We start from the raw sequence: 72,089 nt of genomic DNA, 5'->3' as shown, positions 1-72,089 counted from the left end.
CAACTGAAATTTGGAACATAGGTAAAATACATACATAGTACACAGGTACAGTACATACATTGTAGATTAGCCAGTGTTTGTGAGTAAGATTGAAAACGATTATCAAATACTCTAGGTTTAGTATGTGTACCTTATCCGCTTTCACTAGCCTGGGGAGCAATCATGACACTGCCAACTTTGCTTGAGATGTTGCCTGATGAGGTCTTTAAAGGAGGCTTTGGATGACGTGTTTTGAATGCTAGTGGGGACAGAGTTCCATTTTTTAGCCACTGAACTACTATATAGTACATCTCCAAAGCTATTGTAGCTGTTGGTGACTTCTAGTAATAGTTTGCTTGACGATCTAAGAGGCCTTTTGGCTGAGTGATGTACTAGTTTTTTGAGGGCAAGACACTTATTGGGGAGGTGATAGATCGAATGACCGAGGCAGAGCTGATTGTAGGTTAGGAGGTTGGGCAGTTCAAGCCAGTGGAGCTGTCTCAAAGTAGAACAGTGATGAGTTCTATATAAGCAATTTGCAGCAAAGCGGGCAATTCTGTTATAACAGGCTTCCATTTTGCTTAGTTCAGTTTTGTTGAGATTAGTCAGAATGGGAGATGCAGAGAATAGGCTGGATAGAAGTTGGGAGCGAGCAATGGCTGATCTTGTGTTGTTGGTAAGAAATGGTTTGATACGGTAGAGTGATCCCAGTTTGGCATGTACTTTTTTAATAGTTAAGTTGAAATGACTATCAAATTTTAGGTGGGAGTCTATGGTTATTCCCAATAGCTTAGCCTGTGCCACTGGAGCGATTGGAGTAGCATTTGTGGAGTAGATGGTGAATTGACTGTTATCAGTGTTTTTGTTAGAACTGGTTATTTATTTATTTATTTATTTTTATTTCCAGTTTGATTACCGTGGAAGTCCACTGGGCCCAAGGGACCCGTTTTCAGTGGAGGCCCGGAGAGAAAAGCTCCAAATACAATATAAAGTACAGATATAGTAATACAGAAATGTAAAGATACATTATCTAGAACAAATTGTAACAAAGGTACATACAGAGTTGCACAATAGTCAGACAAACATCATTGTAGATGATCTGAAGGGTTATACAGGTTCATTTATGTGAGCACTCATTGCATAGTATGTGGGGAAAACACTTTACATACACACCCTTTAAAGTAGAAATATAAAACCTTTACAAGCACACATTTAAAGTATGAAACTATTTACAATATTTACACAGTTGTGATGAGGGGTAGGTAGCTCTAGGAATTGAAGAGAGCTTGGATACAGTCATAGGAAAAACAAGATACGGGTGATTTAGAGAGCTTAGGAACCTGGGAGAGAAGAAACAAAAACATTTTATGGGCAAGTAGTTGGGTGGATTTAGGTAGGGTGAAGGTAGGTACATTTCCATTTAGTGGACAGGTGTTTGAAAAGCTGGGTTTTGAAGTTTTCTGAGTTTGGTATAGTTCTTAGAGTGGAGGGGAGAGAATTCCATTTTTTACCTTGTGAGAAAGAGAGGAGGAGTTGGCCAGCAGGACGTTTGGGCTTATGGACAGCTATCAAGTTTTGATATTCAGATCTGAGAGTTCTATTAGGGGTGTAAGGGGGAAGGATATTAGCTAGAGCTGAACATTTAGAAGGGTGAAATATGAGTCTATGAGCAGTGGTGAGTTGGAGGTAGTTTGGGAGTTCTAGCCATCTCAGAGATTGCAGGTTAAGGCAATGATGGGTGGAATGTTTAGATTTGGTGGCAAATTTAGAGATTTTATTATAGCAGTTTTCTAGTTTGGAGGTGATGGAGGAGGACAGGCTGGTAAGGAGAGGAGCTCCGTATAGTAAGGAGGGCAGAAGATAGGTAGTGGCCAGAGTGTACCTAGTAGAGTGTGAGAGAAAGTGATTATTCCTGTATAGCATACCAAGTTTTTGGTGGGTTCTCTTAATATTTTGCAGAATGTGGATGTCAAACTTAAGGTATTCATCTGTAGTAATGCCGAGTAGTTTGGCGAATGGAACCACTTCTATAGGTGAGTTGGTTTGACTCAGGACTCTGAAAGTATCTTTGTTATAGGAATGAGTCTTTGTTGGGGGGGGACAGTAACATTTTAGATTTATTGGCACTGAGAGAGAGGTGGTTTTGGCACATCCAGTTTTTGGTGGTTGATAAAGCAGTTTGAGTTTTAGTGAGCAATTCAGAGAGGTTAGAGGCAGAGCAGACCAAGGTAGAATCATCTGTGTATTGAATGAGTTTGGCATCAGGAACTGCAGAGTGAAAGTTATTAATAAAGATGTTAAAAAGCATTGGCCCTAGGATAGATCCCTGAGGTACACCAGTAGGAGTAGCTAAGAAGGGGGAGGTTTGACTGACTGTGATCTGTCTGACAGGTAGCTGGAGAACCAGGATAAAGTGCTTGGTGAGAGATGAAGATTTGAGAGATGAGAGAGGAGGTGTTTGTGGGAAACAGTATCGAAAGCTTTGGACAAATCTAGCAATACAGTAGAGACTAGGTGTCCAGAATCTCGGGCTTGATTGACAGTTTCTAGGAAAGGCAGTAGGGCGGTTATGGTGCTGTGGCCTGGGTGGAAGCCATGTTGGGTAGGTGTAAGAAGATTGTTTTGGGTTAGAAAAGGCATAAGTTGGAGGTGGACGCACTTTTCAAGGATTTTAGAGATTGGTGAGAGTAGTGCAACAGGGCAGAAATTTGAAATATTGGTGTTTTGCCTCCTTTGTGGAGAGGAAGAATATAAGTGGAGCGCCAGAGTTTGGAGACGTATGATTCCTTTAAAGATCTGTTAATAATGATGCTGATTGGGAGAGCTATACCGTCAGCAGCACATTTTAGGAAAGAGGAGGGAATATTGTCAGGAGCATTAGAGCAAGGTTTAAGTTTGCATAGAAGTTTTTTTATAAAGTTAATGGAGACAGGTTTGAGGTTGAACATAAGGGAGTGATTATTAGGGGAATTGGATGGGGAAGAGTGAGAGACTGGAAGGTTGTTGTTGGGGAATGTCTTGGTTAGGTCTGATATTGTTTCTATGAAAAATGAATTAAAATCTGAGCTGATTTCAAGGTCTGATTTACTAGGGTCAGGACAGGGGTTATTCTTGGAGCCAGGATTGAGAAGTGAATTTATTGATTTCCAGAATTGCTTAGGGTTTTTGTTGTTATTAGACTGGAGCCTAATAAAGTAGGATTTTTTATCCTTGGTGATTAGCTGTTTCACATGGTTACGAAGTTGTTTATATTGAAGGAAGGTATGTGGCAGATTATTTTTTTGCTAAAGCTTCCACAATTTGTCTCTTTGGAGCATAACTTGTTTAGTATGCTTGGATAGCCAAGGAGCTGTATTAGTTTTTATTCTTTTGTTTCTTAGTGGGGCTACAGAATTTAGAGTGTCTAGGAAGACAGAGTTAAAGTAGTCTGTAGCACTGTCAAGTGGGAGAGTTTTTAGAATTGCCAGTCCATTTGTTTAAGCATACTGGAGAAGGTTGTGGGGTTAAAGTTACTATGGTTGCGAGTAAGAATGTATTGGTGCTGGTGCGGAGAAGAGTTAGTTGTGCGTTGAATGAAAGCTGGGAAGTGGTCACTAATGGAATCAGGAATTGCGCCAGAGTTGGTTATTTTATTTGGATCAGAGACTAGGATCCAGTCAATAGTAGATCCAGGGGGGTTAGTTTTGTTAGGTCGAGTGATAGGGTAGATTTTTTAAGTGAAGTTATAGAGGTTAATGGACATGGGTGGAGAGGGACTATTGACCTTGTTCCAGTCAATATTTACATCACCTAAAATGTAGGTTTCATATTTAATTTTAGTAGATGCCCAGTGGGGGATATCTTCGAGGATAGCGATGTTGTTACCAGGAGATACATACAGAGCAATAAAGCAGATGTTTTTATGTTTGTTCAGTTTTAGTAGTCCAGCTGTAAGTTCAGTGTTATTGAACTGAGGAATTGGAATTTGGAGGGGAATTAAGGTAAGTAGGTCAGAGTAGACTAAGGCAGTGCCACCACCTTTTTTATTTAATCAGTCATTTCTAAGGATGTGAAATCCTGGGGGCAGGATCTCTGAATCGGACATATGAGGTTTAAGCCAAGTTTCAGAGATGGCTAGGATGTCTGGTTTGCTATGGCTTAGCCAAGCTTGAAATTGGTGGACTTTGTTGTTGAGACTCTGGGCATTAATTGTGAAGATTTTTATGGAGTTGTAGGGGGTGGGTGGTACAGGGGGGGGGCATTAATAATGGTATTGGGACCGGGGTTGGGGTGGACATCACCGGCTAAGACTAGGTTGTTGAAGGAGTTAATCTTTAGCCATTTGTATTTGAAATCTAAGAATTTAGGAAGATCTAAGATTAGTTTATGTGTCTGTTTTGTAGCAAAGGTGGAGAAGATTTTAGTGTGGAATAGGTGTAGAGGCTTAGGCTGGAAGAGGGAAGGGGGGATAGAGAGGAAGTGAGAGTAAGAGTAAGGGTAAAGGTTGGTGAGTATGGAGGTTATTTTTCTAGGCAGAATTGGGCAGGTACTGGAGGACAATGAAGTGGTATAGCATAAGGGAATTAGTAAAAGGAAGAGGAGGCAAGGGGCCAGGTGGGTGTGGAGGATTATCGAAGGCATGTTTGTGCAAGGGGAGAAAGATTATATGTAGTTGTGGAACAGAGAAAAAGGCTATGCAGGAGTGAGGGTTTAGGAAGAGGTACAGATTTTCTTAGAATTGTAAGAAGGGGAGGGGACTGTAATTGATTAGGGAAGAGGATAGCGTGGATGTAAGTAAGTGGGCTGGCTATAAGTGGGTGGAGTAAGGAGGAAAAGTATCTATTGGTTATTTAGGGGGGATGGGAAGAATAAATGTAGGAGTGGTGGTGGGGGATTGGGGGCAGGGTAAGGGAGCGGAGTGAGCCCGTAGGGCGAACAGAGCAGGATAAAACTAAAGGAAGAAGGGTCTGAGAGAACAATCTCCGAGCTGCTGATAGCTGGGTTGCTACCAGGAGGGAAGTGGTAAGTATAGAGCTGGAAATTCTGTGTTACTGATAGCAGGGGGAATAGCTGGGTGCAATTATTAAGCAAATTGGTGGATCAACTAGGGAATGTAAAAGCAGTCTTAAACAGCAGAGATATGTATTGCAAGATTCTAAGAGGGAGAGAAGAGAAAGGAGTGTGAGAAACAAGCCTAGTAGAGGGAGCAACCTGGACAGGGAAATAATGTTACAGCTGAGCTAGAGATAGGAGATAGCTATTATAGACATAGGGAAGGCTGTGGTAACAGTTGCAGGAGGCAGCACAGGGACAGGAAGGTTTGTTTATTAAGGAGTAGAGAGGGGTATGGATGCTGGGTATCCTGGCTAGGTCACTAGTTTTAATACTTTAAAATTACTGGTATATTATGTATTTAATAGGTAGCATATATGTTTAATATAACACACATCAAAGTTATGTTAGTAGAACTACAACTTTACTGCTACGTTTGGGAAACACATACATTCTTGCTTCCCTTGGTAGCAGGGTTTTTGACTTTAAGATGGCAAGTTTCAGTAGTTTTAAGGATGATTGGCTGGTAATATTTGTGGGGGTCCTTATTCTCCAGGCAGGTAGACCCTTAATCTTAGAGCAGGATAGGAGATTGGGAAGCTGGATATGTTAAAGAGAGAGAGAGAAAAACAAAATATAGTGAATGAGAAAACATATTTTGATAATTAGGGTAATAGTACAGGCATTTCAGTCAGAGAAAAACACTAACAAAAACATATCATTCACTTGGTAGGAACAGGCATTAACATAGCGTTCTCTCAGTAAATACAGGCTGGTTCCTATACTAATTGGCACTGGCAGAACAGGTTTAGGAACAGTGAGGCAATAGTACTTAGTATCTTTACACAAACAGGCTAGGAATGCATTACAGTGTTAACAGTCACGTTCTGCTAAATAATATATAATATAACCAAATATTTCAGGGACACTTAAGCAGTTTGTTAAGTAAACCAGATAGAAGCAGACATTTTAGGTATATAATTCTAATTAGTTCATCACATGTGCACACAATAGTACAGGAAAAGGCGGAATCACTTTAGTTATAATCATAATCATAAGCTGAGTTTTCTTTGGACTGAGGATAAGTTGAGGGTTTGGTAAGGTAGTTTTCAACGTCAGAGAATGCTAGTTGAGTTGTTTGCAGGAGGGTGGGAAAGTTTTGTGCAGCACAGATTAAGGTAGTGTCATCTGCATACTGAATGATTGATGTATGGCTGTGTGGAGATATGGAGGTTATTTGTGAAGATTGTGAATAGTAGTGGTCCTAAGATAGAACTCTGTGGGACTCCTATAGTTATGGGCAGCTGAGGAGAGAGAAAATGTTCCCATTTCACAGCTTGGTACCTGTCAGTTAAGTAGCTTTGGAACCAGGTAAGAGTGGAATTTGATAGGTGATATTGGTTTAGTAGGATTTGGTGCGAGACTGTGTCAAATGCTTTGGACATATCCAAAAAAAGAGTTGACACCTGCAGGCCTTCATTTTTTAGATGGTTTACTGAGTCTGTGAGGCACAGGAGGGCTGTAGTGGTACTATGGGCAGGTCTGAAACCATGCTGAATAGGTGACAGGATGTTGCTGTCTAGGAGATATTTTAGCATCTGGGTATGGATGCATTTTTCTAGGATTCTGGCCAGGGGGGAGAGTAAAGCAATGGGTCTGTAGTTATTAAGTTCAGTGGAGGTCCCGCCTTTATGTATGGGTGTAACATAGGATACTTTCCAGAGTTTGGGCACATAGTTTTCAACAAGTGATCTGTTTATGAGAGTGGAGATTGGAATAGCAATAGCATCTGCTGTGAGTTTCAAGAAATAGCTGGGGAGTAGGTCTGCTGCTGTTGATGAGGGTTTTAGTTTGGAGAGCATGCTTTTGACTGAAGTGGTGGAAACTGTTTTGAGGGTAAAGCTTGTACTAGTGTTATTTGTGTTGAGGGGGATAGTGAGGAAGGAACTGTCCTGTGATACTAAGGATAGAATTGAGTTCACAAAGTGGGAGTTGAATTGTGTTTCGATGGGAACTTTAGTGTCAGGGGTGGTTGGTTTGGGGTAGCCTTTTGGGTGGGTTTTTGTAGCTGGTTTACATTTTTCCAAAATTTTGGGGGGTTGTGTTGGTATTTAGTTTGTAATGTCGTGTAGTAGGATTTTTTGTCCAGCCTAATGCATTTTTTGCATAGTTGTGCAGTTCTTGGTACTTAGGCTTTGTGTTTCTTTGTTTTTTTTTATAGTAAAGCCAGGCAGTGTCTCTGGACTTGAGGATTTGTTTGGTTTCTTTACTGATCCAGGGGTTTGTAGAGGATCTAACCCTGATTTTGTGCAATGGAGCGACAGTGTCTAGGTGTTATAAAAATGTTTTGTTGAAATATGCTACAGCCTGGTCAAGTGGGAGGGTTTTTAGGGGGGTCCAGTCACAGAGTAAAGTATTGAGGACCTCAGGAGAGAATTTCTGTGTGTTTCTAGTGGATATATAGTTAGTGGTTTTGCATATGCTTATTCTACCACGTATAAAGTATATTATGTTGTGGTCACTTAAGGTGTCTGAGTGACTGCCTACGTGGGGGTACAATGTGGGGTTGTTAGGACCCAATCAAGGATGGATTCCCTTTTAGATTTTTTATCACATCTAGCTGGAATTTGGACTAGCTGCTAGTAGCCATGGAGATTTATTAGATTACTTGGTGGTTCTGATATGCAAGGTTGAAATCCCCTAGAATAAGGGTTTCTTGTGAGTATGTGGAAGAACACCAGGATAAGAAGTCTTCAAGGCTAGCAGGTGTATTACCAGGTGGAATATAGATCACAATTGTGGTGATGACCTTTTTAGGGTGAAGTTGAAGTTGTGAGGGAAGTATGTCCCAATTATTGGGGGAGGGGTAGGAGTTTGGTAATTGACGTACAGTTAAGTTGTACTTATACAGTAAGGCAGTTCCACCCACTTTATGAAGTGGTCTGTCTTGTCTAATGATATTGTAGCTGGTAGGGAGAACTTCTGAGTTAGCTATGTTTTTATTTAGCCAGGTTTATGTTAAAGCAACTATGTCTGGGGAGTAGTGTGCCATTGTGGCCTGGAGTTCAGGTATTTTATTTTTGATACTTCTAATACTAATATTTAGCATTAAAAGATGTCTGGTTTTGCTGCTGTTGTTGATTTGTCCAGGGATGAAGATAGTGGGGGTGTTATGTTCTGATATTTGTGTTGGAGCAGTCTGTGTTGGACAGGATGGATTTGGGCCTGGGTTGGGGTGGCTATCACCACTTATGGTGAGCCTGGTGTTAAAATGATGATACAGATGTTGAAGTTTGGTGAGGAGTGTAAGAAAGTATTGTGTTTTTTTTTTGAGTAGGAATGAGAGCATATGTGTTTAGTTCTGAATTGGTCCGTTATGTAGTTCTTGAACAATTGTGGGGAGATATTATTATAATGTGCGGTGTCTGTATATGAGAGTGCATAATGTAATATTGTGCTACTAAGTTTAGGGATATTGCTAGAGTGATAACTTGTGGTGTTATAAAGAATTATGAGAAGACAGACTATACTTAGTTGTGTGATAGTCATGGTTATAAAGTTTTAAGTTGGTTCTAGGTGGGGGTCTGAATAGGAATTATAGGGTTGCACTATATGTGGATGGTAAGTAGTGTGGGTGATGTAAAAAATGCCTAGTGGGAATGAGAGTGATTGGGAGTATTTTGTGTGGAGCAAGTTGGTGTGGTATAATGTGATCTGACTTGAGCAGCTGCGATTTGTGGAGGTGATGTGAGGGTGAGCTGTGGGTGTGGCTGTGATTACTATAAATGTAGAGGTAGTGGGGGTGGGAGGGAATAGGGGGCAGGGCAGGGGAGCAGAGAGAGCCCGAGCGAATGGAGCGGGGCAGAGCCCACCAGACAAGATTCACATCCAGATCTAGTGAGGTCATTGTTCCCCTGTACTCTTCACTTATCAGACCAATGATAGAGTACAATGCCCCATTCGGGATGCATCTCACCCGACATCTGCAGCAATTGGAGAGGCCCCAAAAGTTCCTCACCAAAAGGATAAAGGGACTCCAAAATCTGTCATATGCTGCCAGATTGAAGAAACTCCAGCTCTATTCAGTTGCATACCGTCTGCTCAGAGGTGACATGTGCCTGACATACAAGGCCATGTCCAACCCGGAATTAATGGACATGCTCCACCTCAAAAAATCCAAATCCACCAAAACCACTAGAGCAAGCAACTTAAACCTTAGCACGGATATAAATAGGACGTGCTGGAGGGATAGATTTATCACTCAGAGACTCCCTATGCTGTGGAATAAAATCCCGGTCCATGTGAGGCAGAGCACCTCGCTGGCTCTGTTCAAGAGAAATCTTGACCTGTGGATGGGAGATCGTAGGTTTAGCCCGGGAATCATCTCTGTGTCACTGCTGGATAGAGGCACAACAAACTAATGGGCACAGTATTTTTTCATATAAGGGGTGGCGTAAGCCACAAAAATTTGGGCTAGGCTTATAAATGCCTTGGGCAGATAGCCTAGTATAAACCTATGAACCTATGAACCTATAAGAGTAAAAAGTAAGTATTATTTTACAAATCTGAACACTTTAAACAAATTCCTGAGGTCTAATGGCTTACCAGCAAGCAGATTGCAATTGCTGAAGAGCACTTGTGTCCTGGTGGGAGACCAGAAATCTAAAGATGGCTCCATGCTCAGTAGGAGTCTAATATAGACTTACTATTGGAGGAGGGAGATAGCACAAGGGGTGTAAACCAGGTGGAATGCAAAGAAACCAGAGAGGCAATCAGTGGAAATCAGTGAAGGCCTCAGAGGGGGTAAGTAATAATTCAAACTACCTGTAAAGTGAAGGAGAGAAGAGACAAAGTTTATTAAGGTTGGGAGTGTGTCTTCACACTGACTTGCTGATTAGTAACCAGTTTATGCACAGAGTAGAGTAAGGCGATACATTAGCAATGAAGGGGAATGTATAGAGATGCATTTAGTAAAATGTGCCAATTAATTAAGTGACCTCTGAGCGAAGGTAGCTGAGGCAAACATTCACTTTCCAAATTTGTCCAATGCTCTGGACTCCCTCTTCGACGGAAGGACAGAAGAGCTATGCTAGCTATTTTTTAGTGGCTGCCACCACCACCACAGCATCAACAGGGACTCCTTTGCTCCAGTGAGGACGGTCCAAAGGAGGGGCCAAAAATTTGTCTGGGCACTTGGGTATGGGCTCAACGGTATCCGTCTCCATCCATGCCCAGTGAGAAAACAGGTCAAAAAGTTTGTTCGCCAAGGGGGGGCACCCAAGACGTAGATAGTCCCGCATCCAAAAGCCTCCAGGAACACCGTTTCTTCAGCAGGAGGAGTTTGGGACAACCAGACACCTTTCTGCTTAAGGATCTCTATATCTCCAAAGGAGATGCCATCAGGTGGTGATCTGGGGGGGATCCTTCTCATGCATCAAAATCAGTGTCTTCCATGAGAAACTCCATGGGGGGGTCTATATTTCTTCTCTTACACGTCCTCTTCCAAGGAACCTTATCTGTGGAATATTCAGAAGAGGTATTGGAAGAGAGGGTGAGTTCTTCAAGTGGAACTGGCTGTCCCTGTGGAGTAGCTCTGATGGACTCAGAGCTCCCAGCCAATGAGGGATAGGGGATAGGATCCGAGACATAATATGAAGGTTCTCTAAATAGAGAAAAGGCCCTCTCTATTACCCTGAAAGCTGAGGGACCAGGGGAATCCCTTTTCTCTCTCCCTGGAGCCGAAGCTTCCAAAGAAGGTAAGTCAGGTCCACCCCCGGATCCAAGCCTCAAGGGGAGAATCAGGTCCGAGCTGTCCAGGGCAAAAGCTCCAACAGAAGGGATGGATTAGACAAAAATGGAGCCAAACCCATCCTCTCGGATAGGACACCTTCTCAGATCTGAGGGTATCAGACCACAGCCAGTCAGGGAAATCATCAGAGTGGAGGAAGGAACTTTCCTTGGATCTGGTGCCGAAACTCTCAGAGATCTCGGATCCTGAGACTCTGAAACCATGGGACGAATCAGAGAAGGAGAAACAATGGACTTCGGAGGAAAAAACACGGATCCAGTAGGGGAAGGAGCTGGTAGAACCCCCATTTCCATCTGAGCTTTGAGGAATTTATGCATCATTCTATCCACATCTCCTTCAGAAAGGCTTCTGGAAGACCTAGAAGACCCTGTGGAAGGGGGTTGAGAGTGTTTCTTCAGCGTTTGGAATAACTTGAGTAGGCAAAGAAGGTGAAAAAGGTTTGACTGCGTACTCTGGAGTACGGCTTCTGTTAAATGTACTGGTTCTCGGCAAGGCAAGGGAGATATAACAATAGGAACCGACCCTTTTGGATCTCAGGATGATTTTGGATCCAAGGGGAAGGCCAAGAGCTTTAGGATCCAAGGAGGCCGGATCCAAAATTTTTCTGATCTTTTCAATCTGTTCTGAGGAAGCCTCTGGAGACTTCAGAGAAGACCTTTTCCTGGATTCTGAAGAAACAGATTGAAATATTTTTCAGGGGATTTTAGCCCCAGAAGAAGCAGGAAGTAAACCTTTAAGGATGAGCTTATTACGCCTGTCAGCCAAAACTCCTGGATTAAATGTCGAGAATACTGAACAGTTCGTGTTAAGATGGTCTTGTCCAGACAATAAACACAATTCTTGTGGGGATCAGAGTTTGGGATCTTATTCCCACAAGAAGTGTACTTTTTAAACCCAGTCAGTTTCTCTGACATAGTTAAATGGAGAACAACCTCTGAACTATGTACAACGACAATAACAACAACTTTTTTTTTTTAAAGAAGAGGATAGCTGTTAGAACAAAATTACCAGAACAAAACGGTAATTATTCAAACAAACAGCCTAGAAGGGAAGGACTATATGAAGAGAGACATGATTGAGCTCGCTGAATGTGTGTCCCAGGCAGTTAAGTCCCTAGTCTTAAGCAGCATTCTACCATCACCCAGGATGATGCCTCAATACAAACAGAAAAAGACTGACTTTGACAATTGGCTTAATTTCTGGTGTCATTCAGGGGTGTCCAACCTTTTGGCTTGCTGGGGCCGCATTGAGTGAACAGAAATGGTCCTGGGGCCGCATATAAAATATATCATATAGTTAACTCTTTTGTTGCTCCGGAAGACCACAGTCGATCTCCTGGCTGTACTGTAGATGCATTTGAACAATGAATAAATGTAATAAATGCCTAATATTTCCCTTAAAATTCTAATTCTCATTCTAATTCTCTAATCTAACAGTTAACTCTAACATCTTAGTTAACATATCTATCTATATATATATATATATATATATATAGATATAGATATATATTACAAATAAACAGATATTCAGTACATCTCTAGCATTTCTCACTGGGAAAACCATTCCAGCAGTCCAACTACGTAAAATGTCAACATCAGCAGTCCTACAATATTATAGTCCACAAAAATAAGCCAACAAATTTGCAGTAAAGTAAAGAATTCACATTACTGACTTAATAAAACAATTCTGAATAAGCTACAAGTGAGTCTCACACAAACAAATAATTGGTGCCAGAAACATGGCCTCAAGTTAAATGCCAAAAAATGCATCATCATCCCCTTTGAAGAGAGTGATGTCCCCACAAATTATCACATTAATAACAATGTTGTAAGCATGCAATAAGTTGTATGGTACTTGGGCTCCCAGGTTGATAGAAACCTGACTTTTGACCACCACGTTGTCTCCGTTGTAAGGAAAGATTTTTACATGGCCCAATTCATTAGTAAGGGTGTCTCATCCAGGGACAAAGAGGTCATAACATCCTTGTATTCTTCTTTACAAGAGACATTATTGAGTGCAATGCCCCTTTTGACATGTGCCTCAGCAAAACACCCTGCCAAAAGAAAGACTACAACCATTTCTGCCAAAAAAGGTCAAAGGACTAAGTTCACTTAGTTATCTAAACAGACTAAAAAGCTTCTTGCTTTCCTCTGTCCCTCACTGGCCCCTATAAATTTCACCATTGGCTTGCTTTCCAGGCTAAGAAAGATCCTGCCTTAAGAGACTTCCTCTACCTCAGAAATACTGGTTACACTTAAAATGCTCACTACAAAGACCACAGCCTTCACTGCAACATAAACAAGCCACTTTTTATGGACAGGTTCTTGACACAAAACCCTTCAACGCCTGTAAAAAGCTCCTCACATTATCAAACAATGTAGTTCAGCAACATGATGGATAGCCATAAATGTAGTCCTTGGGTAAGTAGCATAGCTTTCATCAAACCAGATGGAAAATCCACATACTAACATTTCCCAGCTGGATGGCTAAGATCTAATATCATTTACTCAAGTCTAGTTGCCCAAGAAGAGGGGAATGTTTAACTAAGAATTCCATTTGCAAAATTATATTCAGTATACATATTAAATCTCTCTCTTACACACACACACACACACACACACACACACACACACACACACACACACACACACACACACACACAAAAAGCCCCTACTTGTAAAATAGGCAACCTCAGTAATCACATGACACCCACTCACTGAATGAAATTGTCTGGAAGTCAAAATATCTGAAAAAAAAAATCATAATAGAGATGGATTCATCCATGTAATTTCCCACCACCAAAAGGACCATCAATAAATCAACAAACAACTGCTCGGCAAAAAGTAAATCAATAAGAAAACCATAAACTATAATGCTACATACTGGTGTAAACATATAACTTGTGTTAATCCCCAGGTTAATCCATACCAAAAGATTGTTTCAGAGCTTCAGCTATGTACAAACAGCTTTCTCCTAAAAACTTAACTCATTGATATTTGCCTTGCTGTAATTATAACTGTAAAAAAAAAAAATGTTTTTAAGTTTATTCTGTACCGCAATGATTCTCACTGTTACGAGATGTAATCTCTTCCATATTGTATGAGTACTACATCCATAATTTGCTGTCTCTCTCGTGTTATATTGTTTTGTGTTATTTTTGGAGCTTTTCTCCCTGGGCCTCTGCTGAAAATGGACCTGTGCCCAGTCGGACTTTCCCGGTAAACAAATGTAAAATAAAATAAAATAAATAAAAATAAACTTCCCTCCAATCTAAAGCCATTTGACATTCAGACATTTTAATTTGTGCAGAAGTTACTCACAGACTGGCAGTTTACTGAGCTGTAATGCTGACCTCCGCTTTAGAAAAAAACAAATTCCTAGACTTTGTCAATAGCTCAAAGTGTAGAGAGGATTATTTATTTATTTTTGGAAAACATCTTTAAAACTGTTAAATTGATTGCACACCCAGAAACACAGAAAAGTTATTGTGATTATGTAAACCACAGACTGCTGCAAGAAATCAAAGTCACATTAGCACTCTATGCTTATGTCCGAACAGATGAATCATACCTATCAATTCCAAAAGAAGTAAAGTAGCTTAATAAGAAGGTTATTTGCAAGGTTGCATGGCAGTTTATATTGGAAATAAGCATAGATATTAAAAAGACTCTGTTTTTCATAATTATGCTGAAAAGTCTTCCAAGGTAAATACAACTTCTGATTTAGTATGGAACCATACCTCTCAACCTTAGAGCAAGAAATCTGGACAAAGCGAAAAATAAAAGTGGGACACAGGCCCAAAAATAGTTATGCATCACAGACACCATTGAAACAACTGTAGCTGCAAACTTTATACATCACTTATAATCTTTCTATCCCATTATTGTCAGTTAAACATTATATGGCTCATTCAGTACTGCCTTCTTTTGCATCAAAGAAAACTATGCTTTGAAATGACAAATGCATTAAAAAATAATACATAACACACACTGCATCAACATCCTGCAACTTCCTACCTGCAAGCAACCACAGAGCTTTCACTGTAACTAGGGCTGCTTGTTTCCCCAGAATGACAGCTCTCCCTAATTAAGTCTAATGGTATACAATCTACCAGTATCTGGACTACCTGAAATAAATTAAATTATGGCCTGTAAATTGAAAGTACACTTTGTTTAACTAAACTATATTTCTAAGCCCACTTACTACATTTTTTCAGTAACATCCCAATATCCATTTCCAGGTCACTTTACAAGACATTGGCAGTGGTAGACTTGGCATCCTTCAGAACCCCACAGGCCCACACTAATACATTGTCCATTAAATGTAAATATCCATCCACTGTAAATGGCAAGAAGCTATGTCTTAAAAAATCTACTTTTGGCATGCGTACCCAAGTATTAGGTTTTGAAACAAAGAAACATATTCTCCACAGTCCGTAAGTCTCTGTCTTTAATAATCATCTACTGTTGCAGCACTCCCAACACATAAGCACACACATACACACTAAAATCCCAAACATTTAAAAAAATGATATTGTGCCCACTTGATTTGCCAGTATTGATGATCCACCAAAGCTAAGCTTACTGTTGTCCAATCTACCACTGCTTAAAACCCACCAATGAAAAAAACAGTACTAGGTGCTTTTTTGTTTTTCTGAAAAAACAATACAACTTTATATGCTACAGTCCCACAGTCAGTCCACTACTGACCCATTAACCCTAGGCTGCTGTCTCATTCTTACTCCCTGGAACTGCATTACCTTGGATGACTACTTTATTTTCCTAAGCAAAAGGCACAAATTGGAAGATAAGGCAAAAATCCAAACATTCTTTGAAAATCCATACAGTTAAGAGGTATGAGTTCATGTTCAATACAACACTCTCCCTGTCAGGAAAGCCACAATTTAATGAAAGTGTACTCAATGTATGATATATTTGTGAGCTAACTTGTTTGTGTTCAGCAGGTAGAATGATCATTGTTAGCCTCTTTGTGCATGCGTCTCTCTCTCTCTCTCTCTCTCTCTCATGCACACATATACATACACACACACACACACACACACACACACACACACACACACACACACACTTCTTCTACTTTCACGCACGCAATTCTGCTTTCATGCATGCACTCACTCACTCCGTACTTACCTATTAACACACGTAATTGCTGTCCCTTTCAAAGGGAACAGCGGCAAATCCATATATGAGTCCCTCTTCAGCGAGAACACACACACACACACTGATTGTTCAGCGCAAAATAATGGTGTAAACATACTCACCCTTTTTTGGCTCAAAAACAAAACTAGAAGGTGCTTTGGCCCATGGGCACAGCGACATTATCGTTACAGGTCATGGGAGTGAAAAACACAAAACAAAAAAAAAGTGTTTTGGGGCATGCGTACATCGATGTCGCAGTTAGAGGTTGAGGGCCGCATGGAAGAGCTCTGAGGGCCGCATGCAGCCCGCGGGCCGCAGGTTGGACACGTCTAGGGGGATCCAGTACCCGACAGCCTGGGGAGACATGATCGACAGACCACAATGCTTTGCTAGAGATGGCCTGCATCTGTCTTACTTGAGCTTCAGGCTTCTGGCAAAGGCCCTTGCCTCCCCTATAGTGCCTTTTTTTAGGAAAAGTCATAAGATCAATACATAAAAAAAAAACGCAAATTAAATGTCATGCTGCTAAATGCTAGGAGTCTAAATATGAAACTGTACTCATTGCAAGCATTCTTAAACCTGGAAGATGCTGACATTTGTCCAGTCACAGAAACCTGGTTCAAAGCTACGGAGAGCACCCCAGCCTTATACTTACATCCTATCACACATTCAGACCCCAAACTGTGAGCAGCAAAGCCAAAGGAGGTGGAGTTTCAAAATATATTAAAGACACACACACCTCCAAGCTGGTCAAACAGTATGACGCACAGGAGACACTCCAGGTGCAGTTAACCATTGACAAGACCCCTGTTCAAATTACAGCTAGCTACAGGCCCCCAAATTTGACTCAAGGTGCAGTTAACCATTGACAAGACCCTCATTCAAATTATAGCTAGCTACAGGCCCCCAAATTTGACTCTCAAGATGCCCACTCCACCTATCTGGACCTTTTCAAATCTATCAGGATTCAATCCTTTACCCTGATCCTGGGTGACTTGAACTACCCAACCATAGATTGGAAAAACTACTCATGCCAGAACACAAATGCCCAGAGATTCTTTGATTTTATCAATACGAATGCCTTGGAGCAGCTAGTCGATACCGCCACAAGAAGTGATAAAATCTTGGACTTGGTTTTAACCAACATGAGTAACCACTGAAGCACCCCCACAGTATCATCCGACCATAAAGCGGTCACATTTGAAGTCACCATCTCCCCTGACCCCCCCTCTAGCTAGGGTCAAAGCAAAAAAATTCTCTAAAGCTGATTACAATCTCCTGAGTATTGGTATAAACAGCTTCACAGCCCCCTCCCCCACTATAGGAACTGGCACCAATGTCCAAATCTACACCAAAGTACTATACAGCATTTATATAGATGCATTGAATCGGGAATACCCGATAGGACAAAATCATCCTCCGCAAGGAAGAGTAAACCTGTCTGGTGGACATCTGCAATAAATAAAGTATATAACAAAAGGAATAAATTACTGTCCAGGGCCAAGAAGGTGCAGGTGCCCATTTGAAAGCAATCTCTCTTTACCCTGAACAAACAAATAAGAGCACTAGTAAAAATCCTCTAAAGCCAACTTCATGCCCAAATTGGCCACATTTACCAGAGACAATCATAAGGCCTTCTTCACATATGTCCAAAATCTCACCCAGATCTGTTCAGAACTGGTGGTCAAGGACACCACATACACAAATGCTGTAGATACAGCCAGTCTACTGACTGACAGATTCAGTGAAAACTTCTCCCCTCTATCCCCCCATCAGTAAATCAGGGCATCCCCAGTACCTGCCCCCCCTCCCCTTATCTCTAGGGAACAGATCATCACTGCCTTCTCAAAGGCAAAAAATGCAGCCTCCATGGGACTCGATAACATCACTGGCTGTATCCTACATGAACTCAGGCATGAACTTGCAGCACCACTAGGCACCCTAGTCAACCAAAGCCTGAGTACCGGCTTTGTCCCAGCTGAGTGGAGGATGGTTACTGTCATCCCTTTACAAAAAGGTTGAGCGTCCACCGATCAGGGAAATTATAGACCCATCAGATTAACTAGCCTGATCTGCAGGGCCATGGAATGGATTATCATGGACCTCATTAACAGGGACACTGGCAACCTCCAAACACTCAATCCCACGCAGTTTGGCTTTGTCAAGGGGAGGTCATGTCTGTTAAATCTGGTTGACATCTTTTGAGACAGTCACCAAAGCCATGGAAGAGGGGAAGATGGTGCACACCGCCTTCCATGACCTGGCCAAAGCCTTCAACACTATTCCCCACTCAGGCATAGTAGATAAACTCTCTCAACTAGGCATTAATCCATATGTTACCAGATGTGTATCAAACTGGGTCAGTGACAGAACCCACTTAATCAAAATAGGGGAAGCCACCTCAAGTAGTCGACCTGTAATGAGCAGCGTACCCCAGGGATTGGTCTTGGGGCCTCTGTTATTCGGGATATACTTCTCTGAGGTGCAGGCCAAAACCAGTGGACATGGTCGAAGAGGGAGTCCAGAGCATTGGACAAATTTGGAAAGCGAATGTTTGCCTCAGCTACCTTCGCTCAGAGGTCACTTAATTAGCTGGGTGCAGTCATCGATTCCCCAAGTGATATGGACGTCCTTCAAGAGAGTCTCACCCAAACAAATGACTAGTGCCAGAAACATGGCCTCAAGCTGAATGCCAGAAAATGTATCATCATCCCCTTTGGGGAGAATAACATCCCCACATATTATCAGATTAATAATAATGTCCTAAGTACACAATCAGTAGTGAGGGATTTGGGCACCCAGGTTGATAGCAACCTGACTTTTGACCACCATGTCACTTCCGTTGTACGGAAAGCTTTCTATATGGCCCACCTCATAAGTAAGGCTATTTCATCCAGGGACAAAGAGGTAATAACATCCCTGTATTCTTCCCTTATAAGACCAATTATTGAGTACTATGCCCCCTGCGGCATGTACCTCACAAAGCACATGCAGCAGCTGGAAAGACCACAGAGGTTCCTCACCAGGAGAATCCAAGGCCTCAAACATCTACCCCACACAAACAGGCTAAAAGCCCTATCTCTCTACTCAGTTTCATACAGACTCCTCAGGGGTAACCTCTGTTTGGCATATGAAGCAATCTCAGACCCTGCCTTGATGGGGATAAACTCACTAAACTAGGTATAAATCCTTATGTCACAAGATGGGTTGCCAACTGGCTTACTGACAAAACCCACACCGTGAAAGTAGCAGACTCCAAATCCGACTTCAGACCATTGACAAGTGGAGTACCATAGGGTACAGTCCTGGGTCCTCTCCTGTTTGGTATCTACTTCTCTGAAGTACAGGCTAACACAGATGGTCTTTGGCTGACTAAGTTAACAGATGACTGCAAACTAGGAGCCATAATAAAAACTCCTAACGATGTGGACATCCTATAAAAGGGCCTCACTGAGACAGATGCCTGGTGTCAAAGCCATGTCCTCAAGCTCAATGCCAAAAAGTGCATTGTCATCCCCTTTGGTAAAAACTCTGTACCCATGAACTACCACATAGGCGGTAGTCTACTTAACACTGAAAGTGTGATAAGAGACCTTGGGACACATGTGGACAGTAGTCTCTTGATAATCACATCGCCACAGTGGTCAGGAAATCCTTCTACGTTGCACACCTCATCACAAAAGGTTTCTCATCCAGAAAAAAAGAGATCATTGTTCCCCTCTAATCATCACCCATTATAGAGGACAACGCCCCTTTTGGTATGTACATCACAAGACATCTACAACAACTGGAAAGGCCGCAGAAATACCTCACAAAGAAGATTACTGGCCTCAAACAGATGCCCTATGCAGACTGTCTCAAAAAAAACTCCAGCTTTACTCCATCGCATATCGCCTACTCAGAGGCAATCTCTGCCTAACATACAAAGCTATGTCAAACCCAGAGCTGTTGAACATGCTCCACTTAAATAAATCCCAATCCCCTGAGCTACACGCTCTAGGGACTTTAACCTTGTCACCACAATAAACAGAACATGCTAGAGGGATAGATTCCTGTCCCAGAGACTTCCCATACTCTGGAACAGACTACCTATCTATGTCAAACAGAGCTCCTCATTAGCACTCTTCAAGAAAAATCTTGATGATTGATGGGAAATAGGAAATTCACCCCAGAGATCACTTCTGTGGCTCTGCTTGACAGGGACACAGGAAAATAATTTTCTTGGGTGGCGAAAGCCAGGGTACCTTTTTGGCTAGGCTTATATAGGCCCTAGGGCCAATAGCCTAGTACCTACATACGAACCTATGGTACTGCTGCATCTCCACTTGAGCAACTCGTACGCGCGACTTCAACCTGGTCTGTGATATCAACAGGACTTGTTGGTGGGATAGATTTGTGTCCCAGAGACTCCCCCCATCTGTGGAATAGACTTCCTCTCCATGTCAAGCAGAGTACCTCATTATCCCTTAAGCGCAAAAAGGATAAATGGATGGGAAACAGAAAATACACCCTGGGATTCCACCTGTGTCCCTGATGAACAGGGGCTTTGGATGCTGACTTGTCTAAACATGGGCTAAATTTTTGGCTAGGCTTATAAGGGCCTCAGGGCCAGTAGCCTTGTAAGCTCCTATGATCCTAGGATGATCCTATGAACGAAAAAAGGATGAAATACCAGCTATGGTCTTTAAACAAATACCCGATGGGTAAACGACATTGCCAATGGTACGACAGCTACTACAAAACTTAGCAGAAAAGTCAAAGCTAGATCAAAGAAATCCCTAACAACAGCGAACACTGAGAGGGAGGATATAAGGGGGGGGAAAAGCAAAGAGGTAACTTTCAACAATTAACAATCAGAAGAAAATTTGCTTACAATGCTCGAGAGAGGAACCTATGTCTAACTACGATGGTGGCAAACGAGATCTGACGCAATGGGGATGAAATATGGCATTCTGGGTAGAGGGAGGAGCTCAAGTCAGATCCGAAATCTAGTGTATGCAGCCAAATCAAATCCGATTGCTTTTATCATGTACGAAATAATATCATCTGCAAATAAAACCAACTTTTCTTGATTACCATAACAATTATATCTTTGAATTTCTGAGTCCCTTATTTTCTTTGCCAATGGCTCTAAATGTAACATAAATAACAAAGGGGAAAGAAAACACCCCTGCCTGGTTCCTCTGTTCAGACGCAACTTATCACACAGGAACCCTCCAACTTTAATTTTTGCCTTTGATTCCTCATATTTCTTCCCGTTTAACCTTATTATTGTATCATGGAATGCAAATGGTTCCATTGCCTACTCATAAAATCCCAGCTTATTCTGACAAATGGTTTCTCTGCATCAAATGCTCTCTCTGCATCAAGACCCGACAACAATTATATTTTTTTATATTCTGATTCCCCCTGGATCATCATTGTTCTATTAATATTGTCAAATATTTGCCTCACCTCAACAATACCACACTGATCCATATCTATCAATTTTGCCAACACCCTTGCTATTCTTTTAGATATTATAGACATAAACACTTTATAATCACAATTTAACATTGAAATGGGCCTATATGAAGTTGGGTCTGATGGGTCTTTACCTTCTTTAGGTATTACAGCCCTGACAGCTTTCTTCCAGGATGTTGGTGATTCCTCTCCTTTAAAAATACAGTTATACAACCCCCAACAGATCCTTATTACTTTCTTCCCTTCTAACTTCCAAATTTCCACAGGAATACCATCTATTCCTGGAGACTTTCTTCCAGATTGATTATACATCACCATTTTGATCTCATCTCCTCCTGTCTTAACTGTTAATTTCTGAGCCTTGGCATATTTAAGTCTTCCATAATTATTTCAATGTGTGCTTTTTCCTGACTTCCACGTTCCTCTGTTTCATACAAATTTTCATAAAGTTTCCGAAATATCTCTTAATACCTCTACAGGATCTCTAGTTATTTTTATTCTTATAGACTCCTCAAGTTTAACAACAATAATTTCTACTTTCTGTTGCTTAAACCATTGTGCTAAAAGTTTCTGTATTCTGAAGTTATCAAAAAAAAGTTGCTTAACAGCAATCTTTCTAAACTCATGCATATTATCGAGATACTCCCCTGTTTTTTCTTTAGTACTCTGTAATTGTGCTTCTTCTTCTTCTGTGAGATCCCCCTTATTCTGCAATACTTTAACCTTTGTAAGACACTCTAAAGAACTTTTGTCACTTCTTAACTATTACTTTTTTCTTTTCTTTTACCCCACTTTTAAACTCCATTTTCATTTTATCCCACTCACTAGCTAGAACTTAGAAGAAGAAATTTCTATCTTTCCTAATAACTGTTAATAATTTCTATTACCCATTCCTTAAATTCCTCTCTTTTTCACAGGTAACTGGGGAAGCACCAGTGTCTCATTTGCATTATATGTAACCCTGCATTTCTATCTTAGTTGTTAGTGGCACATCATCTGAAATAGTTACTGGTTGTGTGTTGTAGCTTTCAATTAAATGCATATACTCCTGTGAAATATAATTTCTGCCTAATCTAGCCCAGTTATTGTACATTGGGGAATAATATGTAAATTATCTCAGGGTTCCTACCACTAAATTCATGTCTTCCACACCAAATATTTTCACATATTTCTTCAGAAATATACCCACTTTTGTTATATATTTCCCTACCAGCTTCCCAAATACATCCTCACTGTTGCAAATCAAGTTCCAGTCCTCACTTATAAATAATAATCCCTGCTGAAAGCTGATTATTTCTCCCAAAATGTTCTTAATCTCCATAACAGCAGTTTTAGGTGGAATATAAATACATGCTAGCATAATCCTCCTCCATTGCCAGTAGCCCTTTACTACCACATATTTATCATTACTATCATTCTTTTCCTCTTATATCACTATTGGAGCTCCTCTAGCAATTAGTATAAAGTACTCTCCTTTTCCTTTGTCCATGATGTTTTGCTGAATATCCCTCCTGAAATCCTTACTTTATTAAATTCACATGCTCATTTCTTTCCAAGTCTGTCTCCTGACACATTGCTACTTGCACTCTGCATTTCTTAATATAATTCAATACTCTTTCCTTTTTGTCTATACCTGTGCGGCCATTCACGTACCAAAATAACATGTTTAGTGTAGCCATTATGATAAGAAGTTATTATTCCTACCTACCACATATGATAGCTTTTTATATGTCTATTTTTATTTCAGCTTTTATGTTACATGATAGGAACAAATGTCCCAAACTGATAGCTGAACACAGACAGAACCTAATCTAAAACTGACTTTATCCACGTAAGTTGCATGTTACAATCTGTGTTCTTACGTACACTAATTTATGTCTGATCTTGTCTTATCTTTATTCCCCTCCCAAATGTGAAAAAACAACATATATGTTTACAAAAAACATTAACTTTTAGCCTTAAGATAAAACGTACTTGCTATCTTTAAATAAAACTAAATTCTATACTATTCTAGTAAATGTATTAAAATTATTTAGTTACCAGAAAATCTGCTATCTCTTGTTCACTTCCAATAATTTCAAACTTTATTTTTATTAAACTGCATGCCCTTGTACCTTTTATTTATTTCTTGTTTTGTTTTTCTTATTAACCAGTGTTCAGACCTCTCAAGTTATTGCCTTTATCTTTAGCCAGCTTGTTTCCATGGAAACATATCAACAAAGTGTATCCTCAGCTCCAGATTTCTCAACTGATACTGAACATTTATTTGCTTAAAGACAGCCACTTATTACATTGTGATCTCTCATGTTTTAAACCCACTAACAGTCACAAAAACGTTGTTATTAGATTAAGCCAAGGGCATTAATCCAGACATCCATCTATGCAAAAGAAAAAATATCAATTCTACATATAATATAATCAGTGCACTTTTATACCATATCTCCACACCAACATTATAAAATTACAACCTATTAGATTTTTGTCCAGCCTTTCTTTTTTACATTGTAATGCCTACAGTTCTTAAAACTAAAGAGAAAAAAAGCAGCTATTTAGTATCTTTATCACATACAACAATCATTTTACGTCACTATACAACATGCAATTTATATCATAAAATGTTTTATATAAAAACTGTTAGCAAAAAATAGTTTTACTTAAAATTACATTTTCTTTCTTTTCTTTTCTTCCAAACATTAATGGCATAAAGTGGGACATATCCCTGTCAGTCCCCCCAACAACTGTATCAAAGTCAACAAAAATCCAATCTTTTTCAGCCACTTTTTCTTGAAAAGCAATATTTCACAACTGTTAAAGATTCTTGATAGTCTCACCTTTATTCACTTATTTCAGTATTACTAGTGTTCTTCCTGATCATCTCCATCTCTTAACCTTGGACTCCAGTTCAAGTCCAAGGTGCTCCAGATTCTTACAGTCAACTCCAGTGCTTTTTTCTGTCTCTAAAGCATTTTCTCTTGGAGCATTGGAAAAAGGTTTCACTGGCAATGTCTACAAGCCTTACCATCAGAAAAATGAGAAACAGAGTCCCCTTCTGTTTAATGGCTCACCCTTGTTGGACAAACCTTTCTATTTCCTCCTTAGCCTGTTCTGCCTTACACAATGACTGATTTTCCAGGAAAAAAATATTGAAAAGACAGCTGGATACACAGTTTGAATCTCACACCTGACTCTCAATATTCCCTTATTGCTGAGATAAATTTGTTTCTCTTCTGCCTAGTGTACATTGAATAGTAATTTTCCACAAACACTCTACTGTCTCCAATTTTTAATGTTCTGCCCTTCTGCCACAGTTTCGTCACGATCAACTCTTTTTGCTGCATCTTTACTAATACGGGTCTTGGTTGCTCTCTCATGGCCAGGTTGGAACATACACATGGTGTGTCCTTTCAATTAACAAATCCTGCTGTTGAATAATAGTCCAGCTACTTATTTGTGCTTTCATAAAATTTATATAGATTTTTTTGCAGTTTCTCTGGTACAGCAGAAAATCTCAGTTCTTCTCTGTGTGCTATGTCCTCTAACTGTAACATTCTTTGAAACAGCTCTTGAACAGTCTCATACTCAAGGCAACCTTTTCTTTATTTCGACCTCTGATTTTTGCAGTTTTATCAATTCCGCTGTTTAAAGCTTCTTCCATTTTCCCATCCTTTTGTTACTGAATTGATATACTTCTTCAATGTTTCTTTTATTTTAATTAACTGAGCACATTTGACTTATTTTCCTTGTAAATTACTGGAAGCCATATCTTGTGCCACTGCTGGAGCTTGCACTGCTTTTTGCTGAACAGCTACAGTACTGTTCCCAGTCAGTGTTTTCTCTTCACCTTTTCTAGTTCATTTTCTTTCAGGCTCTCTAAGTTTCTTCTTTGCTGGCATCTAGGCAGTGTATTTCCTAGCCAGTAACTGAATTTTACTAAAACAAGTACAATTACTGGTCCTTACTTATCAGTTTCTTTTTTTTTTCACACTGGGAAAGCTGAAATTAAGTTGTTGATTGGTTTGCATCCATCTTGAAAAAGCCTGCATTTTTTAATTACTGGCTATTCTGGAGATTATAATGTTTAATGTGGGCTCCTGACACATCACTTTGTGTTTGCAGATATGGCTACTCTGACAACTGAAAATGGAACATTACTACAATGCAGTTGAAGAGAATTAGACACCCTTCATAAGGGATGCTAACAACAACCTACTCACCAGTCCACAGGACATCAAAGGCAGATGGAAGGAGTACTTCCCTTATCTTCTGAATGAAGAAAACGTCACAGAAGCCGTACTGCCTCAGACACAGCCTACAATGCAAGAAGAGGAGGCCTTGCCCAACACAGAAGAATTAAGAACAGCACTAATGAAAATGAAGTCAGGGAAAGCAGTAGGATCAGACGAGGTCCCAGCAGATATGATAAAAGTGCTGGGTGAGGTAGGGAAGAAATGGCTCCTGAGGGCACACATAGTAGCGTGAAGAGAAAGACATATCCCAGATAACTGGAGAATAAGCATAATACTGCCAGTGTTCAAGAACAAAGAGGACATTCACAACTGTGGGCAGTACACAGGTATCAAACTCCTGTCACATTATATGAAAGTTCTGGAGACGGTGATTTGATTGATAAATGAATATGCAGAGTAGTAGAAAGTAAGGTGGGAGATGAGCAATCTGGATTTAGATCAGGATGCAGCACAACTGACCCAATGTCTGCAGTGAGACAGACAGTTGAAAAGAGGCTAGAGATGAGGAAGAGTCAACTGGGCATTCCTAGACTTGTAGGAAACATAACAAGGTCCCCAAAAAGCTGATTTGGACAGTCCTGCAGTGGTTCAAAGTCCCAAAAATATTACCAGAGTTAGTGCAAGCTTTGAACAAGGACCCAATGACTCAAGTATGAACAGTGTTCGGTATCACAGTGGGGTTTCCAGTGGGAGTGGGTGTGCACCAGGGTTCAGCTCTGAACCTACTGCTGCTCATACTGGTGATGGCCTACGTTAGCAAATAGGTCAGAGGGAACAGATCAACAAAGTTGCTGTATGCAGACAATGTGGCATTAAGGCAGACTTTGAAGGCAAGAACTTCAACAAAGGATATGAAAATAGAATGCACACTGAAGGCACATGGGATGAAACTAAGTACAGATAAGGCAGCTATAATGGCAGCAAATGGGGGAAATTAGAAGAAGATGAGAACTGAAATAGAAGGGAAAAGAGTGGAACAGGTTAACAGCTTCAAGTATCTGGGAGGAGTGGTTGAGGAGAAGGGGCATCTGAATGAGGAGGCCAAAATTAGAATCGAAGGGGCTGCAGCCAGGTGGCACAAAGTGTCAGCTGTATGTGATAGAAGACTGCAATGAAACTGACATATAAGGTGTACAGAACAGTGGTGTGACCAGCAGCAGTGGCCTGAGTTCAACTGGTGCCCTAGGCAAAAGGGCTCCCTAGTGCCCCCACCACACCACCTGGTGCCCCCATCCTGGTCTACCTACTCCAAATAAATACTGGAAAAGCACCCCTGCTAGAGCAGTGCCCTAGGTGGCTTCCTAGTTGGTCAATGCCTAAGGCCGGCTATGGTGACCAGCACTACTGTATGGAACAGAAACCTAGGCAGTAAAGGCAGAGCAGATGAGGAAGCTAGAGGTGATGGAGATGAAGTGCCCGACGAGACGGGTAGTAGGATGCACAAATGTAGGATGAAGAAATAAGGGCATAAGAACAGAAGCAGAAGCAGCTCCAACTGCAGAGAAGATCAAAGAAAACAGATTATGGTGGTTCGAGTACATGCACAAAAAAGCAGAAGACAATCTAGTGAAGTTAATTTGGGACAAACAGGAAAAAGCCAAGAGGAAATAGTTCAGTCCAGCAAAGAGGTGGTTGGATTGTGTGAAAGAAGACCTGTGACAATCAGGCATGACTGTCGAAGACGGCAAGAGAGTGACACTGAATAGACAGAGATAGCAACAGCTGACACGACTCTTTGACTCCATGTAGAAACTGTGAAAAAAGGGTGTTGATGATGGTGACAAATGGGAGAACATATGTATGGCTTCCATGTATGCAACAACGTCTAGTAGGTTTAGGATTTTGTTTGGAAGTGTTTGCATAGGTATTTTTATCCCCCCAGCAGACTCCAAAGACTTTTTCCTCAGGTAAATGGCAAATGTTAGAGGCATGATGCGGAAGCAAGCTGTAACTGGGAGCATAAGTTTTGGGAGTGCAATGAATTGACAGATTTTAAAAATCCCCTACAGAGTACTCTTGTAGAAATAATGGGTGAGCAAACGCGTGTAACTAAAGAAATGATTCTTTTGAGGTGGGACACAGAATGTGAACTGCCTATACATTGTAAAGCCTTCTTAAGTTTAACTCTGGTAACTGCCAAAAAAAAATTACTAGAAAATGGAACTCAAAGTCTAAACCAGCTACTGTATTTGAAGTACTGAATACTGTAACAGAGATAAAAAAAACTGGAATTGGATCTTTCGAAAAGGGAAGGAGTAAATTATATAAAAATAAATGGAAATTGTGGGAACGATATATGCAGAATAATGTTCTGGAGGAGGAGTGAGGTTTAAGAAAAGGCAGAGACTGACGAATTCATATAATATTAGACTGATTATAGTTATAAAAAACCCCATATATAACATATAATGTATGTAACTGAAAATATGTTATTATGTTTTATTTTCTTTTATATTAAAGTTTGTTTGCTACGTCTGAAGAAATACTTTAATACAGGTTTTACAAAATCTGGAACTCACTACCCATCTCCATCTGCCCCGGAGGCCCTTGTTTCCTCATATTGCCTTTTTTAGGCAATGTCAAAACAACAATTTTCCAAAGTAACAAAATCTAATCGACAAACTCAAGGTTGTGCTGCTTAATGCTAAGAGTTTAAACATGAAACTGCACTCCCTGGAAGCACTCCTCACCTTAGAAGATGGTGATGTCTGTGCAGTTACCGAGACATGGTTCAAGGCTGCTGACAGCACCTCAGCTATGCAAGGCTACAATACCTTCCACACATTCAGACCTCAAAATGAGCATGAAGGAACCAAAGGTGGAGGTGTATCCATCTTCATTAAAACAAAATACACTTCGAGACTGGTCAAATGGCATTACTCTGTCAAACTACTCCAAGTCCAATTAACTACTGGGAAGGTACCATACCACATCACTGCTAGCTATAGATCCCCCACCAAGAACCAGGATAAGCAGATTGCCTACCTCGATTTACTGGAATCCCGCACCATACAGCCCAACATCTTAGTCATGGGAGACTTCAATTATAATTCCATAGACTGGGGGACATACACAAGATAACATGTTTGTCCAGAGGTTACTGGACTTTGTTAACACAAATGCTCCGGAACAGACAGTCTGCACCCCCACTAAGGGCTATAATGTTATGGACATAGTACTCATTAATATGGGGGGGATGTCACTGTACTTCTCCATGTTCAATATCCTCCCTGGATAGGACAAGACCACGAATCAGTCTGACGTGAAGTAACTACTAAAAAAGACAAAAAAAAAAAAAAAAAAAAAAAACTTTACCAAAACTAACTATAGCCTACTAAGTGATAGTATAAAAAGCCTCATACCACCCGGAATCACAGACATCAATGATCACTATGCAGAAGTGTATGCAAATGCCGTGTACAAACACTTAAACGACTGCATAAACTTTGCTGTACCTGACCAGATCAAAACCAGGTCTTCCCGTAAGAACAAGTCATCGTGGCGGAATTCAAGTATAAGCACATTATATAACGAGGAAGAAACTGTTGTCCAAAAACAAGAGGGATATGACTCTGCAGAGAAGAGTCCCCTTCTAGGCCTAAACAAGAAAATCAGAAATCTTGTAAAGTCTTCCAAAGCAAATTACAAAATTAAAATTGCATCCCTAGCCAAAGATAATCATAAGGCATTCTTTAACTATGTCCAAAGTCTGAAAGGGAATGTCCAACTATGTGCAGAAGGATCACTCATACTACACCGGAAGATCTCGACAACCTGCTAGCTGACAGATTCAGCTCAAATTTCATCACCCCCATCCCCACCTACCATATCCCAAAGCATACCTGACACTAGCCCTCTGCCTAGTATCTCTAGAGAACAGGTAATCTCTGCACTCGCTACGGCCAAAAAAACAGCCTCAGTGGGACCAGATAATATCCTAGGTTGTTTACTAAACAATCTAAAACAAGACCTAGTGGATTCACTTGGCGTTCTCTTTAATCATAGCTTGAGAACTGGCTATGTTCCTGCAGAATGGAGAACAGCAACAGTAAACCTACTGCACAAAGGGGGGGCCATCAACTGACCCTGGAAACTACAGACCCATAAATCTAATCAGCCTCATCTGCAAGGCTATGGAAAGAATTATCACAGACCTTATCAACAAGGACATAGGCGAGCGACCTCTAAACTCTGGACCCAACCTCAGTTTGGCTTTGTTAAGGGTAGCTCATGCTTATTAAACCTGGTGGACTTTTTTGAGAATGTCACCAAAGCCATGGACGAAGGTAAGACAGTGCACACTGTCTATCTCGACCTTGCCAAGGCTTTCGGCACAATTCTCCACTCCAGCATCATTGAGAAACTCTCCCAGATAGTGATTAACCCTTACGTTACTAGATGGGTAGCCAACTGGCTCACTGTCAGAACACACTCTGTCAAAATTGGTGACTCCACCTCCACCAGTAGACCCATTACCAGTGGAGTACCACAGGCATCTGTGCTGGGCCCCTTACTGTTTGGCATCTATTTCTCAGAAGTCCAGGCCAAAGTAGTTGGCCTTTGGCTCACCAAGTTTGCTGATGATTGCAAACAACTTTTTTGTTTCTGTAAATGAATTCTATCAAACAGATTACAGGTGTAGCAATGGGTATGTTAATGGGCCCAACCTTTGCAAATATTTTTATGGCAGTATGGGATGAAACATCAGTATTTGGTTCTGAATGTTTTAAGTACTATTTATCTTATGCATATTTCACTGACAAAGTCTTCATTTTAATGAATTCATCTCAATGGCAACTTTTAATATTTTACAGAATGTGAACAGTAAAAGTACTTATTTGAAATTCCAAATGAAACAAGGTACACAGGGAATTAATTACTTGGATATTGCTACTAATAAGCATAGAAATCAGATAGTGTACACTAAAGTGCACAGGAAAAGCTAAAGGAGAATAAATACCTAAGACTATACCAGCATGCATCTCACTTACATTAAGCATGGAATAATAGACAAATCAAAAAGAAAGGTGAACACGCCACGACAATCAAAGCAAACCAGATAAAAGTCAATGTACAAAACGAAAAATCCCAGAGTAAAGGTTAAAAAACAATCCTTTATTCGAACAAGTAAGTGCTTTCACGTCTCCTGGACGCTTCTTCAGACTTAAAATAAACTGCTGTATTCAAAACATGCTTAAATATAACTGTAGCACCAATAAACCTCTTGATATCTGACACCTGACAGAGGGAACTTACTCCATTGGTATAGAGCAAATAAAAGCTAAAAATGCACAGATAAATATACCCCATATATCTAAAAACCAGATACAGTAGATAGAAAACATAACATTAAAGGCTGATACATATGAATATGTGAAAAAAACTTCATATTTCTTTAAATTAAACATAGAACAAGTTACCTTATTATAATTACATATTGATATCTGAATAAACCTGAATCAACAAACAATACAGATAAATAACCAACAAATATTATACATATAAATAACCATGTGCAAATAGTTAATGTTTAAGTGGTCTATCTGCTAGAAATGGCTTCAGTGAAAATTTATCATTGAGGTCATGTCCCTTATCTGCAGCTAACCTAATAATCCATTTGGCTTCCTCCTTTTCTGTACTGTTATTAATATTTCCTAGCCTTTCTGTGACATGCATAAAGCCCAATGTTATGTTATGTTTTGTTTTCTATCTACTGTATCTGGTTTTTAGATATATGGGGTATATTTATGTGTGCATTTTTGGCTTTTATTTGCTCTATACCAATGGAGTAAGTTCCCTCTGTCAGATATCAAGAGTTTTATTGGTGCTACAGTTATATTTAAGCAGGTTTTGAATACAGCAGTTTATTTTAAGTCTGAAGAAGCGTCCAGGAGACGTGAAAGCGCTCACTTGTTCGAATAAAGGATTGGTTTTTAACCTTTACTCTGGGATTTTTCATTTTGTACATTGACTTTTATCTGGTTTGCTTTGATTGTCGGGGCGTGTTCACCTTTCTTTTTGATTTGTCTACAGTTTTTCTGTGAGGTGATACCTTATCCTGAGCTGTGTTTTTTTCTGGATTATGGAATTAAATAGACAGTTAATCAGGGCTTTTGAGTAACAACAATAAGATGAAATCTTCCTTGAAAATACCATGAAATAATTCTTAACGATAGAATTTATCCTGATAATCTGATGAAGGAATCTACTTGTGTTTGTAAAACCAGGAGCACAGTGCATGCCCCTGATACCAAGGAGGAGATTAACTTCACATCGGGAAGTTGATGTTATCGGTGGTCTTACTTATTTTACTTTTACGGATGATTCTGGAAAATTAATGGTTATGGTAAGTCGACTCTAGGACATCTTGGCAACAAAGCTCACAAGCACTGGACTTGTTTGTTGATAAAAGTTAATGAATATTAACAACATTTTGGAAAGTCTAGAAAGTGGAAAAAGTTGATACAAAGAAAGGGATTCACTTCTGAATGTCGAATGATCAAAACTTTGAAATTCATATGGTCGAGACCATATGATCTAAGTTTCGCAATCTCGACATTCCAAAATAAATCCAACCCCCCCCAACTTTCTCAACGTTTATGCAGGGGGGGCACTCCCCACACCCCCACTACTTAAATATACCAAACTCTGAGATCGCACTACAGCGAGGAAAAGGGAAATCTCCCGTTCTGCGCTGCATGCAGATCTCCATTCAGAATTTCGAAGTTCTAAAACTTTGATCATATGGTCTCGACCATATGGAATTTGAGGTTTTAGGAATTCGAAATTCTGAAGGGAACCCAAAGAAAGTTAAGTGGTGCATATCCATGCGTTGGCAGCAAACAATGGAAATACATGGCAAGTAGTCTCTATGTACTTAACGTTACAGGCTTTTCAGTTGAGGCTAGACTAAGACCTAGCTGTAAGGCGATGAAGGTAGTTTATCATTCACAAGTATGTATCCTGCAATTGTTTTTACACAGGAAAGACAGTAAGGAAACTGAAAGAAAGAGCGGGGCAAATATAACAAAGCAATTAAGAACACAGACAAATGTAATGATCTGTACACGCACAGTGTTGATTGTCAACATTTCAACAGACATTTGTGTTTTTTGTACTACAGAAAGTGAGTGAAGATAGCAGGAGTGTGGCAATTCAGTTTCAATGCATCTTAAACTCCAGGTTTCATTGAGAATTTAAATACATTTTTTTTAAAATTAAAACCTACTCAATATTAGCAAGGTTTAAGAAGTGTAGCATAGAAAGTTCAAAAAGGTACTCTTATGATGAAATAAAAGATGATCAAATATTCAAAATGATGATATCACAGTTTTTCCAAGTACTTAATGAATGGTTGTTTAACTTTAAGTTGTCTAATGAAGTTCATATGTTGAATGTACACAAAAATGCTTGCTGTACTGACTTTATTTCTAAAGAGTCATAGGAATTTAAAGACAACTGAGTCTCAAGGCCATTTACACCTTGACAAGTTCTTTATTTGTTTTTGGAACCTTTGTGTGGATTTTTCTGTGCATTTATTTAAAGCGTGTTTATTTAAGCAGAATTTTGTATCTAAAATAGCCCACTTTAAATTTTATTTTTTGTTTTACTGAATCTACAGTCTATACATTTTTGTCCCTACAACTATAAACTTTAAAACGACGTTTTACAAATAAAATATGACAAGCCAGTATCCAAAGGTCTTGCTTTTTCCCCACATCGCAAAGATATGCCATAAGTGAAACATTAATCCTCCAAACTGCTAGTGTGTGTGTGTGTGTGTGTGTGTGTGTGTGTGTGTGTGTGTGTGTGTGTATATATATGTTTTTGCATAGGCTAGACTGCTATCCTGCCTGATGCTGGTTTTCTTTGCCTTGTACCCACTAAATATCAGGAAGCTCTCCTGATATACCATACTTGATAATTAGATAGCAGAGACTCATTTAATGAATGAACTGTTAAGACTGCAGCATTAAAGTGATAATGAATGATATGAAACTACAGTGAGTTTCATCTCCAGTAATGTGGTCATTAGTTTTGCATACAGAGGACAATATTTACTTGATACCAGCCATGAGACATTACTGGGCAAAAATCTGGAAGTGCATTAGTGTGTTTCTCTTCTTTTTGTTTGGAACAACAATAAAGTACTTCATTATAAAAAATACACAATGTTCAATCCAGTAATTTTAAATAATGCACTTTGAATGAAAAGATACATCTGATCTATGGCTGAAATCATGGAGTGGATCATAAATCTGCAAACAACATAATGTTGCATCAAGTTTTTTGTTAGAAACTATTAAAGGTAAGGATCATTGTTAAGACTAGACTGCATGTGCATGTATATATTTTGATGATGCTGAGATGCAAATAAATGACAGCTTAGTTTAAACACACATAGCTCAACTAATAGACTGGCACTCGTAAATTTCAAAGTGAAATCTGAAAGTGCAGCACACACACAAAACAAAATGGCAATAAAATGACTTACTCTGTACCTTTTGGCCAACATTATAAGGTCAAAACAGCAATACAAAAAGATTCTGAGAAGAAAATGCATGCTACTTGTATTTCTACTTTATATATAGGTATTATTTTAATACTACAAAAAAACTGAGAAGCCGCGGTGGTGCAGCGGTAACATTGTCGCCTCACAGCAAGAGGTTCTCCAGTTAAATTCTCGGCTGGAGCGCCTTCTGTGTGGAGTTTGCATGTCCTCCCCGCGGCTGAGTGACGTTCGAAAGACATGCGTGAATGGGCATGCCTTCGTTGAAGGTTGGACGTCGGGCTGGCACCTCGGCACAGAAAAAATCTACTGCCAATCATTAGTGGACCGGAGTTTCGCTGTGGCGACCCCTAATTGGGAAAAGCCAAAAGAAGAACAACATAAGAAAAAAACTGAAACTTCTGTGTTGCTTTTCAGCACATAAAACATGGGTATATTTAAGGAACTCTTAGTTTTAACTGAAAGTCAAATGGCTGAATGAAATAAAAAACATTCTAAGAATACGAAAAACTATTACATGGATAAACCTTTTTAAAAATCAGATTTGAATTTAAAAAGATTAACACATACTTTTTGTACAGCAACAAGCTCTCTTGCACCACCCAGTGTAGGAAGCTTCACTCCCTAACCCACCCACTTAAATGCATAAAAATGTCTTCGGATGTGCCCACATATATAGCAAGTAACAAGCTAGCACCAGAAAGAAAACTCTTGAGCTAAGCCTTCACCCATAGTGCCCCTCACCACATTACCTCAGATCGACTTTTCCCACAAGGACAGGACAGATTACAGAGAGAAGAGGTGGAGCTTTTTTCTGAGCAATTTCAATAAAAAGGACCATAACCGAACCTCCAAGAGTCTTTAGGAGGGGGGTGGGGGGTTGAAATGAATGAATGAAGATAAACAATACAGATGGAATGTTATGGTAAGACCTAACTTCTTTATCTGATGTTTTTAATCTTCATTCATTCCTTACCGATGGGACAAAGTCCGTAGCTACCTTGTTTCCTGGGAGGCATTATGGAAGAATATTCCTGAGTACCAGTGAACCAAAGGAGGCTCTCCCCCTGGAGACTATATGCAATTTGTAATGTGTGATAAAGGTACGAGGAGAGGCCCATGTTCCTGCTTATCAAATGTCATGCATGGAAGCCCTAGCATGGAAAGCCACAGAAGTTGCCACTGATCTTGTGGAATGTGCTTTAATCTTAGATGGAATAGAGACTTTGTTAATATGATACACAAAGGAAATGCAATCTCGCAACCATTTAGATAAGGTAACTTTGGATAGTGATTTTCCCATTTTTGGACCAGAATAGGATATAAACAGTTGGTCAGATTTCCGTATGGATGTTGTCCTGTCAAGATAAAAACTTAGTTGTCTGTGAACGTCAAGCAAATGCAAAGTATATGCGTCCTTATTAGAGAAATCTGGGAAGAAGACTGGTCGATCAATTGTTTGCTTCATAGTTAAATCAGAAATAACCTTAGGCAAAAAGGAGGCATTAGTCCAAAGTGATACTCTGTCCCTATGGAAGACTAGGTAGGGACGTTTGGTACATAAAGCTTGCAATTCTGAGATTCTTCTAGCTGAAGTAATGGCCATCAAGAAGAAAGTTTTCCACAACAGGAATTTTAAGTCACAGTCGGCTGCAGGTTCAAATGGAGAGCTGGTTAAGGTTTAGAGTACCAGGGTCAAATCCCATGGCCCAATAGTCTGTTTAAAAGGTGGCCTAATATGTGTAACACCCTTTAAACAGGTTTTACAAAGCCGGTGAGAGATTAAAGAGGAGTCTTCAAACCCATTATGGAAATTGGGGATTGCTGAAAAGTGGACTTGAATGGAGGAAGCTGCAGCTCCGGATTCAAGGAGATTCGATAGGTAATCTAAAATTATGGGTAATGGTGCTGAAAAAGGATTAACTTCTTTCATACAAGACCAAGTAATGAATCGTTTCCATTTACTGAGATAAAGTTTTCTGGATGATTTATGAGAACCCAGAAGGATGTGTCGAACCGGGGAGGATAGGTTGTTTTTCCTGGCAATCACTGGAAGTGGAGAAACCAAGCTGTCAACTTGAGACTCGATATACGTGGATGAATCAAACCCTGTGGATGCGACAGCAATTCTGGAGCTAAATCCAGAATCCAGGGTTGATGTACTAAGTGAGGCCATAGAAAGGGGAAACAAATTTGTCAAGGCCAGTAGGGTGCAATGAGGATTACTCTGCTTTTCAACTGAAAAGCCTTCTTTAAGAATTACGGAATCAGAGGAAGGGGAGGATAAGCATAAAGTCCCGTGGGTCAATCATGTAGAACAGCGTCCCTCGCTGACTCCCCTGCGGAGGAATTAGGTCAAAGTAGCTGCTGCATTTATGATTTGCGGGGGATGCGAATAAAGCGCAGCAAGGCTGACCCCAGCGGCTGAGGATTTTCTCCACTATGACAGGATGAAGGACCACTAGTGAGGCAGGAGAATGCATCTGCTCAACTTGTCTGCAATTATGTTGGAATCCCAGGAAATGTGAGTTGTTATCAGAAAGCGGTCAGAAGCTATCACCAATTGCCAAATTCTCATGGCTTCTCGACATAAAGGGTAGGACCTGGTTCCACCTTGTTTGTTGATGTACCAGACTACTGACATGTTTTCAGACTGGATGGCAATCGTTCCTGAAGGGAGAACAGACTGAAATGCTTGCAACACTAGAGGCACTCCCCTCAGTTCTAGAACACTGATATGCAAATTGACCTCTATGAGTGATCAAGTGCCTTGGACCAGCTTTCCTTGATAGTGCCCCCCCACCCTATCAGGGAGGCTTCTGTGGTCACTACGGCTTTGGGCTGGAGAGGGGAAAAGGGTCTGTTCCAGAGAATCTGTTCTGGCTTCATCCACCAAACTAGGACTTGCTTGCATCTACTGGTTATCCTGATCTGAAAGGATATGGGTAGGTCCAAGGGGGACCACTGCGTTAGCAGTAGTCACTGAAAAAGCCTCATGTGTAATCTTGCCAATGAGACCATCGTAATGGGTGCTGTCATGGACCCTAATAGCTAGAGAGCAGCTTGGGGCGGTACTTTGTTTTGATTGAATATCACTTGTAGTTGTGATCTGAGTCTCTGCAGCCTGTGAAAGGGAAGGTAAACTCAACAAGACTGGATAGCGAACTCCGCTCCTATGAATTCCAGTCTTTGAGATGGAGTAAGCTTGCATTTGCCCTTGTTCACTGTTATTCCTAGGTGGTTCAGAAGCTGACGGGTGTAGTGAATCACTGGAAAAAGTTGATGCTTGGTTGAGGCAGTGAGGAGCCAATCGTCTAGATATGGAAACATCCAGAACTCTGGGGGTTGTAGAGAGGCCAAAGGGCAGTGCTTGAAATTGGTAGTGATTGGCTCCCAGCTGGAAGCAGAGAAATCTTCTTGAGCATTTGTCCATTTTTATATGGTAATATGTGTCCTGAAAATCTATAGAGCACATCCAATCATCTTTTCCCGGAAAAGGGAGTATAGACTATATCGTGACCATCCGGAACTTTGGCTGTTTGACAAATTTGTTTATGATGCTGAGGTCCAGAATTGGCCTCCAGTCCCCTGTTTTCTATGGCACTAAAAAGAACCTTGAGTAAAAGCCGGATTCGGGAGGACTGTTTGGATGGCCCTTTTCTGAAGCAGCTTTTTTTCATAGCTGCAAATTCGCTTTGATTGGGTGGAACATCGGGAATGCGCCTTAAAGGCCTTGGGAAAATATTGAAGGGGATGTGATATCCTCTGGTCATTATTGTCTGCACCCAAAAGTCTGTGCTTATTTCTTGCCAGGCAAAGTGGTGCAGAGAGAAATGCCCCCTGACTGCTTCCAGAGGCAAGCAATCGGGTCGCTCTTCAGGAGCACTGATAGGGCTGTCCTGAGAAATAATCCCTGGATTCCTGGTTATGCAGACCCCCTCTGCCTCTGAAGGGGCGTCTTCTGGTTGAATTCCCCCCTCTACCCCAGGGGGGGAACTCGCGAAGTGTGCCATGGAAAGGACCTTGGGATTTTTTGTACCACATCTTTCCACTTCTCTGATTCCTGGAATAGGGTCGTTGAGGTATATAAAAATGTATGCCCACAGCAGACAAGGTCTTACCGCCCTTCTCACACCTGGCTAAGGTGTCTTTAACCTTCGGGCCAAAAAAGAGATAAGGCCACTACGGCAGCATTTAGGAAGGAAGACTTGACAGGGTCTGCAAAATTACATAGACGCATCCAGGAGTGACATCTAGCTACAACGCCAGTGCCTGCTGCTCTAGGCACCCCTTTGGTTGAGTGTGAACTCAACCTCATAGACGAATTTGAGATGAACTCCAGGGTAGCAAGCTGTGAGGCAACTTTGTCCCATACCTCATCAGAGACTGCTCCTGCACGGGTTCCTGAGAGTTCTGAAATTATGTCTCTCTGAAGCCAAGTAAAATGTGCCAGATAGTTCAGGGACTGAATAGCGAAGGTTGCTGAAGAAAACACCCGCTTCTCCAATCTGTCTATCGCCCGTGGCTCCCTGTTAGGGGGATGGACAGCACTGCTCTCTTCAGCGAGCTCTTTCTTCATGGCCGCCGCCACAACCATAGCATCCACAGGAAGGCCCTTGGACCAGTGTGGATTGTCCTCTGATGGTGAAAGAATTTTATCTGATTTACAGGGGATAGGTTCAATAGGATTATGACTCTTCCACGCTCGCTGCACAATAAGCTGGACGTGCTCATCTGCAGGCGGGGTCAAGCAGGAGTTAGAAGGCCAGGGTCGGGAAGCCTGCAAGAACACAGACTCCTTAGAGGAAGGAGTACTGGACTTCCAATTGCCCCACTGCTTCAGGATCTTCAAGATTGTCTGCAAAGGAGACATCGTCAGGGGGTGACCTTGGGGGCCTTCCCTCTCATTGTAATCTGTATCTTCTGTCAAAGATTCCTCTGGGGAATCAGTGTGCTTCCTCTTGCATGATCTCTTGCGAGGAACCTCTTTGAGGGGAGGATCAGAGGAGGAATATGCAGAGGGGGGAACCTTGATGAAGGGTGGCTTACAGCTCCCGAGCCCAGTGTCCATGAGTAGAGGGCTGTGAAAGTTGTGGCTCAGTGGAAGGGGAGGGGCTAATCTCCGATGCCGGAGGGACCAACTGAGAGCCTGTAGAGGCGAAGGCCCTCTCCATCGTCTGGAAAGCGGGCCTTCCCAAAGAGGGATGGGAGCCCGGAACCGAAAGAGACAAACTTGGAACTGGGGTCAGGAGGGAGCCACAGGAGGAAAAGGCTCCGTCAAAGCTACCAAAACCAAGGCAGATGTACAAAAAGGTGACGCCGTGCCAGGGAACACGGTGACGGCAGGCCAATCTCGGTCCCGAGGATGGCCCGGCTCTGAAGACGCCTTAGGCCAAAGGGTAGTCCCGGCACCATGGTAAGATCTACCACTGGTGCCAAGGAAGTTGGAACTGGGGTTGGTGTTAGTGATGAATGCTCCAAAACCCGCAAGGAGGTCGAAGGAGGAAAATGTTTTGGAGTCCTTGGAGCAGAACCTTCAACTCCGAACAGGAGGGAGGGTTTAGATGGAGTTGAAATTCCTCTGGCCATTAGGAGCTGATCCATTAGCCTCACTACATCTAGTTCAGAAAGACTTTTAGAGGAACATGTGGACATCCCCGAAGGTGAAGTTGGACGTTCTAAAAAGGGGCTGTACTGTTGGCCATAAAAAGGGTCCACCGAGGGGGAGTACCTTGTCCTAGGGAATATATCACTTTTCTGTACCAAGGTCGAAGGACCAGAATGAAGTGCAGGGAGGAGGAAAGTGATCGGATCGTGGATAACTATTGTTGGCACAGAAAGGTGATTCGGCGCTGAGGTTAAAATTGTAGTTGTCGGTGCCGTTGTCAGCGCAGGTAACACTATCGGTGCTGAAGAAGTAGAGGACGGCGTCAAAGTATCTGGTTGACTCGGAACCGAGGTCAGAGGCAAGGTAGCAGATTTAGGCCTCGGAACCGACGGATGTGACAATTTCGGAACTTTAGGCTTCGGTTCCGATTGCTTTGACTCATGAGGAGAAGAGGGTAATGACTTGCTCCTCTTTTTATCTTCTCTCTTAGGAGACAGTGAGGCCTCCGACTCAGAAACAGCCTCTGCGAAAGGCGATTTTAACAATCCTGCTAGCCGTAGTTTATTTTTTACGCTCTGCAAGCATATGGGAGCTGAAACCTTTACAGATCTGACAAGGGGGTTTCTCTGACTGGTGAGGGACCCTAAGCAATAAACACAAGATAACTGGCTGTCTACATTAGGCATCTTGCTGTCACATCTATCGCAACGTTTGAAACCTGTAGTCCCTTTCTTATCTAACATACTGCAGGACAATATCCAGTAAACGCACAGAAATATTCCAGAACTATATCCAGTAAACACACAGAATAACAAAAGGTCTTCTTTTTTTTTAACTATGAAGGGAAAAAGCAGAAAGATTTATCAGCAATGTTACCCAAATGGATAAAATAAGGGGAGTACCAGTAATGGTAGAAAGAATACCAAACTTGGTAGAAAGTTTCAAAAAAATAACTAGAGGACACAAAAATATATCAGGGAAATGCGATAACTAAAAGGAGAGAAAAACTAAGTAATAAAGCTACAATATGACAACAATTTAAAAATTTTTAGTGACTTAGCTGACAGCCTGGTCTGACATGTCTTGATTTGTACGTGGCAAACGAGATCTGAGGTAATGTGGAGGGGGGCAAGAGTTTACTGGCTGGCAGGAGCTTGCTACTATGGCCGACTCGGTTCCAAGGACGGAACTAACACCCATCGGTAAAGAATGAATGAAGATTAACAACATCAGATTAAATGGATTTGACATGGGCTGCAGTAATATAGAATCTGGATTAATAAAGTATTTGGGGCAGTCTGTGTGGTCTAATTAAAGAAAGTTGCAAAGTCACACTACCTTAATATTAGGTACCTATTCAGGCAAAACAATCATAATACAATAATAATAATATTTCTAGGAATAATGACAATAACAATAAAATACTTGAAAATCTGAAAATGGTATTATACGCACACACACACACACACATATATATACATATATATATGTGTGTGTGTGTGTATATATATATATATATATATATATGGTTACACTTTAGAATCTTGAACAACTGAAATATTAAAATTCAGTTGTTTGAGTCCAAAGTGTCAAAACTGCAATTGCACGAAACTGTAGAATACCGAATGTGGACATGTTGAATTGGCGGTTGTGGTGGGGCGTACGTGACGTGGGATTGCCTGTGTTCGTGATGTGTGGTGTGGTATGTGTATATAGCTGGAGATTCAGATAAGTGATGTTTTTATAAGGGTATTGGGTGGGGATTTTTTTTAGGTGTGGGTTAGGGTAGGTGGGTAAGATTGTGAGTGCGTAAGTGTTGAGAGTGGTGGTATTTGTATGTATGTGATGTGTGTTTGTGCAAGGGGAGTGTAGAATGTGTAGTTGTGGGTTTTGTGTGTTTGTGGTTTTAGTGCGACCTCGGAGTTACTATATATAAGTAGCAGGGTGTGGGGGGCTTGCCCCCCTGCTTATATGTAGGGTAGGCACTGGTGTTTATTTTGTTGTGTTTGTGTGTGTTTTGTTGAGTTTGTTTTAGTGTCGGGAGGAAGGTGTATGTGTGCTTGTTTGTGTGGTGGAGTGTGTATGTGAAAAGTCGTGCTTTTGGGGTTTCGGGTTGTTGAGTTTTTGGCTTTATAGTCTCGCGATACTAAAATTCGATATTTCAGTATTTCGGGATTGTAAAATGAAACTATAATATGTATATATGTATGTATATATAAATCTATATATACATGAACACACACTCCAAATTATTTACATACCAGTCTATAATTCTATAACGTTTATCCCTCTCAACTTTTTAGCAGAAAAAAAAAATCAGTACAAGGCCAAAAATGAGAGGACAAAGGCCCAACAATATGGACAAAATGTAAATACTGCTCTTGTAAACTTACAAAGTTGATAGAATGAAATGATTTTGTGTTAGCATACATTCATTTTCTGAAAGATATGAAATCTGAAATTCAAACATCTGTCATTATTTAGTGACTTCAATCCCCAGTGGTTTGGCGGGAAACCACACATTTTATAGGGAGCAAACCAAAAATATGAGGCAAAAAATCTGAACCGTTGAGAGTATGTCAGTTACACACAAAAGGGATATTCAAAACTATACATAACTTGTCGGGGCTGTGGAAGGCCCACGTAATACATTTTTTAGACAAGGAGACAAATTCTTACCATTATTTTTGAATAAAATCTGACATGTCCCCCGGTTACATCTTAAACTTACATTCGGAATCCATACCACCTAACAAATTAAAATACTGAACGTATGTAAACGAAATGTTATGCATACCTCTCAAGTGTACCTCATAGGTTCGTAGGTTAGTACTAGGGTAACTACCCTTGTGGGCCATTTCAAGCCTAGCCAATTTCCCCATGTGAGAATCAAACCCTGCACCTTGTCTTTGTAAGGTAAACACCTTAACCATTAAGCCATCCTCCCACCCACTTATGCCATCCTCCCACCCACATTACGAGGAACGTACCTCATTTGGGGTCTTAAAAAGTTCATGTTCCTCAAAGTTCCACATTGAAAGAGTCTGTCACACATTCAGTGTTAGGAATTTTTTTAAGTGAAATCCATGGTAAATAGAAATTAATCATATTAATTCAATAAAAGGATCTTCTTTATAAGTTAAACCAGCATATTTTAACCATTCTATGACCTTCCTAGTTGAAGTTGTTAGTAAGCCATTAGTATGTGTTCCACATTTTGCCCATTTGTTCCACATTATGAAGGCGAGTGTTTCTCATTTTGGAGATGGAAGGTTGAGAGTTATGATGTTATGTATCACGCCAGTCATGCTAGTTAAAATGCCACTCCACTGCACAGTTTGTACGTTTGACTACAACACAAAATGCAAGCAATAACGCAGTGTAAACACTGAGAAACCCTTCAACGAAAACAAAAATCCAAGTATCTAACATACAATGGCAAATTTCACAACTGTGTACCTTAATCAGAAAATACCAGGATTACTGCGCGTTTTGTTCATCCCGTCGACTTTCTTGGGAAGCTTGGAAAGGTGTTCGCCTTAACAACTACAGATGACAAATTCCAAAACAGACTACACCACACCTGCTGAACGGTGTCGAGGACCACTAACTGCAACCAAACCCTTTCAAAATACCCTTTTCTATATTTATGTAAATCACAGCTTCCTATGTACAGCTAAAAGCAACATAACACTAACCTGTCTTTCCACTAAAAACTGTTCATGTTAGCTGTCTAAAACAGAAATCATGTTCATCAAACTTACCTTTCTTTAACAAAACTTCCAGAAACTTCTTTGCTCATTATTTTAACCGTGCACGTTTTGCCTCTCCGAACGTTTTACTTCTTCCCTCCTCTGCCAGGGTACACGTGCGCCTGTACCAAAACGGACGTTCTGGAACTCTCTCCGCAGATTCAATTTCTTCTTCTTGGTTACTTGCTTATGACACTCAGTAGTTTCGAAAATTAGAACATATCGTGCGTTTAGTTTTCTTTTCCTTTAATGCATTTATTTTCCTTTAAAGCTAATAACAGGATAAACGGAACTATTTCGGACCTAGTATTTATGGTGTGTGTATGTTTTTCTTTGTAGCATTTGTCTGCTGATCGTTCGAGAACGTTCCTCATTTGTCTGGGGAATTTTAATTTCTAAGTCGTAGCAGGCTTGTTGAGGAGAGAATCGACTTTCCTCGTTTTTTTTATATTATGTTATGTTAAACAAGTAAATTGTTTAAACCAGTTGGTCCGTTTTCGGCTAGCCCCTAGTTACAGTAAACGGAAGTTTTACAGTTCAAGTATACTATTCAAATAACGTATATTAACCATTAATAAAAGACATCTTAAGAGCATTCATCAGCTAGAAGAAGGACCTAAACGCAGCAAGTTAATGTGATCATGATTTTCTAAAGTGTTTTTCTTCTCTTTGTAGTAACGGTTACACTGGCAGCAAGCTGAGCAAGTTAGAATACATTTCCCTACTGTGCAACATCTCATTTGGAATCCTCAGTTGTTCCCAGGTAAACTGAGATATATAATACCTTCAACATGTCGTAGGTCTGCCCTTGGACATTTTCTCTTCCCCTGGGCTGTGCCTGGTACAGCACAAGGTGCTCACACTACCCCAACTGACTCCTGTCAAGGTGCTGGAATATTAGCTGTACTCCAAGGACCTCCGAAATTGCTGAGTTTTTCACTTTGTCACAGACAGTATGCCCAGCTGCCCCATGAAGAAGCTTTATTTCCCCTGCATGTATTTACAGTCTCATCCTTTTGGTCACTATTCAAACCTTTTGACCATAGATAAGAATGAGGACAGACACTGACCTGCAAGTTGAGACCTTCATTCTGTGACTCATTTCTCATATCACACTGGCATCTGGTGTAACAGCTGCAGTACTGCCATTGGTGCTTCAACATGCTATTCAGTCACTGATTCCTTCTGTTGTTACTTTTTTATTTGTTTTGAGGTATTGTTGTCAACTCACAGCTGACTATCAGTTGCTCTCAGTAATCTTTCACTGTTCATTAGGTCTATGAGACTAGACTAGCACCCCCTGGATTATCTTTGTCCCTTTTTTGGGACCAATAACGAGACAGAGGCACCCTGGTGCAGCTTCACAGTGCTAGCATTGAGTATTTTTCTACTCCTAATTTCCTGTTACCTTTGCGTAGCCATCACTTACCGGAGAAGGCTGTGTAATGAGCTTCTCTGGTGTATCATCCCACCTCCACAATGACTCAGCCCCAGCCACTCCAAGGACAGCCCCACATTCAAGTCCCCAGCTTCCACCAGCAATCAACAGTGAAGTGTACCCTAGTTCATGCACCACCCACTCAGGATGTGCATATAAATCCTCCTTGCCTGTATTTTGTGCCCAAGCCACTAAATGAACTCAGGTCACCTGAGCCATAGTCAGGGCTATATCCCTTATGCCACCATCATCCTTTGAACAAGACCCCAGGATATTTAAACTCCTCCACCTCAGGAAGCTGCTGTCCAACACTAGGTGAAAGTGGTCCCCTACTTTCTGGTAAAGAACCTTGACCTCTGATTTAGATCTGCCCATCTTCATCCTATCCACTTTACACACAATAGTAAATAACTCTAATGTAGTCTGGAATTCATATTCAGTTAATGTAAAGAAGAGAACATCATATGCAAAAAACAAAAATGTATCCCTTATTTCATCAACCCATATATTTGCCAGACCTTGCCAGTACCTAGATATCATTGTTGTGAACATTTGCAACAGGAGGAGAAATGAGATATACTCTTGTTGGAGTCTTATTCTTACCTTGAAAATACTTAATGCAATGCCAAGAATATAGACATAAATCTCACTTCTGAAATACAGGGACCAAATATCATGCTACTCTGTCCCTGGAATCCCATACAGTTGTAGCATTTCTTACAAGATGTTCTGGGGTACATAGTAATTTACCTTCCCCAAGTCTAGAAAACACACATACAGCATTAATTAGCTCCCATGACCTTTCCAGTATCTGTTCAAAGAAAAAGAGTCAACCCACTTTTTCATAGTTAGGACAGAATCTGCATTGATCCTCCTGAATAAGAGGCTTGACTTTTGACTGCAGTTTCTTTTCTGCACCATGACATACACTTTCCCAGGGAGACTGAGGAGTGTGTTCCCTCTATAAATGAAACACATCATCCTATTCTACTTTTTGAAAATGAGGATCACTTCCCCAGTATGTTAGTCCAGAGGTATTGTACCAGCCTTCCACACAACACTGGAGCTTATTAAGTATGACACCTCAACAGTGTCTGCATCTTCAGCATTTTCAGATGGATTTTATCCACTCCTATAACATTGCAACATTGGGATTGTTTGATCTCTTGGTGAAATTGTGAAGACCATATCTGTGATCCTTGGAACAATGAGACTACAAGTGAGCAGGGGAATATACACTAAGTCTGAGTCTGTGGTTCCTCAGAATGATTTCCTTAATTCATGGTACAGTGACTGTGGAGTCGTTATAAAGGTAGCAGGGGTGTTGGTTATGAAGCTTTCTACAAAAATGGTTTAAATACATTGCACTGAATTGCAGCAGTCACAGTTTTCTTTAATGTTTACACATTACATTTTGTAGTGGTGGGACTTGCAGTTATGGATCTCACTCCTCAGACAGGCAGTTGTACTGTTTATTCACTGCATTGGTCACGTATCAAAATGGATCCAGTTTCATAATTTGTTTTTGACACTGCTTCTTCTGAGGAAGACATGTCCACCAGATTCAGCTATTCTTCAAAGTTTCCTTCCACATCTCATTAATTTTCCTAGGTAAAACTTCTCCATCCATTCTGAGAACAACCTAGGGGACTTCTGATTTTTTTCTGATTTCCCCGAACTGGATTACCAGATGGTTTGCTAGAACCTCTTTGAGGCAAACAAAAATCATTCTTTATGGGCTTGCCAAACTCCTCCTATACCCTGACCTTCACTTTAGCAATTTCTGTAGCTGTTGAATCCCCTCACTTAGGAGTACCTATCAGCTGGATCCAAGGACCCCTACAAGCACTGGGTAGAAGGCCTTATTCTTTAACTTGATATCTTCCTGACAACTATTGTCCACCAGTAAGTAGGGTACTACTATGACAAATACAACCAATTTTGTTCACAGCTCCCTACATCTGTACAAACTACTGAGGTGTTGAACATGGTGCATTAAAACTCTACGTCTCCAATTTCTCCAGATAAATAGAACAATCACTTTTAGATAAAGGAAATGAATTCATTCTATTCAGATTCTTTGGCTAAGTGTTCCCAGGACATCCTCAATATATGTTTAGGTTTCCCAGGTATGTCCAACTGTTAATCCCTGCTATCTGATCCATCTCATTTCCAAATGGTGATCAAACGACAGTTAAGAACCTCTCTCCTGACCAAAGTGTCCAGAAGTTGCAGCCTCGGGTTTGATAACACCACTACAAAGCTGATCACAGACCTTTCAGCTATGATGTTCTGGTGCAAAGTGCATTTATGAATTTGCTTGTGCTCAGACATTGGGCTTTTTATGCCTCCCTAACATAAGTGTAAAATCAATAATTATGAGTCCCATAACTGCAAAAATGAAATGCAATTTCTCAGAAAATCAACACTTGAACCTTGTTGTGACACTTCTTCTGCATCTTTTCAGGGGATTAACTTCCCTGTATTCTCTAACTTACTTTTATTACTTACACTAACTCTAAGATAGCTTTACCTCAGAGAAGGGTGGAATACTGTAAGATACTAGAACCACAGAGTTAACATAAATTCCTAATATTATCATTTATAGTCTTGCTCTTCTGAGGATTGAAGTTACAGATCTCTGAATATTAAGAGGTATCTGCCAGTTATAGTCATTCCATGACTAGTACAGTGCTATGTCAGAAGGCTTAATAAATAATACACATAGATAGAAGATGTAGTGTAATCTCCATGAGGCCTATATTCAACCTAAATTCTTTGGAACTCCTGTTTACCATATAGCATGCACATCTCTGTAGCTAGTTCAGTTGGATTTAATGGTGTACATATATACATATATGGAGATATTTCAAGCACTGGCATTAATGCCCTTTTAGCCTGCAATATACCAAAACAGTTGTTCTCATAATAAGTGTCCAGGCTATTCTTAAAAATATCTAAACTAGTACTCGTTTTAATGTAATTTGGTAGTCTATTCCATTCATCAACTGTTCTCGCAGAGAACCAATTAATACACTTTCCATTCCTACAGAATCTTCTACATAGGTTGTCTGATGATTCTTTACTACTTTTTGATAACTCCAAACATTCCCAGAGGTAGTTGTCTCTAAATGCCCCATATACATGAATGAGGTCTTCTCTTAAACATTTATATGAGATAATGTTAAGATATTTTAGTTGTTCATAATAACTTACATTTTCACATCCATGGATGCCCTTTATATATTTCTGCTGTACTCTTTCCAGTTTACTCATGCTCATTTTCTTATAAGATTTCCATATTGTTATTCCATACTCAAGTTTGAGTCTAATGTAACTAACAACCAATGACTTCATCATTTCTGAATTCCCAGGCACTATAACTTTTTTATACAACCTATAGTTTTATAACTATTATTAACCAACTGATTTGATTAGAAAAACTCAAAGTTGGATCTATCTATATACGCAGGTCTTTAAACGAATCTACAGCTTCAATCACTGTGTAGTGTATTAAATATTCACCTTTCAATTTATGTCTCACAAATCTTATATGCTTAGTTTTTGATGAAGTTATCAGCATATTATTCTCCATTGCCCAAATGGTCAATTTAGTCAAGTTCTTTTGCAGACATTCCATATTTTTGCACATATAATCAGTTTACCCAGTTTCAAGTCATTCTTATACAGACTGTAGAACACCTCAGGTGAAAAAGATAGATTTGAAAAATACAATCCAAATAAGTACGGGCCTAGGATAGAGCCCTGTGGGACACCCACTCTGTAACCAAGAATTTCACCTGTCCAATTGCTGTATGATCCTTGCCATGTCCTATTTGTAAGCCAATCAGCTGTACATCTTAAAAAGAGTTCGTCAATACCAAGTTATTCTAATTTATTGATCCATGTATTGTACATGACTCTATCAAATGCTGCAGTCAAATCTATACAAATTACATTACAGCACAAATTTTCATTCATAGGTGTTATTATATTGATGTGAGAGTGTTCAATCTCGCCTTTGTTCTTACACATGGGTTCGGAGCCGATCCTCGGCTACTGCAAGCTCTGCATCGAGAAGAAGCTCGAGGACATCTAACACCCACAATCCCCCTCTGCCTTTACCTCAGATCTAGTTTGCCGCTGCTGCATACGCATCGTTGGAGACTAGCTCGAGGCTGTTCAGATAAGATTTTTATCTATTCTGTTTAAATTTCAGAGTATTTTATCTAGTTACTTAAAGTATAAGAGTAGGTGTGTGAGTCATTAGGAATTCTCGATAATTAGAATAGTTAACTTTGTTAACTTTCGAGTTTAGAGTTTTTCGGGGCCTACCCCTTCTTGGACTTGTGACTAGATACTTGTTATAGTCTTGCCTTTAGGCAGTTCACGGATTTGACAATTTGACTAAAAGTTTGCTTTAGTTAGTATCAAACAGACTCTTATTACCGGATTTGACATTTTTACTGGATTGGACCTTTTACTGGACTGGACTGTCTTTTCATTTCTCAATATGTCTGAAAAGATGAAATCTGGCTTTAAACGTTGTCAGTGTGGCCAAAAAATGTCGGTCACAGACAACCACAGTTCCTGTGTCTACTGTCTTGGCCCTCTCCACTTACAAGAGGATTGCTCTATTTGTCACTCTTTTAGTGGGAGGGTCATGACAGATAGGCGCAGGAAACTGATGGATAGAGGATTGCTTAAACCCTCTTTCCAGGAGGCTCTGGATGCTTCAGACCAGGCATCCAAGTTCGGCGGATCGAGGCCTTGAGGGAGCCAAAGTCATCGGCTCCGAGGTCTTCGGGTCTAGTTAGCTCACCGGTTCCACAGACTCCGGGGCCGTGTGTTCAACTGTTGGCAGGTTCCGAGCCTCGAGTCTTGGAACCGTGACCTCCACCGACTCTGCTGAGGTCGGCTCCGTCTTCGATCCCTTCGACTCGGTCTTCTAGAGCTCTTTCCGACACCGATGTGGACCGTGTGGTGCAGAAACTTATGGAGCATACGGCCCTCTCCAAACTTATTTCGGTCTCCTCTCAGTTGATGTCGAGACTTGAAGGCCTGCCACTATCTCCATCTGTTCCTTCTCCGAGACCTGTTCAGTCTTCGGAGCCGGAAGAAGCTGACCTGATGATTGTGGAGCCCTCGGTGCCAGAACCGTCTTTTTCTCGGTCGGCACCGTTTACCTCGATTCCATCCGATCCGGTACCGGAGTCTCGGGCCCGAAGGTCTGTCCTTGGTTCGGGAAGTCGGACCGATGTTTCGGTTCCGACTCTCCCTCTCGGGCACGGATCGATTCGGTTCCATCCTCGGGTCGGTGCCTTCGCTCCTGTTTGATTCTTCCCATTTCTTGAACCGGGAGATACCTCGACTCGGGACCCGGGCCTTCGACCTCATGAGGAAGGTGTTGTCTACCCAGACAACCACATCAGCAGGTACAGCTTCTCCTCCCGCAAGGACCGTTATCCTCCTCTGCACCCACGGCCACGCCCAAGGCCGGGCACCAGTGTCTCAGCCATCCCTGGAGGGTGCCCCTCTTCCTCGGAGGCTTCTTCGGATGCTCCCACTAAGAAGTTCCTAGGAAAAGACTGTGTAAGAGGAGACACTTGGATTCTCCACAAGAATCCTTGACATCTGATACTGACTTAGATGAGTCAGAAGGGTCCCCTAAGTCACCTTCAGAGGATGTCTCTTTGCTGACATCTTGGAGATCCTTAAACAGAGAGGTGACTGGCAAGCCCTCCCCCCTTCTGAGGATGAGTCAGTTTTGCTGAAGGCATTTGGTGCCCGTCCTTCCTCCTCCTGGGTCACTCCGCCCTTTGATGAGTTAATGGAATTAATTGCTCGAGGGGAGACTCCTGACACGGTGGAACCTGTCCCTAGGAAGCCAAATAAGTACATCACGGCACCACAGGACAAAGCTTACCTTACCAAAGGAGTTCCAGTAGACGCCATGGTGGTGGCAGCAAAGGAGATGTCAGAGTCTTCCTCTTCTGTCCATCCGCCTAACAAAGATTCTAGGACCATGGACTTTCAGTTCAGCGGCTTTTCTATGCTCCCTGAACTATTTGACCCATTTTACACGCTTACAGAGGGATCTAGTCAAAGAGTTGGGAGATACCCTCCAGGGTGCTACAGATGCGCTGTCTCAGAGAAAGTTACAGCGCATCTCAACACCCTTACGTCCATTGTGAACTCGTCCATGAGGCTGATATCCTATGCAGTAGGGCAGCGGCTTCAGCGATTGCTCGGCAATCCTGGATGCGCTTATGTTCGCTTGGAAGCCTTCAAGTCTTCCTTTACTAACGCCCCATTTGATGGAGCCACACTTTTGGCCCTAAAGTAAAGGAGACCCTTACCCGGTGTGAACAGGAGGGAAAGACTCTGTCTGCTGTCGGAGTCCATTTTTCCACCCCTTCCAGACCGTACCCCAAAGGGCAACGTGGTGGGAAAATGTGGTTTCAAAACCCCAAGGATCTTTCCAAACACACAGGGTGATGCCCCTCTAGAGGCAGAGGGGGCAGAGGTGGAAGACGCCCTGGCGGCAGAGAACCAAGGTGACAGGGATAACCTCCCTGGCAAACCTTTCAGCACTCCTGAGAGGAGGCCCGACTGTCCTGCTCTGGAGGCAGTCTTTATACCCTCAGGCCTGGCAAAACCTTTCTTCAGACAATTGGGTAAAAGCATTATTACCAGAGGTTACAAAATCCCATTTCTATCCACCCCCATTCCAAAGAGAAAACTCCCAGATGTACTACCCCATCTGCGAGACCCAGCAGCTGCAGAAATTTCAAAGTTGCTAGAAAAAGAGTCATCCAACCAGTCCCAGCGGACCAAATAGGATTCGGAACTTACTCAAGGTTCTTTTTAGTTCCAAAGAAAACAGGGGACTGGAGGCCAATTCTAGACCTAAGTCATCTCAACACCTTTGTCAAGAAGGAAAAGTTCCGAATGGTCACGCTTCAATCGATCCTTCCATTCTTACGGAAGGACGACTGGATGTGCTCAATAGATCTGAAGGACGCATACTACCACATCAAAATGGCCAGGGCGTCCAGAGATCACTTCTGGGAGCCAGTCACTATCAGTTTCGAGCCCTGCCCTTTGGCCTGACCACAGCCCCAGGGTCTTCACCAAATGCATGGCAGTGGTAGCGTCTCATCTGAGGCGTCTAGGATTCCAGGTGTTTCCGTATCTGGACGACTGGCTCCTGTCTGCCACCACCAGGCGTCAACTGATACAAGCCAGGGATTACTCCCTACAACTTTGTACACACCTTGGCATTTCAGTAAATTTAAACTCTTTGCTACAGCCATCACAGCATATCTTATTTATAGGAGCGGAATTAGATACGCGTCAGTTAGTTCTAAAACTTCCGACAGAAAGAATAGTAGCACTTCAATTCAACATTTCCCTTCTGCTGTCGTCCAGAAAATCCCCAGCAAAAATTGTTCTGAAAGTTTTGGGTCTCATGGCAGCTTCTCTCATAGCAATACCATTGGGAAGACTGCACATGAGAGTGCTACAATGGCTTCTATTTGCACAATGGTCATTCCAACAACTTCCACTGACTCACGAAATATTGATAACAAGAACATGCAAATCACACCTAATGTGGTGGTTACAGACTTGCAACCTATCCGGCGGAAGACCATTTGTGCTACCCACACCGTCAGCGACGATAACCACGGACGCTTCCCTGATAGGGTGGGGGGGCATCTTTCAGGGACAGACAGTCCAAGGCGAATGGACCAATCTGGAGTACAATCTGCACATCAATGTTCTGGAGTTGAGGGCAGTGTTTTGGCGTTGCAACACTTTGCTCCCCTTCTTCCTCCAGGGACCATTGCAGTTCAGACAGACAACATGTCCGTAGTCTGGTACATAAACAAGCAAGGGGGGAACCAGGTCTTACCAACTATGCAGAGAGGCCATGAGAATTTGGCAATGGGCAGAGTCCACCGGTCGCTTTCTGATTGCAACGCACATCCCGGGGTCATCCAACGTCATAGCCGACAGGCTGAGCAGGGCAATACTATTGCCTCACGAGTGGTCCCTCAAACAGTCAGTTGCGGAAAAGATTTTTCGCAAATGGGGCCAGCCTACCTGCGACCTGTTTGCGTCTCCAATGAACGCCAAATGCAGGAGCTACTTTGCCCTATTACCTCCAGGAAGTCCCCAGGGACGCTGGTGCACGATTGGCCCCGGTCTCCTATATGCTTTTCCTCCATTTCCCTGATTGCAAAGTTTCTACAGAAAGCAAACAACCTTCAGAGGACTATAATTCTCATTGCTCTGGCCTCGTCAGATTTGGTTCCCTTTCTCTTGCATCATCGCATTCGAGGACCTTGGATGCTGGTCCCAGAGCCAGATCTACTGACTCACTCGTCAGGAGTTCCTCACCCATCCCTGGAATCTCTCCATCTAGCAGCTTGGCTGCTCCAGCCAGGTCAATTCCCTTACATGTTCAGGATATTTTGGTGGCTTCTCATAAAGTTTCCACTACAAAGACTTACACCAGTAAATGGAAACGTTTTGTCTTCTGAGTCACATCAGTTGGACCCTGTTACATCTCCGTTAAACAAAGTTTTAGAATTCTTGACTGAATTATTTCATGAAGGAGCTTCTACTCTAAGAGTACAGTTAGCTGCCATTTCTAACTATCATATAGAAGAATATTATGGCTCACAGACTTTGTAAAGCCTTTTTAAAAGGTTCCTTTCATATCAGACCACCAATCAGAAGTCCGACATCACCGTGGAATTTAAATTTGTTGCTTTCTAAATTAATGTTGCCACCCTTTGAACCAGCTTCAAGTTGCACGTTGAAATTTTTGTCATGGAAAACATTATTTCTAGTGGCCATCACATCTGCTAGACGAGTGTCTGAGCTTCAGGCCCTTTCGGTCAAACATCCTTATTTAATATTTCATTCTGACAGAGTATCCCTCTAATCCATCCTTTCTTCCCAAAGTTTGTTCCTCTAGTAATATCAATCAGTCCATTGAATTACCCACCTTCTTTAAAAACCACTCTAATAAATTGGAGTATATGTTGCACAAACTAGACGTCCATAGACAACTCAGATTTTATATGGATAGAACAAAAGATCACAGGAAATCTGATCAACTATTTGTAGCTTTTGCTGACAGCAGAAAGGGTCTTGCAGTTACACTCTTTCTAAATGGCTAACTGACTGTATCACATATGTTTACGAAGCCTCTGACCAAACTTTATCTGCGAAACCCAAAGGACATTCTACCAGATCAGTGTCTACATCTTTGGCTCACGCAGCTCTTACCTTTAGACACTATTTGTGCGGCTGCTACTTGGGCTAAACCACATACATTTATCTCTCATTACAAAGTGGACAGGGTTTCTAGGGATAGGGCAACCTTTGGTTCCACTGTGCTCAAGAACGTTCTCCCTTGAGTTCCTCAGGATCATGGAGCTAGGGACGCTACCCATGTGATTGAACACTCTCACATAAAGAAGTTATGTCCTTACCATAACGTTCCATGTGGAGTGTTCATCTCGCCTTGGTTATACTCCCACCCCCCCCCCTTGGGAAGAACTTTCGAATTGGTGCCTGGTCTGGAGTATTCTCCTTCTGCTGTTGCAGTAGTACTGTTACTTTCATACTCAGGGTATGTTTGTATATATGTATATTATGTATATAGTGGCATGTGTGCGTGCGTATGTCTGGTTTGCTTGCAAACTAGATCTGAGGTAAAGGCAGAGGGTGATTGTGGGTGTTAGATGTCCTCGAGCTTCTTCTCGATGCAGAGCTTGCAGTCGGAGCCGAGGATCGGTAATAACCAAGGCGAGATGAACACTCCACATGGAACGTTATGGTAAGGACATAACTTCTTTTTATAGAACATCATATTACAGTTAGTAATAGATCTATTTTTCAATATATGCATACTGATATATGGTTTCAAGTCCCAACCTTTCCAATTCTGACAATAACTTATCCAATATTATCTTCTCATTTATGTTTCCGCAACATTAAGGTAGACTTAAGGGTCTGTATGATTGGATTTGTCCTATTCATTTTTCTCTTAAAGACAAATTTAATAAGCGCATGTCTTGAATCTTGAGGAATCTCCCCATATTTATACTACATAGTAAATAATAGATATAATGGTACTGTAAGTTCTTGCTGAACTGTTTTCAGGTCATTATTATTAATTCCATCTCCTCCCTGTGTTTTTTTTTTGGGAGCCAATTTGCACAGTTCTTTCTCAGTATAATTTCATTTCAGTATCTGAGGTTACCTGGATGTCACTAGGACAACTTATCACCCCCTCTGTGGAGCCAAACTATTTTGTATAAGATTTTGTAAATATATCTGTGAACTGTTGTGTCTGAGAATACATTTTAGAATCTTCACACAGTTTATTAATTTGTATGTCTTTAGTCCTTCTAGATCCTGTGTATCTATAAAATGGTTTCCAATTATGCTCAATATCTGTATATACACTTTCTTCAAATTATTCTTGATTTTGTCTCATACTATGTTTAATTTGTCTGTCCAGTTTGTTTGTTTCAGTTTTCAAAGTTGTACTTCAACCTCTTTTCCATTTCTTATATTTTTTTGTCTCACACCTTAATCAAGTGTCTTGCTCTTATGGAAATATATCCTCCTAACACTGTGTTCCAAAATCCTAATGTTAAATATTTATTTATTTATTTAGTTATTTTGCATTCAAACTGTGATGCTGCCAGCCTAGCTAGCTGGAATTTTGTAAATAATTCTATGTCATTTGTGAATATTGCTATGATTTTATACAGAACTCTATGCTATGTACTGAGCTTCAAGAATGTAACCACAGTGTACTGTACTGGAAAAGAACAGAAATGTATATAAACTATATACCTGTGCAAATGTATGTTTTAATAGTAGAAGCTGGAACATACAGTTAACTTGCAGGGCTTCAAGAAAGTAGGTTGGAATCAGAATGTCTTACGATTGTGTTATCTCAGTTTTAATGCAGACACAATGTCTAGAGCAAGACGTTTTTCTAGTGTCTTGAAAGTAATTTTAATTACTAGGTTTAAAATGTAAAGTGTTTTATTGTTTCCTAGCAGATGCACACCTGAGAAATATGTACTTCTCACATAGAGATGATAAAATTCTGTTGGTATTTGTTAGCCTGGGAACTGAAGGCAGGTGACAAAGAGTGATCTCATCCAAGCTGACCCAGTAGTAATGTTTGATAGTAATTTAAGAAATTTCTCAGAGAAAGACTGTGTATTTTTTATCTTGTCTTGGACCTAGAAACATCCATTCATCATCATCTGCATTTGCCTTGCTCTGTAAGTAAGTTATTTAGGGCATATTATCTTTTAGATATAGATAGGAATATAGTAAATATTAGTTTTGATGTTTTCTGTATTTATTTGAGACTGTCCTACAATGTTGTCTTAAAATATTTCCTGTGATTCTGAACTCTGCAGTTACTGTGTTGTTTGAGTATTGTCTTGTTCTTTTATTATTTATTATTAAATATATTTAAACCTATTTTGTGACTGATATTTGTGAGACATATTTAAGCTCGTAGGGTACATGCATATGTATTTGGTGGCCCTGTACAGAGCACTACTAAATAGCCTTGGTCCTGGACACACTTACCATTTGGATAATAGTAACATTACACAGTAGGATTGGTCACCCTTTGTAAGGGCCTTAGAGTAGCTGATAAGTAGGGGTTGGTGGCAGTGATAACTACCTTATAGTCTGGGCTGAAGGTGGCATAGTTTGTAAACCTGTGCCAGTCTTCCCCAGGAGTGTCTGTGTGTTTGTATATGAATCAGATGTCAAAATGTGTGTCTGTCAGCTACTTGGGCAGGGACATGAAGCACTGGTCTACTGAGAGGGTGCTGGAGGTCTTGGCTTGACCCCTCAGCAGAGATCTTAAACCTATAGCTGTGCCAGTGGGGAGTCTTATTGGGGATCTGGAGAAAGAGGGAGAAACCAGCCCCCAGATTGACTGTGATCTTTGTATACTCTTAAGGGAAATAGTACTTTACTGTATGTGTACTTGTCATTCTCCCATTGTGTATGTCCCTCACTGTTGCCAGTGGTGAGGATTGAGGCTCCTTGATTACTGGGCCAGTGCAGGGGTGTCACACAAACAATTTCTCTATCAAAACTTTCTACATTCTTTCTGCAGTTTTTCCACTGAAAGTTTCACTCCAATTAGTTTTGCATGTTTTGCTTTCATATAACCTGTTATTAATCTTCTGTCCATTGGTTTAGATTTCAGTTTGGCAGAATTATCTAACAACTTATTAACCTTAATAACCCCATGATCACTACACATCAACAGTGGTAAAACTTGATATGAAGTAACAGTACTTTCTTTAGGAACACAAACAATGTCTAGTATGTTCCGTTTCCTGGTAGTTTTTTTATATTCTGAATCAATTGTTGTTCCTGAACACAAGTTGTGAATAATTTCCTCACTAATGCTGTTAAATTAATATTATTCCAGTCTGTTTCTGGTAAATTTAAGTTGCCAGACACTGTTATTCTTTTCCTGTTGTGTTTCATACAAGAAATGTATGAATTCCTCTAGGTTATCAGCACTTGACTTTGGTAGTTCATACACTCCAGCAACTCTTATATGTTCCAGGGTTGTCTTTATTGTGACAGTTACACAGTTTGTAGTATTGGTCTTATTACTGGACATGTAATAATTAGGTTCATAGGTAGGTACTAGGCTATCTGCCCAAAGGCATTTATAAGCCTAGCCAGAATGTGTTGGCTTTTGCCGTCCCCTTAGATTAGTTCCCTGTGCCTCTGGCCAGCAGAGCCACTGAAGTGATCCCCGGGGTAAACTTTCTGTTTCCCATCTGCTCGTCAAGGTTTTTCTTGAAGAGTGTTAGCGAGGAGCTCTGCCTAATGTAGATTGGAATCTTGTTCCAAAGCATGTGAAGTCTCTGGACAGGAATCTATCCCTCCAGCACGTCCTATTTGTTGTTGTGGTGAGGTTTAGATCCCTAGAGCGTGTGGCTCAAAGGGATAAGGTTTTCTTTAGGTGGAGCATGTCCATCAATTCTGGGTTGGACATGGCCTTGTATGTCAGGCAGAGATCACTTCTGAGTAGGCGGTATGCAACCGAGTACAGCTGGAGTTTCTTCAGTCGAGCTGCATAGGGCATCTGTTTGAGGCCAGCAATTCTCTTGGTGAGGTACTTCTGTGGTCTTTCCAGCTGTTGTGGGTGTCTTGTAAGGTACATCCCAAATGGGGCATTGTACTCTATGATGGGTCTAATGAGTGATGAGTAGAGGGGCACAATGACCTCTTTTGATCTGGATGCAAACCCTTTTGTGATTAGGTGGGCCACATAGAAGGATTTTCTAACCACTTTGGCAATGTGATTATCAAAGGAGAGATTATTATCTACTTGGGTCCCCAGATCCCTTATTACGTTTTCCGTATTTAGGGGGCTACCACATATGTGGTACTTTGTGTGTACTTTGTTTTTTCCAAAGGGGATGACTATGCACTTTTTGGCATTTAGCTTGAGGCCATGATTTTGATACCAGGTGTCAGTCTCAGTGAGACCATTTTGGAGGATGTCTGTGTCTGCTGGGGAGTCAATTATATCCCCTAGTTTGTAGTCGTCTGCAAACTTGGTCAGCCATAGTACTCCTGTGCTTGCCTGTACCTCTGAGAAGTATATGCCGAACAGGAGGGGTCCTAGGACTGAGCCCTGGGGAATGCCACTTGTAACCGGTTTAGGGTCCGACCTAGCTCCCACAACTGTCACCATGTGGGTTCCATCCATGAGCCAATTGGAAGCCCATCTTGTGACATAGGGGTTTATGTTCAGGCTGGTGAGCTTGTCTATAATACCAGAATGGGGAATGGTGTTGAATGCCATTGCGAGGTCTAGGTATGCTGTGTGTACCACCTTTCCCTTGTCTATACCATTGGTAACTGTTTCAAAGAAGTCCACCAGGTTTAGGAGGCATGATCTGCCCTTAAAAAAGCTGAACTGGGTATGGTCCAGTGTTTGGAGTTTCCCAATGTCTCTGTTAATGAGTTCCATGATGAACTCCATAGCCTTGCAGACCAAGCTAGTCAGACTTATAGGGCGATAGTTCCCAGGATGTGTTGTGGCTCCACCTTTGTGAAGCAGAATAACCATTGCTGTGTGCCACTCTATGGGTATGTAGCCTGTGGAGAGGCTGAGTTTGAACAGTGTGTTTAGGTGAGGGGTTAGTTCATCTTTGAGCTTGTGTAGGATGCAGCCTGGGACACCGTCCGGTCCCATTGATGCTGTGTTTTTGGCTTTGGAGAGGGCTGTTTTAACCTGAGTGCCTGTGATTTCAGGGGCTCTACATTCTTTTGGTATGGTTATAGGCCCTTTTGGGGGTGAGGGGGGGTGAAGTTTGCACTGAATCTGTCTGCCAGGATGCTGGCAATATCGGTTGGTTCAATGTATTTTGTGCCATTCTGCATTAACTCCAAGCAGATCTAAGCATTGCCACTTAGATTCTTGACATAGCTAAAGAATGCCTTGTGGTTATCTTTGGAGTCCTTGGCAATTTTTCTTTCGAAGCTCACCTTGGATAATTTTATGAGGGATCGTAGTTTCTTGTTGATACTGATCAGGGATGTCTTTCCTTCTTGGTATTTTGCTCTTTTCTGTATTAGTTTCCTCCTTCTATTGTATAGTTTGTTTATGGCAGGGGTCCACCAGACTGGTTTCCTTTTCTTGGAGGAGTGAGTCTTGGTTTTGCTTGGGATAGCACGATTCATGGATTCTTGTAGGTGCCTGTAGAATGCATTAGTAAAGGATTTTGCAGCTTGGACAGCATTATCCTTTAGCATGGGGGCTTTGAAACTTTCCACCTTGAGCTGAAGTAAAGTGAAGTTTGCTTTTGAAAAGTTTTTCTCAGTGGTCTCCTTGTCCGGGGGTGGGGGCGAATGTGGATATCCAAAGTGATATGTTTATAGTCAGATCTAACCAGCAAGAGGTTGACCTTCGGTGTGGAACACTGGTCGCCCATGTTGGTGATGACCAGGCCCAATATGCTGCCACCTCTGGTGGGAGTGTTGATCAGTTATTCCAGGGTGTTTGAGTTTATAAATTCTAGGAAATGTTGGGCAAGGGAGTTAGTACTTGAGTAGTTCTCCCAGTTAATGTTTGAGTAGTTGAAATCACCCAATATTAGGGTGTTTGGTAGGACCTTTATGTTTCCCAGTGTTTCCAGAAAAGCGGAATGGGGGTCCTGGGACATGGTGGGTGATCTATAGCAAGCTACAATTTGAATTGCAGTTTTTCCCATTGTTAGTTGCACGTGGATGATCTCTGAAGCATTGTGCTGTGCCACTAACCTGGAGGTGTGGGTATCCCTGATGAATATGGATACTCCACCGCCTTTTGTATTTCGGTACGGGTTCTCTGGCTGAAATGTATGGTATGAGTTGTAGCCTGGTAGTGCTGGGATGCTCTCTGGAGCCTTAAATCAGGTTTCTGTTACTGCACATATATCGATTTTCTCCATACTGAAGAGTGCCTCAAGTGCATGCATTTTGAGGTTTAGACTTCAGGCACTGAATAGCATTACCCTCAGATTTTTGTTACTTGTACTATTTACGGTGGTTTGAGCCTTGCCTAAAAAAGGCACTATAGGGGTGGCAAGAGCCTTGGCCAGTATTCGAAAGCCTAAAGGTGACAGATGCAAGCCATCTCTAGCAAAGCAGCGTGGCTTGTTGAGCATGTCATCCCAGGTGGACAGACATTGGCTCTCCTTTGAATGACACCAGAAATTTAGCCAATTGTTGAAATTGATAATTTTTTTCTTTATACCGTTGTATCATTCTTGGTGAGGGCAGGATGCTACTCAGGGTCAGGGTCATATCGGCCTGGGCTAAGTGATCAGAGAGCTCTTCCATGTCTCTTTTCATGTAGTCCAGGGAGGTACGGCTCACATCATTCACACCAACATGGACAATGACAGAGTCATATTTGTACTTGTTCTGGAGTGACCTGAGTGCTTGTGTTATGTGGCGGATCCTGGCACCCAACAGGCAGCTAACAGTAACCTTCTCATTATTCAGACTAGTGAGTGGGACGTCAGTGTGTCTGACTATAGAGTCACCTATTATTAGTATGTTGGGTATGTTATTTTGCCTTCAGGGCTGTGATTGTGTGGCACTCTGGTTTTATGAAGTATGTGTTTCATGGTTTGTGTTTGGGGTGGAGGTTGCTTGGATGTCTGCTTTGGAGATCTCTGTTGCTTTTGCAGATGTTTATTTAGAGCCTCTGAGTATGTTTTCGTGTATTTATGTGTGTTTTATGCCGGTGCTGGTTTAATGGGTCTATGTGAGACTAGTGGTGTGATGCCAGTATTTCCCTTCTCCTTTTGACTGTCTGATCCATTCTTGGGTTGAGAGAGCTTAGCCTCCAGTTTGGCTGTATAATTGCATCTCTCACGTGTATTAGTGTTTGGTGGTAGGAGGAGAGGGTTGTCTTGCAGGTCTCATGACTATCTTTGATCCCTAGCATAACACCTCCACCTAATTTATTGTTAGAACGTCTGTGACAGTAAAAACATTTATACCCTGACAGAACTGTTTTTCAGTCATTGTACTTTAACCATGTTTCACAAACAATAACAACTTCAATATCGTGGGAACATAGTACATTTTCCAATAAAAAATATTATTAATGCTCCAAGCATTCACAACCACCAGAGATGCATCAAATGTTGCTATCTGTGAACTGTTGAATTTTCGATCTAGTAAAAATCCTACCTTGTGTTGGTCAAATATTGCAAAAAGCTATGTGCTATGTGCAAACATATCTGACATCCCCCTTTTTAAAATAAAAAAAATATATATCTGTAAGGAGCATGTGTTGTTTTACATTGATCATTGTAAATTAACATTAACACTATATCGAAGGCATACTGTAACTTTTCATCCTTTATAATCACATTTAAAAGTTTGACTCTTGCTTTCTTCAATGGCTTGCTATATCTAAAAACATTAATAGAACTTTTTTATATATTTTCCCTTTAGGAATCAAAGAAAAAAGCTCAACAAGGCAGCCAAATGGAGCCACAATGGTAAAAAATAATACTATAAAATGAAACAAACCAGAAGTCCAAACATCTCAAGTATAAAACACAATTTTTAATATGGAAACAGCAAAGCTTTCCAATCTCCTAGACTGATCCTCAGTGCATCAATAAATTAATTAACATTCTAATACCATCTATATTTATTTAATAAGCCAGCCTATCAAAAAATAGTATTTTCATCATATGACATGCTAAGTTAAAAATGCCATACATTTAAATTTAAAGTGCCTAGTGCTACTACCAAACAATTTGACATATCTATTATAAAATGCTAAAATATTCAACAGAACACTTAAAAACACTTAGAAAACAACAATAATTATAACAAGTATAACACAGCACAGACTTTTGTACATTTGTAGATGATCTGCAGAAAACTACAGATTTTCTTGAATTTAAGTTGAATTATTCTACTAATAATGTGAACTTTTCGGATATAAACATTATGTATGTAAATGATAGTTTTAATGCAACAATACATTGAAAAAACATACAGATGACTAGATATGTTCACGATAATAGTATGCACCTGAGACATATTTATAAAAATGTGATTAAAAGTCAATTTTTAAGAGCAAGCAGACTTAATACCACCAATGATGGGTTATTAATGAAATAAACAACATGGCTGACAACTTCCATTCTAGAGGTTATGATTCAGAACGTATAAAAAATAGTATGCACTCTGTCACCTTAGAACAAGAGGGTTTAGGTAAGCCATATCTCTTTGGGGGTTCAATTTATAATCTCGAAATACTGAAATATCGAATTTCAGTATGTTGAGACTATAAAGTCGAATGCTCATAATAGAGAACGTGCATAACCGCTAATCTAGAAATGCCAAATTCGTGGTTATGGTTATTCGGTACATGACGTGGAATGTATTGTGTGGATGGTGTATGGTTTAATGTGTGGCTTTAGGTGGAATTTAAGGTAAGTGACTATTTTGTAAGGGTTTTGGGTAGGTGTTTGAGTGTATGTGAGTGTGTTTGGAAGTTGTACGTGTGGGTTAGGGTAGGCAAGTAAAAGTATGAGTGTTTAAGTGTTGAAAGTGGTGGTGTTTCTATGTATGTGATGTGTGTGTGCGAGGGACTGTAAAAATGTCTAGTTGTGAGTTTACTGACTTTATCTGTTTGGTGCAATCCTGGAGTTAGTATATATAAGTAGCAGGGTGTGGGGGGCAGAGCTTGCCCCCCTGCTTATTTGTAGTGTAGGTTTGTTAATTTGTGTTTTTGTGTTTGTGTGTGTTTTATTTGTTGCTTGTAATGTGTGTAGACTGGTGTATGTGTAGTGTGGTGTATGGTGTGTTTAACTTTGCAATTTTTACTTTCACGGTTTTGGGGTTGCGGTATTTTGCAGATTTGACTTTATAGTCTCGATATACTGAAATTCGATATTTCAGTATTTCGAGATTATAAAATGAATCCCTCTTTGCAAATGACCTTGCTTCCAGTAATGCTAGAAATGATAAGAATTGGTTTATAGGATATGTCACTAAGTATAATAGGCGTACCTCCCAAATTAGAGCTATATTAGAACGAAATTGGGTTATTCTAAATTCTAATAATGAGGTTAAGAAGTTAGTTGGTGACAAACCACATCATAAATACAAAAGAGAAAAGAACCTGAAGCAATATTTATGTTATAAGGATTTAGGTTTTGTTAAGAAGAGAGTAAGCTCTACTGTTAAATAAAAAGAAACTATGATCTCCTGTTATAACTGTGTTTTTTGTAAGTATATTAATTTAGAAAATGATTTTTTGCATCCCATCTCTAATCAGAAATTAACGTTTACTGTTTTTGCTACATGTAGAACTGAGAATGTGATTTATCTTGATAATTGTATAAAATGTAACTGTTTTACATAGGAAAACAAATCAGAAATTAAAAGATAAGATAGTTTCTCATTTATTTGAAATTGCTAGGAGAGTAGGCACACATGCACTTTATTAACATATTGAACAAAAGGGTAGCAAACACTTGTTTAGTGCTACAGAAGTTATATGTTGAAAAAGAGAGGGGATTTGATTAATAGGACTGAACTTGCAAAATACAAGTGGATAAATTATTTTAGGGCTGACTCACTATCAGGCAGCAACATCATAAATAGCATCAAACCAGTTTTGAAAAATACACAGTTACATTAAATAGTAATAAAAATGATCAGTCTGTATTATACTTGTTATAATTATTGTTTTTATGTGTTTTTTAAGTGTTTTTAAGTGTTCTGTTGAATATTTTTAACATTTTTTCATATATATATATATATATATATATATATATATATATATATATATATGTCAAATTGTGTGGTAGTAGCACTAGGTTATTGATGCACTGAGGAAGAGTCTAAGATATTTGAAAGCTTTGCTGTTTTCATATTAAAGAGTGTGTTTTATAACTTATATATTTGGACCTCTGCTTTGTTTACTTTTATAGCATTTTCCCTTTAGCACAGTCTTTGCTGTACAACAGCTTCATTGAAGGCATGACTTCAGGGGTCTATCTTTCTTTCTTCCTCTCGCTCTTTGCAGTCTTTTTTTCTTGAAGCAGGACTAGTTATGACATTTCTGGTTGCTTATCACATAGCTGTTGTTTACAATTGCCTGTGATTTTTTTTCTGCAGTTTACCATGCTTCCCCAAATTACATATTATATTGGTTCAGCTACTTTACCAACAACCTCATCTTCAGGCTGCGGACTTTCCCATGGTTTTAGATCTTTAGTTTGTTTTCAAGCTAATATCTGGTAGTCTTCTGCAATATCTATCATAGCATCATTTCTGTTTTTGCTGATAGATTTCCAGCGATTCCATAACTTTATATTTGTATAGCAAAATAGAGTTAACAAGTCTTACACCTTTTGCTGCTTCAGATTTGCATGAGGTTTTTCACTATTTTGGTAATTCTTTCCACTTATTCATACAACTGGGGATACTCAGAATAGGATGTTATTTCAATCCATCTTGCACTTTTAAAATTAGTGGCTCTGCACTTAGACAGCTAAAACTTAAGTTACCCCCTTTCATATATAAATGCTTAGTGCATACTGCAGTGTTTAGGACATTAACCGATTTTTTCATCTTACCTTTAAACATGTATTGCAAGACCACCAGTTATTGGAGAGCCCACGTTCCACCTTTCAGTAGTCATCTTGGGATTAGTGCTTCTGTTTTCTCCTGGAGAGAAAAGCAGCACATGGACATTATTTCCTGGGGACTGCTGATCACCAGAAAGCCTAATAACTACTTTATAGCTGACAGCTTGGAATCTGTGTTTATATTCTGCTCCTGGTGAGAGAAGGAGCAGAGTGCATTGATTCTTGACTGTTTTTGGTTAGACAGTGAGTGTCTGTGCTTAATGTTCCTGAGTAGTATGGTTGCCATTCAAGGCATCTACCAGGAAAAGGCTACAACAAACCTACAAATCCTTGCATCATCTGGGACAAGACTGTGGATCACCAAAGAAGCTGTGGCCTACTTCTTATCTTGAGATTTATTTATTTATTTAACATTTGTTTACCGGGAAAGTCCGACTGGACACAGGTCCATTTTCAGCAGATGCCCGGGGAGAAAAGCTCCAACAATATGAAAAAGAGAAAAGCTCCAACAATATGAAAAACAAACAAACATTATACCACAAGAAAATGACAAAGTATAGGTCAACAATGCAAGTACACATTGCAAATATAAATAACCGAAAGAGATGACACCTTAGCAATTTTAACAAAATTTGTACATCAAAGAGTATATGGTATACAAACTAGACTAGCATATATATTAGAAAGTATGATATTTTTGAGGAAGACTTGAAATGATTTGTGGTAAAAGAGTGGTGGTGCTGCAGTAGCATTGTCGCCTTACAGCAAGACGTTGTCCCGTTCGATTCTCAGCTAGAGCGTCTTCTGTGGAGACATGCGTGAATGGGCGTACCTTTGTTGAAGGTTGATCATTAGGGCCGGCAACTCAGCATGGAAAAATCAACTGCCAATCATTAGCGGACCGGAGTTCCGCTATGGCGACCCCTAACCGAGAAAAGCCGAAAGATACAACATATAGGGAAGGAAGAAGGCATAATAGGATAGTACTATAAAGTGTAGATCTAAAGAAAGTCAGAGGGTGTGTATAAAAAGTGGAGAATATAGGGAGTGGTGCTAACATTTTGCTTCTGTTGAGAGAAACAGCAAAGGAGCATTGTATCTCAGCAGAGTGAAGCTGTGGTGAGACCAGCACTAGTAGCAGCCAGGCAGCAGCCATTCATGTGACCCCCTTCTTTTCATCATTCTTGACAAACTAATTCTTTGTTTACAGTAAGTACTGCTTGATTTGTTTCTGACTTCGGAAAATCTGCCTAAATACTTCATCCTTAAATTTTCAGGGTCTGTGTATTAGTTTCCCCTCAAGTGTTTGACAGTGCTCTGTACAGACTTGGACACCTTGAGTGACATTTTTCCTGTAAAAGCACATCTGAAATTTCTCCAATGTCTAGGTGCACACAGGACAACTAATTTGCAGTGACAAGCACTGTCCCCATAGTTGCAAACCGCATACTCTTGACATTGATTGATATTCTTACACCAACTGTCTAATCAATAAAAAAGTGTCTGTTGCCCTGGATATGAACTTTCCCACTGTCTCTGTTACCAGCTTGATGGATATGGGCATCCTGAGGCAATGGAGAAATTACCTCATATTTACTGACAACCAGTTAATTCTCAGACAAACTGATATGGTATGTGAGATCAGTATTTACACAATGTCACTGGAGACAAACCTCTCACAAAAAAGTACTCCTAATGTCAATAAGGTTGTCAGTAGTACACATGCTGCACCCATCACACACAATTCAAAGCAGACATATCGACCCACATATGCTGAGGCACATAAATGTAACCTTCCTAAACCACAAAGATCTCTTAGATGAAGTACACATAGCAAGTACCCAAAGCAGCTCCAAATGCATTCTTTCAAAACAACGCCCACATCAACACAGAGATACATCTCATGGAGCCTGTAACTCTAAGCCTATAAGACAAGCCACCACACAATCCAACATTCTAGTCATTGGAGACTCCATCATGAGACACACTGATGTCCCTCTCACCAGGCTGAGTAAGGAGAAAGTCATGAGCAGTTGCTTATCAGGGGCTAGGAGTCACCACATTATGCACGCACTCAGGTCACTGGACCAGAAGTACCAATATAATTCAGTCATAGTCCATATGGGAGTAAATGACCTGAGACTTACTTCCCTAGACTATATGAAGAGAGATATCATGGAGGTCTCGGAATATGTGTCTCAGGCTGGTATGAGCCTAGCATTGAGCAGCATTTTACTTTCTCCAAGGATAATGCCAAAATACGAACAAAAGATGATTGACTTTAATAACTGGATTTGTTTCTGGTGTCATTCTAAGGGAGTGCAATATTTGTCACAACGAAAGGAGATGGTCAAAAGGCCACACTGCTTTGCCAGAGATGGTCTGCACCTCTCCCCTCCAGGCTTTCGAGTATTAGCTAAAACATTGTCTTCCCCATAGTGCCTTTTTTAGGCAATGCCAAACTGAAGGTACTTCTGACATAGCAAATCAAAATCAAGAAAATTTAAAGGTATTGCTGCTCAGTGCTAGGAATCTAAAAAAAAAAAAACTCCACTCCCTAGAAGCTCTCTTCACCCTAGAGAATGTTGACGTCTGTGCAGTCATTGAGACATGGTTTAAAACCACAGAGAGCACACCGACAGTGCAAGGTTATAATGCCTTCCACACATTTAGACCAGCTACTTCACAGGCAGGGACTAAAGGTGGATATGTCTCTATTTACACCAAGAATATATATACTTCAAGGCTGGTCAAACAGGACAATGCACTTGAGCTAGTCCATGTTCAAATCACCATAGGCAAAAAGTCAATACCACTTCCTTGCAAGCTATAGGTCCCCTTCTATGACCAAGGAAACCCATACCATTTATTTAAACTTATTAGAAACACTAGCTATCCAATCCAATACCATATTCATGGGTGATTTAAATACCCCGCTATTAACTGGGAATCATATACGATACCAAACATACAGGCACAGAGATTCCTGGATTTTGTATACACAAACTTCCTGGATCAATACACCAACCAGGGGTGCAACCATACAGGATCTGGTAGTCACTAATATGGGAGAGTGCTGCACACCCCCTAATGTAATGTCTTCTCTGGTAAGGTCAGACCCCAAAATGGTCTCCTTTGAAGTAAAAATAAAACCTGTACCCCAAGCTAAACCTGGAATATTCAGGAACTACTCTAATATTAACTTCCTGCTATTAAGTGATAACCTGGCAAAATTTCAAGCCCCCACAAACCCTGAGAACGCTGCTGTCTATGCAGAACTGTTCACAAAAACCCTGTGCAAACATGTTAATAATTGCATAGAGGTAACTGTACACACCAGGAAGAAGTATAGAACTAACTCAAAAAACAAGCCACCCTGGTGGAATCACAAAATCAATATGCTGTAAAACAGAAGGAAGAAAATCATGGCACAATTAGGGGGTGCAGCACCCAGCAGGATAAAAGCACTCTCCTCAAACTAAACAAACAAGTCAGAGGACAATTGAAGTCTGCCAAAGCCAAATTTGAGTTAAGTTTGGCCTCCCAGGCCAAGGGCAACCACAAAGCATTCTTTAGCTATGTCCGCAATTGTGTGCAGAGGTCATTGAAAATGGAGCCACCTATACTGAGGCCGAAGATATAGCAAACCTTCTGGCTGATAAATTCAGCTCCAACTTTATCCCTCTCTCCCCCTCAACTTTCCCTCAGGAAATACCATCAAATATAATTCCCACTACTATCACTAGAGAACAGGTCCTTAATGCTCTCTCTTAGACCAGGAACACTGCATTAGGCTCAGACAATATTCCAGGATGCCTTCTAAATAGCATGAAAAATGACCTATCAGGGCCTCTGGAATTACTATTTAACTGTAGCCTTCAAACAGGCTTCGTGCTTCATGAATGGATAACAGAAACAGTTATCCCTCTGCACAAAGGTGGGCCATCTACAGACCCTGGAAACTACAGACCCATAAGTCTCACTAGTCTTTTATGTAAAGCCATGGAAAGAATTATCATAGAAATGATCAATAGACCAGACACTGGACCCAACCCAATTTGGTTTTGTCAAGGGCAGATCATGCCTACTCAACCTTGTGGACTTATTTGAGAAGGTAACCAAAGCAATGGATGAGATAAAAATGGTCCATACTGCCTACCTTGACCTGGCCAAGGCATTTGACACAATACTCCACTTGGCATTGTTGACAAACTCAAGAGGTTAGATACAAACTCATATGTCACCTGGTGGATAGCCAACTGGTTTACAGGACCCAGGAAGTTGGAAATGGGGAGTTCACCTCTACAAAGAGGCAAGTCACAAGTGGAGTCCCTCAGGGATCAGTTCTTGGACTGCTCCTTTTTGGCATTTACTTCTCTGAAGTCAAGGCCAATGTCAGTGATCCCTGGCTGTCTAATTTTGCAGATGATTGCAAATTAGGAGCTGTCGTTGAATCCCACACTGACACAAATGTTCTCCAGGAGGGACTGACACAGACAAACAACTGGTGTCTGAGCCATAGACTAAAACTAAATGCCAAGAAATTCATAATAGTATCCTTTGAGAAGTCATCCACTCCTGGTAGCTATCATATTGACAACACACCCATTAGAGTTGACCCAGTAGTCAGGGACTTAGAGACACACATAGATAGTTATCTAGCCTTTGACCATCACATATCTACAGTGGAGAGGAAATCATTCTATGCTGTGCAACTTATAAACAAAGGTATGGCATCTAAGTCTAAGGAAGTCATTATTCCACTTATTCATCATTCATCAGACCTATCACTGAGTACGATGCCTCCTTTGGTATGAACCTAACCAGGCATATCCAACAAATGGAATGTTCGCAGAGGTTTTTCACTAAAAGAATACAGGGCGTAAGTAAAATGTCCTGTGCAGACCACCTCAAGGCCCTATCCCTGTATTGTGTCACCTACAGGCTTTTGAGGGAAGATCTATGCCTGGCATAAATGGCATTGTCAGATCCCACTCTGATGGACCTCCTACATATCCTCAAAACAAACAGCACCAGAATTACCCATTCTAAGGACTTAAACCTTGCCTGTGATATAAACAGGATCTGCTGGAGAGACAAGTATATATCCCAGAGACTACCTCATCTATGGAATAGGCTCCCCATCCATGTGAAGCAGAGGTCCTCCCTAACCCAATTCAAGTGCAACTTGGACAATTGGATGAGGAACAGGAAATTCATCCCTGGTTTGGCACCTATGTCTCTAATGGAGACAGGCAACCTGTAAATGGTTCATCTCCCAGGACCCTGCCTGTAGATGTTTCATCTCTCAAGTCAAACTCCTGCTTAATCTTATCAAGGGTTTTAGGATGCATGGCTAGGCTTAAAAAGGCCCTTGTGGTCATTAGTTTAGTAAACACCTATGAACCTCTGTGTCTAAATTCTTAATCGTGCAAATCTCCAGAATTATTGTCTTCTATATTGCAGACCATTGTCTGATACAAGAACATCAGGTACCCCCTGCCCTAAGAATTAGGCTTTAATGCCTTAATAACGTCTGCATTTCTGCCTGTCAGTCTGATTATTTCTAGGAACATGAAATACTAATTCACAGATATGTAGTATATTTTCTCTGAAATGGAACAAATCTGTACCAACTTGGGTCTTGCCAAAATGTTATATTTCTTGCTCTTTATTTGCACTATTCATAGATGTGGATCACATATTCTCACAAACAGTTGGCTTCTCAACTGACTGGGAACTTATTTTATCAGCTTTGAAAATCAAGTCTTAACATTACTTATTTTTTCTTGAACAAAAATACAACTTGATTTCTGTATTAACTGCTGATTTTTGCTCAGGCGAGCCTAATTTTATTAAACAAAAATAATCTTTATTGAATTATCACTTATGACATAGGTAATCATACTTTTATATAAATGAAAACAAACCATAGTGACATATTTTCAGTTGCAAACATTATACATCACATATAATCTTCTGTACAATTGTTGTCAATAAACCATTGCATAGCTCATCCAGTTAATGGGTTCTCTTAAACCTCATTCCTCCTCCAAAACATTATTCTGCATGTATTGTTCCCACAATTCCCATTTTTTTATGTAATTTGCTCCTGCCTTTTTCTAAAGGTCATACTTCCATTTCTTTTATCTTTGTCAATATAGTCATTACTTCCAGTACAGTTGAATTTAACTTTGATTTCCATTTTCTAGTAATTGCTTTTTACGCTCAGGAAGGCCATATTATGTCTAGGCAATTCTGATCCTGTATCACAACTCAAAAAATTGTATCCTTAGTTACACTAATTTGCTTACCCAGTATTTTTGACAGAGTGGTCTGCAGGGAATTTATAAAGTCTGCCAACTCATTATAGTCCCAAAAATATGTTCCCAGTTATCCCTTTCTTTCCCATCACACCTCCAACATTTGAAATCTAACTAAGGAAAAATTCTTTGGAGTCTGCTTGGGGTATAAAATACCTATGCAAACACTTCCAAGCAAAAATCCAAAATCTTCTAGACTTTGTTGCATATTTAGAAGCCATACATATATCCTCCCATTGTTTCTTTGTGAATTGCTTATTTAACCTCTTTTCTCAATCCTTTCTAACATTCTCTGATTAATTCCTATAGTTATGCAATATTTTAAATGCCCTACTAATTATCTCCTTTTAGCATCAGCGTCCACTCTAGATTCAACTAAAAACTGTAACAGTGCTGTTTTTTTTCCCACTTAGGACCCCCTATTCCTTTCTCTTTACCTATACTCAGATATCAATCTTTGATAGGGAAGGTAGTCTCTAGCCTGCAGTCCAAATGTATTCTTGGCCATTTCCCATTCTATTACCTTTCCCTCTCTATTTGTTTGCTCCCAATACCTTGGCTCCTTTG

The sequence above is a fragment of the Protopterus annectens genome, chromosome 9.part0, assembly GCF_019279795.1.
Source record: "Protopterus annectens isolate FY-2018-M chromosome 9.part0, PAN1.0, whole genome shotgun sequence".
NCBI classification, from domain to species: domain Eukaryota; kingdom Metazoa; phylum Chordata; order Ceratodontiformes; family Protopteridae; genus Protopterus; species Protopterus annectens.
The sequence above is the reverse complement of the archived record's forward strand: the minus strand, read 5'-3'. Positions refer to the sequence as shown.